We start from the raw sequence: 69447 nt of genomic DNA, 5'->3' as shown, positions 1-69447 counted from the left end.
ATTTACGTATCATCAATTGATTAGTGTTAACTGGGCGGTTAAGGCTGTGATGCCGTCTCTATTTGTTTTTTGTTCGCATAGACGGAGAGGCATCACATTTAACCGTCGGTTAACGCTAATGAATGGATGGTGAACAGCCCTTAGGAATATATATCTAATAGGCATAGAAACTATAACCAAAAAACTGTATTTAAACAATTCAAAATACGCTATCCGATAAATCTTGATTGATCAATAGTTTCCCTTCTCGCTACGCGTAATTTAATATTTTGCGTTTTGGACATATAAAATAATAGTAAAAAGAAAGTAAGACAGTGCTCTGACAGAGGTGCGGGTGATCAAAAGAAGTCTGCCCAGCACATTATAATTGCTAAAAAGAGTAAAATGTCTTACTAATGAATTTATCCCAGGTTCTAATCCACGACGACTTATACAATCCGCGCGGCCATATCCGTCCACCCGACTGCAGGATGGATGTTCTGGTCTGACTGGAACGAGAAAAGCCAAAAGATTGAGCGAAGCAAACTCGACGGGTAGTGGAAGGATACTAGTGGTGTCGGAAAAAACTGATCTGGCCTAATGGCATCGCATTGGACACTGTGAACAACAAGCTGTATTGGGAGATGGCAGGCTAAGGAAAATCGAGGTATGTTGCTCACTGATGAATAAACATAGCACACTCAAGCCTAATAAGTCGTGGGCAATCCTCGAATAAATCGTAATTACGCAAATGTTCACATGTAAAAACTACAGTCCATTGTCAAATATAAGGGAGGATCAAGATGCTAAATACATCATAAAACATTATTGGCAATGTTTAATTTTTCTGAAATTGAGCAAAAATGGCGAAACACCACGTTCCTGTAGTTCATGGATGAACTGTGTTTTTTTTATTTATTTAGTTTTATTGTTTTTGTTGTTCTAGCTGTAGTAACAACTAAAGTTTTAAGTTTCTTTCTATTGTGGTAAAAAAGATACAGAAAGACCTAAGACGGCAATATTGACAAAACAGAAGAGTCTCTATTATTATGATTATTTATGATCCACCCTGCAGATATGGAATTACCCTAGAACAGAAACGCTCAGTTTCTTTAATAGACAAAACTTGATCGACTTTTCAAGGACTTAAGTTTTTTGGCAATGAAACATTTTTTTCTGCATTATAGCTTTCCTGGTTCTCAAATATGATTTTTCCGATCTTCTTAGTATTTATAATGAAAAATCGCTTCGTTAAACGGATTATATACTGCGAAATATTCATCGTAATATATAACTCAATTTCCAAAACGCAAAATGATCTTATATTTTTTTTTTTACTAACAGGTTTGCGATATGGACGGCTCTAACAGAGTAGAGTTGCACAACAGTGACATTCTACACATATTTGGCCTTACTTTACTTGGGGAACATCTATATTGGAGTGACATACATAGGCGAACGCTGGACCGAATTGACGTAGCAACTGGTAAGTGAATCCTTACAGAACCATCATATACTTTGTCAATGGAAGTTAATAAAGTTTCAAAAGTTTTTTTTATTGCTACTTAGTATTGCTCGATTTTCAAATCAAGACATTAACAGATTTTTTCGAAATCCCTACAGTAAGTACAGGGAAGTAATTTATATAATAGGTTAGTAAAGGGTCCCACAGAAAACCAGCGCTGCGGTTCGCCGCAGCATCACGCTGGGTGCGGTCCTTATTTGTGTTTTTCGGCAATACTGTACGTAATGTAATGTATTTTATTTTCTTTTGTTTTATTGCGCAAGGCTGTTATTATGTTTAAATCCTTTTTACAGGTCAGAACAGACAAGCAGTAGTAGAACAAATGGGCAACGTGATGGGCATAAAGGCGTTCCGAATGAATGAGCCAATGGGATGGAACCCTTGTGTCGACAACAATGGCGGCTGCTCGCATTTCTGCTTCAACCGCCCACGCGACTACGTTTGCAGTTGTCCGCTAGGTAAGTGCATCTAACAGCAAGAAAACAAAAAATATTATACTACCCTAAAAGTAGAGATAAATCTGTATACAACATTGTAAGTTAAATGATGTATGAAATGATTTTCATCATAAACTTCATTTAAATTTGCAGGTCTTGAGCTTGAAAGTGATAAGAAAACGTGCATTGAACCCGAAGCATTTTTAATTTACAGCCGTAAAAATGTGATAGGGCGCATAAGTATTGAATTTGACAATAATGACGCCATTTTACCCATCAAAGATTTAAAGGAAGTCAGGTTAGTTGATAAAATTATTTTGTTTTAGGAGGATCACTGGCTATCCAGTAGTATTTTCAATCTTTCAGTTCAATCTACTCTTCATTCAGTGGCGCATTGTGGCCACACTTGCATGTTCTAGCATAAGCGCTAAACTTACGCGTACAACCTTTTATCCACTGCCGGGTGTCAAGAGATCTCTGGACCGTCACCGAAAAGGAAATGATAGCGCTAAATCAGCGATACGTACACTTCGCCTGTTGTCTGTCAGTCACCCAGCCGTGGACAACTGGCTTAATGCTTTTGCCTAAGGGCGCGGACTGGTCGTCGTCAGGCAGCGTTTTAGCGAGCGTGTTTTCTGTTCATTGCGCGTCCGAGCCGCTCGTAGTACAGTGGGTACCTAGCAGCACACGCAATTAACAGAAAAAACGGTAGTTGCGGCGCTACCTGCTGGCGTCCTGTCCGAGGTCTAAAAGAGGCGCGGAACCATAGCTCTAGGTGTTCCAGTTAGTTTTAGTATATTTGTAAGTAGGAAGTACTACGAATGTATGTACAAATAAGAGAAGCCTATGTCCAACAGTGGACTTCCGACGGCTGATTGTGATGTTTACTACGCATGTTGTTTTTCCAGTGCGTTAGCTGTCCACGTCTCCGGCTCAAAGATCTATTGGTCCGACAGTAAAACTAAGACCATCAATCGTTGTTCAATAAACGGTGCGCATATGGAAAAGATTCTGGAAGGGATGGGCTTAGTAGAAGGTATGTTTCAATTCATAATTCTGTATTAAAACAAATCACTGACAGCCAAGCGAATTAGCGCGTGGTGGCAATGGGCAGACCATATAGCACGGAGAACAGGTCGAAAGGTACTCGAGTGGACACCGCTGATCGGCAAGCGCATCATAGGACCTCCAACAACGAGATGGACGGATGACCTGGTTAAAGTCGCGGGTTCACGGTACATGCAAGCCGCTTCCAACCGAGGCAACTGGAGGCCTATCGGGGAAGACTATGTCCAACAGTGGACATCCTACGGCTGAAATGATGCTGATGATGATGAAAACAAATCAACCACTATTGGGCATATCAAATTTATCCTATTTTAATGACTTTATTACAATAAACAGTAAATTTTAAGTACCTACTCAATAATGCATTTTATTGATATCGAAAAAAAATATTGCAAAAGAATTTTAAATTCGTCTGCATGTTCCTTTATACTTCTTGCCACTTGCTGGAAAATTAGTTAATGTATTAAACCTGATTTAAATTTGACATTTTCATAGATTTTGACACTACTTAATTGAGCTTGACGCTAAATCAATATTTAAACTTGTTCCAACAAATTAATTACCATAATTCACTGATTACTTTTCACTAAATCCATCGTTTATTTATTTTTTTCTTGAAAAATACTAATTTAAAACTTCGTCAATTCAGGTTTAACGATAGACTGGTCAGGGCAGAACATCTACTGGACTGACACCACAACGCAGCGCATAGAAGTCGCCAGACTCGACGGTTCTAGTCGCCGGACGCTTATATGGCAGGGTTTAAAGAAACCTAAAAGCATTGCCTTGGATCCTAAGAAAGGGTACGAGTCCATTACCTACGCTTTTATTATGTGAATCAAAATCAACTTAATTCTTAACCCCCGACGCCAAAAGAAGTTTGAAGTGAAAGCTAGTTTTCTTGTGGTGGTTCTTGCCGCTTTTGAGATATTGAACATTGAAATGACAATGTCGGGGGGTTTTCAACTTTTCTATGTAGGTTAGGTTATAGTGTAGGAAGCCTATATGTAGAGAGCCTGACAGCAAAATCACCATAACTTGCTTTCCTTTTTAATGAAATGGTAAATGTGTTTCAGCTATATGTACTGGTCAGAACTCGGTTCCAAGACCATCAAACGCGCAGCCATGGACGGTTCGTCGCCCTCAACTCTCATAGACCAAGTGGGCAAAGTCCACGCTATAGCCATAGACTACGATAAAAGAACCATTTATTGGGCCGCGCTTGAACCACCGACCATAGAGTTCGCGTTCATCAATGGCACAGGAAGGAAGATATTGGCGGATAATATATCGATGCCTTATGCGTTGGCGCTGTATGGGGATAGGGTGTTTTGGGGCGATTGGAATACTGGTAAGTTGCTTTTAATTCATCGACTTATGATGGATGCAAGATATGTGTTTTGTTACCAGGGGCCTTATTGTCTAGCGTCTAGCGCACTCGGTATCACGATCGTTGTACCCTTTTTTTCTGTCACACGGTGTAGGACGACGATAGAAAGAGATGGCGAATGCAATCTCGAGCGCCAGAGCGTTTTACAATACGGCCACAGGTCTATCATAACAATAGTTTTGTGTCCTTGCACAAAACCATTGTTGTGGGAGCTGTTATGATACTTTAATGGATGATAAAAAACAAATAAATCACATTGGGAAAAGATTTATAAAAAAAAAACTAAAAACCGGCCAAGAGCATGTCGGACACGCCCAAAATAGGGTTCCGTAGCCATTACGAAAAAATCTATATATGTAAAAGTAGAAACTGACTGACGTATAGATCAACGCACAGCCCAAACCGCTGGGCCTAGAAACTTGAAATCTATATATATTAAGTAATATTTTTCTAAGGATTTCTTATTTTATACGGAATCTTCCAAGTTTAGGTATAGTTTATACCTTAGGCTGCTATTTACTCTTAAACTACAAATAATTCTCAAGCAAAGTTAACCGTTATAGTTTTCCTTGTAAGTTTGATATACTTACTACCATCCTTAATTTTTTTCAAATTTTTCCTCCCACCGGTTTAGATTTAAGAGGGGGGGGGACGCTCGGTTTTAATGAAAATTTGCACTTTAAACTTGAATATTTCGCAAACAAATCACTGAATCGAAAAATCGTTTTAGCAAATCCTTAGTTTTTAAAAGACCTATCCTACGATAACACACTATAAGGTTGGATTAGAAATAAAAAATCACCCCCACTTTACATCTATGGGAGGTACCCTAAAAAAAAATTATTTTTTATTTTTTTATTGTACCGTTTTGTACAACGTTGGTATGGCAAGTGAAATTTGGGCAAGTAAAGGTAAGCGCTGTGACATATTTCATACCCTCTTACGTTTCCAATCTCCAACATCGCAGGCTTAATCGAAGCAGCCTCAAAATTAGACGGCAGCCACCGCAAATCCATCCACAGCCAACTGGACTTTCTGTCTGATCTGAAAATCTATCACCGCGCGCGCGCCGCCGCCGGCAACCAGTGCGGCGTCGACAATGGCGGTTGCTCCCATCTCTGTCTGCCCCTACCATCCGAGACGAGAGCGGACTATAGATGCGCTTGCCCCACGCATTATAAACTGAACAGAGACAATCTAACATGCTCAGGTAAGCATCTACAATGTTACCAATTTGTGTAGGCGGAGGTAGACAAAGTTCTTTTGTCGGTTTGCCCCTGCCATCAGAATCGTGAGCAAACTAAAGATGCTCTTTTCCCACACATAAGCCAAGGAACGATAATTTGACTTGCTCAACAAATTTATAACACCCCTTTTTTTGCGTCGGGGGTTGTAAAATATTTGAAATACGTTTAGCGTCTAATGTGTGCAGTGCAAGATGGACAAAGAAACTGTTGTTGGTAGCGTTGGGAATAAGAACCAAGTTTAGATACGCTTGCCCCACGATTTTGAAAGGAGCAATAAAATGAGCTAATAACTTTTTCGTTATTAGCAATAGTGCTTCATTTAGCCTAGTCAAGTATTTTCATCCTCAAATAATATCTACTTCATTATATTTCAGAACCTGAAGAATTTCTGCTGTTCGCACAAAAAAACTCCATCGGTCGCATAATGGTAGTAAACGGCGAATGTAATGATGCTTTCATACCAGTCACAGGCCTCAAGAATATAAAAGCTATCGAATATGACCCTGAAAACAAGTGAGTAATAAACCGGTCAAGTACGAGTCGGACCCGCCTAACTGAGTATTGCGTACATGTACAGTCGAGTTCATAAACTTGTGAGCAAAAATTTGATCAAAAATAACTGAACACGAATCTTCGTTGTTAAAAATAGAGTCGTGTTCAGATATTTTTGATAAAATTTTGCTCACAAGTTTATGAACTCGACTGTACATAAAGCATAGCCGTAAACGATACAGTTCTTGCCCTTGCTTGCTTTTTCTTGCAGTTGGTACCCTTATTTTTAACAAGCTTTTATTAAGCTTCACCTGTCCCGTTGTCTGTCTGTCTGTCCATCTGTCTGTGGTCAAATCTTATAAGTTAAATTCGACCAACTTCTAGTAGTCGGATTGACTTGAAATTTGGCATACTTATCTAAATTGCGTGACAATACAATAATCTGGTAGTGACATCCTGGTAGTCTGGTCAGGATCGTCTCCGCAGGACGGAACTCTTCAACGGTTAATGCCATCGACTTTAAATTTGGTATGCAAATATGTAATTTGAGTGACAATGCAAGTAAAGTCGGCAAAATGTACAGACAGAAAAATAAGCTTGTATTAAAAAGTATTTTTTTTACCAAAAACTTATTTTTGTTTTCGTTCCGTCTCTGTAACGGTTAAACATACAAACCTCAAAACCCGGAATTATTAGAGGTAAATATATTGCAAATCAACAAATAATTAAACGAGTCAAGCGTGAGTCGATCTTAGAGAAAACATTTAATTTTTGTTAAAAAAAGTAAAAAACAGTAATATAGAAAAATAAAAAATAGTTATGTAGTCAAGTCCCTTACTGAATATCTGTATATTCTAGTGCAAGTTGTAAGTAACTCCGTTCCCTGTATTTAAGGATGCTGTACTGGATGGACGAAGACTCCCACGCAATCCGCCGTGTACCTATCTCCTACTCCACCACCTCGGCCATCACCGACTCTTCTGCAGTCATCACCGGTCTTTCTAGACCCTTCCACATGGTTCTAGACGTTCTGGGCAGAGCTTTGTATTGGACGTGTCTGGACACAGATTCGATTAACGCCACGTCCATTGATAACAACTCGTCCGTCGGTGTCATATTGCGCGGAGAAAACATGATGCCCAGGCATTTGGCGTTTCATCAGACTAAAAGGTAAGTTAAGTTAAATATTTTTTGCTGACGATATTTGATGCGATCAATTTAATTCGATGATCCGTAAAAAAAAATATAAAACCGGCTAAGAGCATTTCGGACACGCAATGGACAGGGTTCCGTAGCCGTTACGAAAAATCAAGTAATGTTTTTCTAAGGATTTTATATTTTGTACATAATTTTCCAAATAGGTATAATTTTATAAGTTAAGTTGCTATTTACTCAAACAAACTTAGCCGTAACAGTTTTCCTTGTTAATTAGATATATTTCCTACTATCATGATCTTTTTCAAAATGTACAGACCATCAGTTTAGCTGTTAGTAAGGCGATTTCAACAAAAATCTACACGTTAAAGTTGAATATTTCGCAAATGAATCACTCTATCGGAAAATCGACTTTACAGCCGTTAAAAGACCTATCCAACGATACCCCACACTATAATATTCGATGACATAAAAAACACCCCCACTTTACGTCTAAACTTGCGCAAGTAAATCGCTACGTCTGTGGCCAGGATTTATCATTAGTCTAGCTTCAAGTGGCTTCTATTTGGCAGAATTCTAATCTGGAACGACGTGGGCCTGGGCGCGATAATGCGTTCCGACGTGGACGGGCGCGGACGCATCGAGTTGGCGCGCGTCGCCAACGCCACCGCGCTCGCGCTTGACCAAGCCGGCGGCACCGTCTACTGGGCCGCCAACAAGCAGATACACGCCGTCGACCTAGACGGCACCAACAAGTGAGTCATTATCATCAATATCATCATCATCTCAGCTGTAGGAGGTCCACTGTTGGATATAGGTCTGCCCCATTGTACGAGCTCGTACTAGTTTTTAGTGCTGACGCGTCAGCTGTTAAAAATAATAAGTTTAGGTACTTTATAATATTTGATTGTGTGATTTTACCAGTTGAATAAGATAGATTGTTGCACCAAGCAGAAAGTTATTTATTATTGCACCGAGTGTAAAAAGCACGAGGGCAATATAAATTACTTAATGCGAGGCGCATAATCGGCTTTTCTTTCAACTATTACAGGAATAATAGACGAAAAAAAAACTCATGCTAAATAATGAATAGGAAAGAAATGTCACTAGCACTCGATGATTCTATTTTTGTAAGTTTACAATACCGACATGATATTTTGTGATACGCCCATAGAAACTCTTGTCAGTTTGACAGCAGTTTGTATGGGCGTGTACATGAAATAACCGATCGGTATTTCCATTATGAAGTAAAAAATTCGGAAGAGTGACGGCTACAAATCGGTAGCAGGAAAAAAATCGGAGTATCGATTTTATGCGAGTCAATATGATAATTAATGGTATAAGTGCAAGGGCTACGTACGAACTATGTGGCTAACCACACGGTTTTAGCGAACCATCTCTTTTGAAACGATATTTTGAAGACTCGATAGGCAACGCTTAGCATTTCTATTAAGTTTTGCGTATTTATTGTTATTGTTTATGTGCAGACGCATAATCTGGCAAGGCGGTTGGGCGGGCAGCCTGTCGGCGTACGGTGGCGCGCTGTACCTGAGCGGCGGCGAGCGCGCGCTGATGCGAGTGCCGCTGCACCGCCGGGACGCGCCCGCCGCGCCCGTGCCGCACCTGGCGCGCGTGCCGCAGACGCTCGCCGTGCTCAAGGTAGTGACCCCTCACCTGCCAAGTATCCACCGTTGTGGGCACGATGGGCATACCCACAACCCTAACAGAACCCCTACACTAACGTCAGCCAGGCGTTTGGCAGCCGACCAGCGCTGGCGTCGCATTGACGCTCGAAAGACGCTGTGTAGGGGATCTCTAATAGACTTGTGACGACACACTTTTTGATTGAGACCGATAGGCACATGAAAATTTACTAAAAGGCATAGTATCACTTGGACTCAAAAGCACTGACCTAACCTGTTCGTATCGAGAATCTGAAAAACTATAGATTAGGTTAGAGTTGCATAAGTCAAGGCGTGATACTCTTTAGCCACGCGAAATAGGAGCTCCGCCGCGGAGCTCGACCAGTTGCTACTTAGATCAGCTGCTTTTTAGACGAAGGGATTAGTATCCCTCCTACCCAACAATGGCAATCATCATCATTATATAGTGAGTATAATTACTTCATTTAATTATAAGTATTTTAAGGAAGATTTATTTTTGGGTAGATCAATTATTTCTTGTTGTTATTCTGTCCCGTCAGCGAGGGGACAATAGTAGTACAGTTTAATAGAAGGAATGATGTGTCACATTATATTAACATATTCGATGATCAATTATAGAAGGGGCTTAAAACTAGCACAAAAATGCATGTTTGGCGAATTTTAATCCTATAAACTTACAGTTTAAAGAGTGGCTCCAGGAGACCGTAACTATAGTAACGAGTGACAAGAAAAAGTTGATCGGTCCTTTTAGTGTAGTTTTAATGTATTGTTTACGTTGTACAGGTGGCACGCAACCACCCGTGCTACGGGGGCCGCGCGTGCGGCGGCGCGGCGGCGGCGTGCGGCGCGGGCGGCGCGTGCGGCTGCGGGCTGGCGTGCCGCGGCTGCGCGCCCGACCGCTTCCTCTGCCACCACACCGCCACCGCCACCGCCACCGCCGACCCGCACTGCATACCCAACGAGTGGAAGTGAGCCTATATGACCTCCCATTGCCAGCAGAATCTTAGAAGGCTTGGGCCATAGTTCCTACGCGGGCCCACTGCAGATTGGGAACTTCACACACACACCATTGAATTGCTTCACGAGTTGGTGTACGGGTTTCCTCACGACGTTTTCCTTCACCGTATAGCTCGAGGTAATTTCCAAAATTAATTTCGCACGTGAATTTCGAAAAAATCACAGATTCAAGCCTGGATTTGAACCCACGATCCTCTTGCTCGAGAGCCTTGAGAGGCCATAGGTCATGAAGCTAATTGAGAAAGTACGATATTTCGATAAAATTCGATTGAAAATCATGACGTACTATCTGTGTCTGTGGTTGTACCAGATGCGACGGGCAAGCGGACTGCGCGGACGGGTCGGACGAGGCGTCGTGCGGCTGCGCGGGCGGCGGCGCGGGGCTGCGCTGCGCGGACGGCGCATGCGCGGCCGCGCTCGGCGAGTGCGCCGCCGGCGCCTACTGCTCGCCCGCCGACCCGCCCATGCCAGACGCCTTCAGGTAACACACCGAACTGTTCCGATCTTCTCTGTTCTAATACAAGCTGTTGACCGCGACTCCGTCCGCAGAATTAGTTTATCGCTAACCCGCGGGAACTATGCAATTTTCCGGGATGAAAATTCCTATGTCTTTCCCCGGCACTCTATACTATCTGTATAACGAATTACATCAATCATAGATGTGAAGAGATAACAACCATGCAAACAGATTATAATATTAGTCGGATACTCCCTCCACTGAACTGTCACAACTAGAGCTGCGCTGAGCCAGGATAGGTAAATGAAGAGTTTGTATTGGTTCCTCGAAACGCATCCTCATACAACTGGTAGAAACGCAGCCTAATGCGTAAATCTAAATTTCTCAAAAACGGTGATACTTTGACTAAGGTAATTTTTCTATATTAGGTAGATGAGCTGCCCACCTATGGGCCTATGTCTCCTTTTAAGTTTGTCCTACTATTTACAGGACGTTACTCAATAGTTTACCCGCGGCTTCGCACGCGTTAAATATTCGATGCGGTAGTTACAATTGAAATTCCGGGATCTTACACAATTCCCCTGGGAATCCCCGAAATTTATATCGTGGTCTTCATTGAGGTCGTGTCAAGAACAACTGCCCAAAATTTTAAGACTCTAAACCCAGCGGTTGAAATTTCAAGATTTTGTCCTTGTCCCGTGGGAATATCGGGATAAAAAGTAGCCTATGTGTTATTCCAGACATCCAGCTACCTACATACCAAATTTCACAACTAACCCCAACTGTTGTTATTTCGAGATTTTATCACTATCCCTTGAGAATATTGGGATAAAAAGTAGCTTATGTGTTATTCCCGACGTCCAACTATCTACTTACCAAATTTTATCCAAATGCGTCCAGCCGTTTTAGCATGAAGGAGTAACAAACATACACACACACACAAACTTTCGCATTTATAATATAAAGTAGGAGTTATGTCTTAAAAGTCATGTTGGTATTATAATTTAACCCACATTAAGGCTTACTGATTACTAATAAGATACAAGTGGAAAAATATTTTAATCCGAAGAAAAAATTAAGTTTAGTATACTCGTAGAAGTTGAGTCGCAAAAAAAACTTTATCTCCATATAAAAAATATTTTTTTATTTACAAAATTCAATATTTAGCCACTTGTATCGTATTAGTACAGTCACCAGCACCAATATCTGACACAGCAAACGTGCATAAATATCTGATACGACTCTATTTCTAGGGCCGGATGAACGTGTCTGATATTTTTGCACGCTCCGCTGTGGCAGATATTAATGCTGGTGACTGTGCCTAGTAATCAGTAGCCTTAATGTGGGTTAAATTATGGTATGGGCAATTATTTTCGCTTTTGTGTACTCACTTATGATATGTAATTTGCGAATTAGCGAATAAACGTTTCTATTTCTATTTTTTTTTTTTTTTTTTCTTAAATAAAAATATTTCTTTTTAATTAAAACGCAGACGCTTTGTCGTAAAGGCTACACACGAAATCGCGACATTTATACAATGTTTCCCTTTTGTCTTCATAGATGCGACGAGCGACTGTGCCTGGGCGCGCGGCTGCTGTGCGACGGACGGCAGCACTGCGAGGACGGCTCCGACGAGGCGCCCGCCGCCTGCGGGTACCCGCGCCCCGACCCCGACCCCGACCCCGTCAGTACCTACACTAGCGACCCTACAGTAGGGACTACAACTACAATATTGTCGTAGCCATAACTAGATACAACAAATTGAGAATACTATCAAATATATATGGGGCTAGGCCTCGAGCTCAGTTCCTCGTACAATAAAAACAATCTAACAGGAAAACTGTAAGAATAAATGCTAAAATTGGGATGTAGAAGATCGGAGTTTGATAGTGAACATTCTCAGTGCTCATACTAGTCTGCAAGCGTTCACTGCACTCCGGAAGTTGGTCGAAGTTTAGTTAACTGGGGTGAGAGTAGATAATTGAAATAACTTTCTTGCCTCGTGGCGGCTTCCGATCATTTTCAAACTTTTAGTAGAGTTTGTGACGAAGTAATGTTACGTAAGAGACAAGTCTCAGAACTGCATTAAGAATAAAATATCAACGGGATACAAAAAAACCTTTTTTTTTTCACTGGAATGAATCCCCTTAGCTAGCATTCATTTTTTTTTTATATACATAATTATTTGACTATAATCACGCCTGATGGTAAGTGAAGATGTAGACAAAAATGGAGCACGCTTGCCTATTACATTTAAATGATTAGATTTGGTGACTGCCAGATTGTAGCGATCAGGGAACACACTCGGGCAGGGTTAATAGATCAGTGTAAACACGGTGTAACAGTACGTTGCTTATACAGGAGGTCGGCACCACGCGGTCGTCGAACGCGTTCGTAGTTTGCGGCGGCATCGCGGTGTCGCTGGGCGGCTGCCTGGCGGCGTGGGCGGCGCTGCGGCGGTGGAGGCGGCGCGCCCGCCAGCTGCCGCCCGCCGCGCAGCCGCTCAAGCCGCTGCAGCCGCGACACCCGCCGCTCGGCGCCAGCGGCAGCGCCACCGTGTCAGTACACGCATTTCTTTTCACACACATTTCTTAAGCACAAAAAACAAGCGCACGACCCGCCTCGCGCCCGCGTTGTACATTATACAGCTACGTAAAAAAAAATTTGTTCATGGCCGTTGGTGCCCTGGTCTTAGATGAAGATTTCATGTTTCACGCTAGGCTAGTAAAAAAAATCTACGCTGCAGAAAACTTAACTTAGCAAATTATACAAGCTATTATTTTAATACAGGTCATCGGACAGCCTGTGCCGCTACCCGCGGCCGACGGCCAACCCGCCGCCGTCGCCGGCCACGGCGTCGGGCGCCAGCGCGCCGGCGCGGCGCCGCGCGTACCGCCACTACCGCGCCATGAACCGGCCGCCGCCGCCCACGCCCGCGTCCACCGACGCCGACGCCGACGCCGGCGAGTCCGAGCCCGAGCCCGCCGCCCGCGCGCCCCCGCCCTCGCCCGACCCCGCTATGTACAATCACCTGCATTAATATGCTACAGCGGAGCGTGCTAAAATATCTGACATGTCCTAACAGCCCTACAAATAATAATAAAAAAAAAATATTTTACCAACAAAATATTCAGGCATAAAGAGTCGTATCAGATATGTATTTATGCACGCGTTGTTTGTTGTGTCAGATATTGGTGCTGGTGCACTGACTAGTGACCACATACGCCAGTGGTTCCCAACCTTTTTTGGCCAGGGACCAGTTTGACTTCATTATTAGCAGTGCTATAAACTTAACAAGAAACTGTAGCTATTCATTCAAAAACAATCTTTAATTAAAACAAGTAGGTAACATAAATAATCGTAACATTTCAAGAGTTACATTTACTATCACTGCTTTAATTGAGACCAAGTATTTTAACGTAGTAAACTCAATATAATTGACATTTTTGAGTATGATTTTTATTTTTATTTTTCGTGAACGTTTTTGTCTCTTCTTGACCACTGATGGTCCGCGAACCTCATGTTGGGAACCACTGACATACACTAATGAGGCCTTCTAAAAAGATGTAATCTCGCTAGATGGCGTTAGTAAGGAAAAGTGTTTTACCTATAGACGGTTTTACCATATAACCATAGTATCCACAGATAAAACCGTCCATACGTACAGTCGCCATCAGATATTTCGGAGCGGCCAAGGTGGTCAAAAATATCAATACATGAACTCTAATACCTTAATAATAGACTGCATGTGCCGATATTTTTGACCACCTTGGCCGCTGCGAAATATCCGATGGCGACTATACAAAAACATTGTCCCCCATCTTGAGGTCCTTTTAACGTTACAGTCCTTCCGACGGTCTCATTTATTTATAGAATCGATAAAAAACGCAATCGGCGCAAACTAGTCTGTCACACAAATCCTCATTAACCAAGTAGTATGAGTCACACACCACGATTAGACTAGAAAAATAAATAGTCCGATAGTGACGCCCAACACAGAGCCGCATTATGAATCATGTCATTCATAATACTCTTTGCGGGTGTTTGATTGACGGAAAAAGAAGGAATAATAATAAGAAAAGAAGTCGAGTTTGACTCCGAAAAAATCTTTTTTTTTTATATTTGGGCGAATATATCGGACAATGTGCACGAGCTCCGTATTCGCTTGTGGGAAAGGGCACAGGACCCACGGTGACATCGGCGGCCTCGCGGCATATTCTACAAGTAAGTCCTGAAAAAATTATCTGTAACTCTTTAACAGAACTAATAAGTGAAATAAAAATGTCACGCGAGCTAAAACCGCGATGGTGCGATGTGACTAAAGCCACATATCTGTATTTCCTGGTTAGGTTCCATTTAACCGCTGCCCTACTTGATTGCTCCAAAAATGGGTTATTGCAGAGATTGTGCTTCAATTTAGTGAAATACTAAGTGGGTGAGTACCGCAATTTAATAAAATTTATAAAAAACAATTTCTCGTGCAGGCGGAAAAGTGGCGATATTAGTTCTGGAAGAAAATAAAAACTATAACATTTATATTCCGCTTATTATTAATGAAATCTGTGCTGTGAAATAAAAGAGGACCCGCAAAACTGTTATCACCGATGTCCACTATTGGTCTGGCACGCCACTGAATGAAAGTTTTTACTTCAATGGGTACGTTGAAGATTATAGAAAGTTAGAAAAGAATAACAGACGAAATATAAAATGGGCAATTGAAAAAAAGAAAGAAGAAAGAAATAAAACGATTGATAGTTTCACAGAATTGTTTATATTATAAACTAAGCAAAGCATATTTAGTCCATTATTCTTAATTCTTCTTAACACAGATCCAGACTTACTCCAGATTTACTTACTTTACAGTAGTTTACAGACCTTTGATGTTAATATTGTCAACATGAAAGGTCTGTAAACGTTGTAATAAATGTCACTTACGGTCGGTTAAGGATGTTGGAAAATGTATAATTGGCATGCTTCGACCAGTGGCACAGTCCATGAAGCTACAAGTTACAATTTACAAGCGGTAGTCTCTTTTCAATGCAACTGTTAAACAAAGACTACCGCTTGTAAATTGTAACTTGTAGCTTCGAGAAATAGGGCACTGATCACTCTTGTGTAGTAAGTGAGATAAGTAGTATCTGTAATTAAACGAAATTTTCAATATGTGGTACCAAATACTCCTAAGTAGTAGGTACAGAGTTTGTATGAAGTACCTGTAGCTAACTCATCCTTAACCTTCTACGTGGGTCTCTAAATAAGCTTTGAGATAAAGAAAAAGTATTAAACATAACTTTTTTTTTTTTTTTTAATACTCTCCACGATGCTCTATACAAACTTCCATTCGTCTAAATCAACATTGGAAACACTTTTGCCACTCTTGATCTGACAGGTCAAAAGTAGCCACTTTGTAGCATGATTCCTCGAAGCTCGGCCTTTGGTCTACGCTATCGCACAACTTCGATAACTTTTGGCAATGCTACTGTTGTATACCATTGCGAACTAACTGATCTACAATTTTCCAGCATAGATGTCGATAAATGTCCGCTCCGAGAAAAAAAAATTAGCTACAATTTTTTACCAGCGTTACGAGGTCTTTGCATTTTTGTCGGTAACTCTCCATCTGAGTAGACCCAAACCGATGATTGCTTCTTACTTTCGGGTTCATACTGATAGATCCATGTTTTATCACGATTTCCGAAACACGTATTGGTGCCCCGTTTTCCGTTGAAACACTTCACGGCATGTTTTTCACTTTCGGAGAGCAAACGCGGGATCCAACGGCAAAAAAGCTTCCTGACTCTACGATGTTGGTGTAGGATGGTGTTCATGCTCCCCGGAGTAATGCCCAGGATCTTCTCGATGTCCTTGTATGTAATTCGTGGGTTTTCCCGTAACAACATTTCCGTAGTCCACACATTTTCTGCAGTTACTGCTGTTTGCGGACGTCCGATTCTTTGATCGTCTTCAAGGTTAGTTTTACCCCTTTTGAAATTCACTAAACCACCTAAAAATTGTTGCCCGTGAAGGAGCAGACTCTCCCAATACTGGCTGTAGTCGTTGTAAACTTAACTGTTGGGTTAAACCAGATTTGAAATCGTAATAGATCATGGCACGCAAATGTTCGCGGTTTCCAACCGCCGACGATGAGCGAGAAGCGAGCAGAGCGAGTAACTAGAAACGAGTGGGCGAGCAGTGAAAAGCGAGTGTTCGAGCACGGCAGTGTGAACCGCCAGCGATCAACTATTAATATATATGTCTCTTTTACTCACACAGGATCTTATATCTTTTGTTCGTTTCTTGAGCGAGAAAATAGTCGATAGACAATCGTTTCCTCGCCGGCGGTGAGACAACTGCCTAAGTTCCATCGTTTCAGGCAAGAAACGCGGGAAGCGTTGTAGTAAAATGACTGGAACATCGTATTTTTTTTTATTGAGAAAATGGCTTATTGCGTTGTATTTTTAAATAAATTTACTTTTTTAAAACATATAACACAGATGTGTTTCATTTTTTATTGCGAGCATCTCAAAACTTATTGAGTGACCGACGTATTTTGTACCGTACTTAGAATGACACAAATGGTAGCAGCTCATGCCCATATTTTTCTTAGAGATAGAAATCAATTTCAGTAATCGATCATTATTTAATGAGCAAATTTGAGAGCTGTACTTAGAGAGTAAGTATATCTGTCATTCTAATCACAGTACGTTGCGTGATAATAATCATCGAGATGAGACATTTGTCTCACTTTCGTCTATCAAGATTGACAGATCGAATCAGCAGGGCTACTACGAAACTCGAAGTTGTGTCGTGCAGTCCCTCTCGCTTTCGTATTAAATAGTATATAATCAGAGGGACAGCACGACACGAACTTCGAGTTTCGTAGTAGCCCTGCAGACCTTTTTAGTAAAGATGTATACAATTATTGTGAACTGCGATTTGGTGCTATTACACTGTTTGTGCCTCGTAACTTTAAGATAGTAAATGTTAAATCGCGCGGTGTAAGATAAATTTAGACTAACAAAGTAGAGTTAAGCTGTGTAAATAAAACGTATTATTTTAAGTTAAATTACCAATAATATAGTAAGTGTATAGTAGTGATAGAACAACACATTCACATTACTATAAACTAGACAAATGTATGAGCGTATCAGATAAAAATATAAATCTTGTTAGTTTCGTGTTTAATTAAATCCATAGAGTGCCATAACATAACACTATTAAACTATAGTCAATTTCGATGGCAAGCGCGTCTTTGCTATCCTGCTCAGGCACGACTTGATTCAGTCATTGCATCGCTCACAAAATCTGGCAATCTATCATATCTATCAATGTCAAACATGTCGACGAAATATTTCATAGCGTTATGCCGGGGCTCGTATTATGGTTCCGTTATTTTTTGTCATAATTACGCTTTTACATGCTGATAGATCCCATTATCCTCCGTACATAACCAGCACCGGTAGGGGCCAAATTATTTCCTAACTTAATTAGTTCCTGGCACTTCGCCGGCCACTCGCTCCGCTCGCGATTGTACTTAACACTCCTTCTCGCTTCGATCGTCGTCGTACCAAATTGTTCGCAACGAAAATTGACAATAAAAGTGATGACAGTGAAGTGAAATGATCACATGAATGAAATCTCTTTAAAAGTAAGCAATATTTAGCCCCTTCCAATACTGGTTTATGTAAGATGGTAATGTACGGGGTACAAGATCATAAAACGCACAATAAACCTGTAGCTCTTAAATGTAAACATGCATAGTCTGCTAAAATCATTACTTTTCCTTTGTCTTTGCCGAAGTCGAGTAAAAAAGGTATTCTATGAATATTTTGTCAAACAGTTTAACTGCTTGCCAAGTAGGTAAACTAAAATATTGAAATAAGTAATTATTTTGTTATTCGTTTTCTACACTTAATTCAAATTGTCTTGCAGACTTATTTTTTATTGTGATTAATTTTAAAACAAATATGTAGGTCCTGCCTTTATCTCTAATATTTAACTTTAGCAGCTAAAAGTTATTTTTATAGAATACCTTCAAAATGTGACTGATGATTGAGATTTTAAATAAAACTTTTGTACCTGTTGTATAACCGCAGTTGTTTTATTTAAGTTCCTGCTTTAATCTCAATTAAACACCTAATAATTAATTATTCAGCGCCTCTTAAATGTGTTCGTAATAAAATATTGATCTGTCGGCGGCCGATCGTAAAACTATTTACAATGCACGTGCTCGGAAAGTGCCTCTTGACGTGGGTCAACATATCCATAGAAAATTAGTGATTCCTGCACGCATCCACAAGTGTGCAGTAAAGTTGTATGGATTTTACTTACCGCACTTGTGCGGTAAAGTAACTTTTTAAATTGCCAAATGATGTCCAAACTATTGTTAAAAAAATAAGTCTAAAGAGTCGTTATAGTTAGGCTTTGAACAAATAAGAAAACGTTTGATGCAACCAACTGAATATTTACTGATAAGATAATACAGATTAAACGCGACAGAAAAGAGAACGTTAATTTTTTTTTCATGTAAACTCGTATTTTAATTCCGTCTAAAGTTATGAAAAAAAAAGGGAATAAATTCTTGAGTCCAATTCGGACCGTGCGACGTCAAGCGCGCGCACTCGAAAGTTAACCAATGAGCTTCCAGTGCGCGCGCACGACGTAGCACGAACCAATCATGGTTACCCGTTCGCGCCTGTCATGAAACCCCGCCAAAGTAATGTTCATGAGTTCAGTCCGGTGAATTAATTTTTGATGAGTAAATTAAAATGAAGAGTTTAAATGATGAATTTATATCTGACTTTACGCCGCCTTACGTCCTCCACGAAGCACATATTGTCAGTGACAAACTCAATGCTGAACAAAATACGTGAACTATTATATACATACCTAAGTTAATAAACATCGTAAATTGAAAGAATAATCTACTTCTACACACATGGATATTATAACATCTACCGGTATGTCTTATTCTTATTTATTTGCTTTTATCTATTAGAATTAGTGAACCAGTTTTGATTTATTTACAGTTCCAAAGCCAAAAAATCTCAGATTTACCGTAACTTTTTGTTAAGAGCTGGTAGATTAGATACATAATACTTATACTTGATGTTACTTAACTATTACAGGGATTTATTCGCGGGTTGCATTGATATTAAGCATTATAGGAGCGTGCACTCCTCCATAAGTACTAGCCAATATAAGTGTTGAAAATGTCAAGCAACAAGGGCTAATAATTAATCGTAAAAAATCACGATACTAAAACAAAGTCTCCTTTACCTATCATTAGTAGCTATAGCTGTTCTAATCTTCTGAGTCAATGATTGTTATGAAAGTAGGTTTAATAAAGTGTATACGTTAACGATTTTGGTTTGGCGTGTATGTCGGTATGTATATCTACTGCCTGCTACTGTAGTAAAAGGAGTATGGCGTGGTATGGCAAATAAATGATGTAGTCACTGCCTCGATTTTTTTCCTCGCTTAATGCATTGTAAACCGTTGTATGATATACGTGTCGAAAGTAGGAAATTCCCAACTCGTGCCGGCTCAAAACACTCGCTTCGCTCGTGTTTCAAGTTCTCCGCCACTCGTTGGGAATTGCCTACTTTCCGCACTTGTATCATAAATAACTATTCTAAACATATTGTGTTATTGATATGAATAATCTTACTTATAAGTACCTACCTTTTTTTTATTTCACTGCATGGCAAACGAGCAAGTGGGTCTCCTGATGGTAAGAGATCAGCGCCGCCCATAAACATCTGCAACACCAGGGGTATTGCAGATGCGTTGCCAAACTAGAGGCCTAAGATGGGATACCTCAAGTGCCAGTAATTTCACCGGCTGTCTTACTCTCCGCGCCGAAACACAACAGTGCAAGCACTGCTGCTTCACGGCAGGATAAGCGAGCAAGATGGTAGTAGCAATCCGGGCGGACCTTGCACAAGGTCTTACCACCTGCAATTTATAAAGACTAAGGGGCTGTTTCACCATCCATTGATTAGTGTTAACTGGCGGTTAGGTGTGATGCCGTCTCTATTTGTTTTGTTCGAATAGACGGAGCGCATCACATTTAACCGTCGGTTAACGCTAATCAATGGATGGTGAAACAGCCCCTAAATCTCGACCTTTAATTGAATTATTTTGCAGATATATTCCAACTACAGCCCTGGTTTGATTCACTGATTAAACTTCCAATGAAACATTCATACATCAAAAACACATGGCCTTAAGTTATCTATCAGCAAGGGGCGGATTGTTGACAGGACAGCGGGTCCAGCTGGCGCAACGCCCCCTGCGCGAGCGCGGCGCGGTCGGGCCAGCCGCCGGCAGTCACTCGGAGCCTGGCGGCACAGCGCCAACTCTGGACAATATGTCCTCTCTACTCGTACAGTGTTTATTTTTACTTGTGTGGTTTGTCCACCTCGACTGTGAAGTGTATCAAGATCGACCAAAAATCAAGACATCCAATGGCGATTTAATACTGGAACCAGCCTTTGACAAAAATATATATTTACTTCCCAATGGACCCAAATCGAGCGTGTACATCGGTATGTTGGACCTCCTCGCCATCAACAGAAGCAGCAATTCCGGCGGCGCGCCGCGGCCGGCCCCGGCCAGCAATGCTCTCGACAACTATATCAATGGACCAAATGGCATATTACGTAGATTGGATAATTTAGAGAACCGTGATAATGCCTTGCCGAGTAGCATTCAGTTCAACGTTTCCACCATTTGGAGGAGAATAAATAGAATAAACACGAAACTTTCAAATCTTGAAAATCAATTGATGTCAATGACAAGAGATGCATGCCAGTCCAACCCCTGCCAGCACGGTGGCACTTGCCTATCATTGGTGAGTGGTTACCACTGTCTATGTCCGTCAAATTGGGAGGGAACTAGCTGTGATGTGGACGTCAACGAATGCCGTAACTTCGCTGGAACGGATTTGGGGTGCCAAAACGGCGCTTCGTGCATTAATAAACCTGGATCATACGAATGCCAATGCAAATTCGGATGGTTTGGTCTCCATTGTACTAGAAAACTTAAAGACTGCTCAGGTGGTAACTACGAAATGTGCGGGCATGGTACCTGTATTCCCGTCCCTACTGCAGAAGGTATAATGTGCATTTGCGACCAAGGGTGGACGAATAATGGCACAGGACCTGTGTGTTTAACAGATGTCAATGAGTGTGATTCCAGTCAAGGGTCACACTGCTCAATCAATCCTCGAGTTGAGTGTATTAATACCCCGGGTTCGTTTAGATGTGGGCACTGTCCGCCAGGATACGAAGGAGATGGATTTATCTGTACCGACATAGACGAATGTTTGACAATTGCTAACGGCGGCTGCAGCCCCATGGTCACGTGTCATAATACCATCGGCTCGCGAATCTGCGGAAGTTGTCCACCTGGCTATGTAGGAGACGGGGTCACCTGCACTTGGAGAGGCACTTGTAGTATCAACCGTGGCGGGTGCCACCCCTCAGCCCGATGCATAGACAGCCTGGGTGGCCAAGCCAGTCAATGTGTGTGTCCCGACAGCATGGCAGGCGACGGCGTAGGACTTCATGGTTGTTACGTTGCTACTGGTGGGAATGCCACACAGCGATGCGAAAATAACCCATGCATTCACGGTCAATGCCACGCCCTTCATATGGGTTACACGTGTATTTGTTTCAACGGCTACAGCGGCGCACATTGCGACACACCCGCTGATAGCTGTGCAAATAACCAGTGCCACAACGGAGGTTTCTGCAGGCAGGACTCTACTTTGCCGAAAGGATTCAGGTGTGAATGTTCGGCACAATACACAGGTGAATATTGTGACACACCAGTTAAGAATTGCGGCGGCATTTTAGATAGCGAAGAAGGCAGTCTTTATTATCCTTTGCATAACTCTACATACACACATGATTCGAAATGTGCCTGGGTGATACGAACTGTACCTGAAAAAGTGATTAACGTAACTTTTAGTAAATTTAATTTAGAAAGTAGTCCTGAGTGTAACTATGATTTTTTGCAAATTCATGACGGTCGCGGTTCTGCCAATCAGCTCATAGGTCGTTTTTGTGGAAATGTATTTCCTAAAGGAGGTAACATCATATCCAGTCATAATTATTTATATTTCTGGTTTCGATCTGACAGTACAGTAGCTAAGGACGGATTTAGCCTTCATTGGAACAGTATACTTCCGTTTTGTGGTGGTGAAATAGACGCCACTAAGCATGGACGGATAAGTTCCCCTGGTTCGCCAGGGACATATCCACCAAATAGAGATTGTTACTGGCATCTGCAAACAACCCCTGGCAAAAGAATTCAACTACACTTCTTTGAACTCGATATCGAAATACATGCCAACTGTACTTATGATTATATAGCCATATACGACGGTGAACACAACAGCGACCCACTTATAAGCAAGTATTGCAATTCTACCCAGCCTGCACCCGTTCATTCAGCTGGCTCAGATATTCTTATTCATTTTCATTCAGACGCATACGGTTCGGGTCATGGTTTTCAAATTTCTTACGCTCCCATCGAAGGCGTGCCGGGATGTGGCGGCTTCTTTACATCAGATAAAGGAGAAATCGTCTCACCGTCGTACAATGGCAAATATCTACATAACTTATTGTGTGACTACAAAATTCGAACACGTCCGGACACAAAAATTCGAATCACATTCGTATCCTTTGCGTTGGAGCGTTCATTACGATGCAAGTATGACTATGTCAAAATTTACGACGGTCCCTCGCCCGATTCACGACTTTACGGTAAATTTTGTGGTAATACATATCCAAAATCATCATTTGTCTCTTCTTCGAACAATCTCTTTATTAAATTCAAAAGCGACTACAACCAGGCCTCTGACGGTTTCAAAATAACTTACGAAACAGTCTGTCAGCACACAATTGTCGGTGACAGTGGTGTCATCAAATCTCCAGGATATCCCTTCAATTACCCGGAAAACCAAGTTTGCGAGTACATCATCCGGACTGTCCCAGGGAAAGCGATTCAATTGAGTTTCCAAGATTTTGACGTAGAGGACAATAGATATTATAACTGTCGCTACGATAACGTTGAAATCAGAGACGGTCCAGACGTTAACTCCACTTTGTTAGGTAGATTTTGTGGAGGTACCGAACACACGCCGCCCACCCAAATGTCAACACACAACTACATGTACTTACGGTTTAATTCGGATATGAGTATCACTGGCACTGGATTCTACGCGAATTACACAACGATTAATAGTAAATGTGGAGGTATTTACAAAGAGTCGACGGGTCTTATCAACTACCCCAGCAGTACTGGTGAACGATATGAAAATGATCAATCCTGCACGTGGATATTGGATGCTCCTGCGGGATTCATTATTAAGCTAACCTGGAACAGATTCGATTTAGAAGATATGTCTTCGTGTAATAGTGATTACTTGGAAATTTCAGAGATAGACGACAATAATGAAAATAATGTGCTACGGCATTACTGCGGAAGCACGTCACCACCAGCCTTGACATCGTCTACCAATCGTTTAATGCTGAAGTTTAAGTCTGATAGCAGCATACGGTCAACCGGTTTTTCTGTGCTTTATTCATTCTTAGATGCAAGATCACATTGTGGAGGGACGTTTATTAGGACTCATGGCTTCATTTATTCCCCGGGTTGGCCTAAAACTTACGACCGAAATCGTGACTGCACATGGACGATCACAGTTCCTGCTGGCCAACAAATCAAGTTAAATATTTCAGAGTTTGATCTAGAACAACCCTTGCGTGGAAATTGCGATCGTGGTGATTACTTAGAAATAAGAAACGGCGGAACTTCGAGTTCACCAAAAGTTGGCAGATACTGTGGAAGCTTCCGATCCAAATTCATTACATCACATTCAAACACCATTTATATTCACTTTCATTCGGACGTGTATTTAACTGGTAGAGGATTCAAAATCGAATGGGACGGAACAATAACAGGCTGTGGCGGAACTTTAACCAGTGCCACGGGGTCCATATCTTCTCCCAACTATCCACAAGTCTACAACGATAATGCGGAATGTTTCTATAAAATAGTTGTCAGTCCTGGTTCCCGGATACAAATAACTTTTGCTGATTTAGATCTGGAACGTACACGAAATTGTAAAGATGATTATATACAAATTTTTGACGGACCCACACACAACGATCCCGATTTAGGTAAATACTGTGAAATGTCACCAGCAGCAAATAGAATAATGACCTCATCTAATCACGCCTTAGTTAAATTTCGTTCCGATATATATCTGGGAGGTAAAGGATTTTATCTTAATTACAACACAGTGTGCAATAATAATTTAACTGGTAGCTACGGGATTATTGAAAGTCCCGATTTCCCAGGAAGTTACCCAGGAAACTTAAATTGTTTGTGGACTATTACCGCGCCGAAAGGTCATAAAATTAACGTCACTTTCACACATTTTGATATTTACAAATATGTAATTAGAAGATATTATCCTGTCTCCATGGGACTTATACGTTTTAGAAGTAGTGTACCGCCGTGGCGAGTACTAAGTACCAGCAGCTGCGATGTTGATTATTTACAAACGAGACAGCTACCAGATGTAAACTTTTCTGAAAAACTTTGCGGGTCCACAGCACCGGCTCCTTTCAGTTCCAAAAGTAATACTTTACAAATAAAGTTTTTTGGGGCCTCCTCTATGGCAAACACAGGTTTTCGACTGGAGTGGGTAAGATACGGCTGCGGGGGAATACTCAGAAAACGATACGGATCTCTGTCAGTGGACAAAAAAGATGCCTCGGATGAAGAGATGGAATGTGAATGGATCATAGAAGCACCCTTGGGTAGAAGCATTTCTATTACATTTTCAGATATATATTTAACGGAAAGTACCAATTGCACGTCAGATGCTATTGAAATTTACAACGGACAAACAACTAACTCCCCGCTTATCTCAAAGATTTGCCGCCGGGGTCCTTCGTCGCTACAATCAAATGCTAACATAATGCTGGTGAGATATGTGAAAAAGTCTAATCTGAGAGGTGCTTACTTCACTGCTCATTTCGATTCGTACCGAGCGAGATGTGGTGGCACCTTTAATTTGCTATCGGGAGTATTTAATTCCAAAAACTATCCTCAAAATTATGACTCTAATACTGATTGCATATGGCGTATCGCTGTACCTAAATATAATCGAATTGAAATAAATTTCATAGATATCGATTTGTACTCAACATATGATGATGATTGCGACGATTTCATCAAAATCTATGAAACTGGAGAGGACCTGGTGGCTCAAAATTACTCTAAATTGATATGTCCTGGGGCCGAAGTTACTCAATTTATATCTGTAAACAACACGATATCTGTGCAATTCGTATCTGACAGCGCCGGAACGGCTAAGGGTTTTAAGGCTAACTTCACGGTAACCTGTGGAGCCGTTATACAAGTTTATTCAGACGGTATCATTTCAAATGAAAAATTCATAAGTCACTCAAACCGAAGCTGTACGTGGACTTTAGTGGCACCAAACCCAAATCAGAAGATAACACTGACCGTAACTCATATATCGATTCCCAAAAATTTCGATATCGTTTCTAATAAAACTTGCCCAGCTTCCTACCTTAGAATTTTAGAAGGAAATGATGAAAACGGACCACTTATCGGCGAATACTGTGGAAATAAAGTGCCAAAAATGATTGTGAGTCAAGGGAGCGCGCTCACAATTCAGCTGGGTACGTACACCAACAATATCACTGGGCAATTCTCCGCCCATTACACAGCATTGTCTAACGCCTGCGGAGGTACTTTCACTTCTGAAGAAGGTACTATTGCTTCACCGAACTTTCCACTGCCATATCCTGTAAGTTCTGACTGTGAATGGACACTAAGCACATCGCCCGGTAACAGAGTTTATGTAGTGTTTGAAAAACTTGACTTGGAATTTTCTGAAGGCTGCAACGAAGATTATCTGGAATTACGTGAAAATGACGGTGCCGGGCCGTTGATAGATGTTTACTGTGGCAATACGATACCAACTAACATTACCAAAGCATCCAAAATATATTTGAAATTCCACAGTGACAATAAGAACGCAGGTCAAGGATTCTTACTGCACTACGGTTTTGTTCACGGAAATGAAATCACAGGTTTACAAAGCGGTGAAATTTCTTCTCCCTTGTATCCATCATCGTACGATGGTACGGGCGAGTTTACTTGGAGAATTGTGGCACAAGGGTCAGAACCCCTAGCTTTAAAAGTAGACCATTTAGAAATTCACACGTATGGATCGGAGTGCTCCAATTATTTAGCCTTTTATGACGGGTATGACGACAATGCTCAGCTTCTTCAAGAGCTTTGCGGCGTATTGTATGACAGCTCAAAAGAATTTAAAACATCTAATAATATTGTATTTGTAAAACTTAAATTGGACAATTCTAATACCGGTTCACTATTTCACGTCCGATGGAGTAAATTTTACGATGTCGAAGATACCGTTGATGAAGATGGGGTAGTCAACTGTGGGGCCAATGGAACACAACTTGTACTACCAGGAAAAACAATTTACGTCCAGTCGCCAGGTTATCCTGATTCGTATGAAAATGACCTGAATTGTGAATGGATATACAAAGCTGCACCGGGCCGGCATTTTAGTGTAGAGTTTTTAGACGTGAAACTGGAAGAGAGACCCAATTGTTTCGCCGATCACATTTCAGTGCATTCATCCGAAACTGGCATTCAGTGGAAGACCGTCAAAGATCACTTTTGTACAACTGAAGGAGATCACGATTCCGAAGTGGAAACCGAATTCATGAAGATAAGCTTCATTAGCGATTACTCTATAACCGAAAAAGGTTTTCGCGCCCAGATTAAGTCAAAATGTGGCGGTGTTTTATCCGATTCATCGGGTGAAATTGAAACAACGTGGTACGATCAAGAACAGTACAGATACGATCCTGGGAGTCATGTTAAATGTCAATGGCGGGTCAAAGTACGACCAGGTCACGTTATAAAATTCAAATTCGAACACTTCAACATGACTAATCAAGAAACTGATTGCAGTAAATACGTCACTATTCGCAATGGAGACGCTCGGGATTCGCCTCTAATAGGTAAATATTGCGGTTATTCTCATGAAAAACGTAAAGAAATGGAATCGTCCAGTAATCGTTTGTATATAACTTATGAGTTGACAAGATACTCTGAACCATTCCAAAACTTCAGATTGCACTATGAAGAAAAAAACGTCGACTGTGGAGTAACTTCTAAACTAGATGCTGACCACAGCTGGGAAATAATGAACACTCCGAATTATCCAAACATACCGATGCCATATTCAGAGTGCGTTTGGGTGTTTAGCGCCCCTGTAGGAGAAATTATCAGAGTAGATTTCGATAGATTTGATTTAAAATACGACTATGGCTGCAAAAAAGAATTTCTTGAGATCAGAGACGGTCAATCAAGCCTATCACCACTCATCAAAGATCCGCTTTGTCAGAACCCAGGATCCGTTAAATCCACTGGCAATGGATTGTATTTCAAATATGTTACCCAAATAGATGTACCAAATGTCGGTTTTAACGCAAATGTCTCCATTGACATATGTGGTGGGACAATAATAGCCAACAGTGGAGAATTGACATCTCCCGGCTATCCCCACTTAACTGCACTACGGGAAGGCACACTATGTGAGTGGCACATTAAAGGCTTTCCCGGACATGTTTTCCAAATACAACCTCAAGTTATTGACTTACCGGATTCTGAATCTTACTGTACAACCAAGGTCACCATAGAAGATACAAGTGGAGTAAACAAAACAATAAAAATATATTGCAATGAAGACGTTAAAGATTCCTACGACCCCGTTGAAACATTTACTGATGAATTTTTAATTAAATACTATGTCGGTAAACACTCCAGCTGGGAACAAGTTGCTGATAACAAAGGATTTCGGATTAAATTTAATTCTTCGAGGCCTGTATGTGGTGGTACTATAACAACTCCGGAAGGATACTTGATGACACCTGGCTATCCCAGGACAACAACTTTTCACTACTGCTACTGGCTGATCACTGTGCCAGATAAATCAAGACGGATACGTTTAGAAATCGAAGACTCTGATCTTAATACTGATTCACATAGAATAGGCATTTACAATGATAATTCCTTCCAAACTGTTATTCAAAATTTACCCAGCGAAGATTACAATTCATCAAACAATGTTTTTGAATCAACCGGAAACAAACTTGGAATTTATATATGGATGTCATCATCAGCTTCTCAGCATAGATTTAAGGCGAAGTTCAGCTCAAATGAACTGGCGCTATGTGGTGGCGCTCTGACCGGCATTAGCGGTGAACTCACTTCACCAGCTCTCGAGCGATCATACTCGTGCGAGTGGACATATAATGGTTATAATAAAAACAGTGACGAAGAGTATGATTATGATGATGATGATGGACATAATATTGAGTACAAAAGTATATACATTAACGTAAAAGTTAATTCTTCTGTAAAAAGCACAACGCGGTGCCGTTATAACGATCCTAAGCTGAAAATTAAAGCAGAGTGGGGAGATAGAATGCTCATATTTCAGAGAGATGTCTGTGGCAATAACGAGGCGAATTTTAGGATACCATCAAGCGGTATGAACTTGAAAATAAATGCAATTAAAAATAAAGCCAGCTCACTATATTTCCATGTGGAGTGGAAAATGCAGCCATGTGGGGGAATATTACAGGTTGGACAAGGCCCTGTTAATATTTTAGATATTCCGCATGGTTATAGCAATACTATAGACTGTGCATGGATTATTAAAGTGCCCGTGGGAAATAGGGTACAAATAAAACTAAACGGAACGTTTACGTTTGGGTGTTCTGATGAATTCATAAAGGTAAGTTTCGGACTTGGTGAAAATTATCCTGTAGTTGGAGATTATTGTAAGGAAAGAATGCAAGTAAATGCACTAGTTTTGCGAGCAGGAGAAATCTATGTTCAATATCATTCAAATGTGAAAAATGATACTTCTATTAAACTTACAGCTGAGACTGTCAACCATCAATGTGGCGGATACTTAACTAGATACGACAGAATATTTGCTTCCCCTAACTATCCAAAAGGTTATAGTGAGAACCAAGAATGTTCGTGGGAGATAGAGGCAGACTTAGGCAACAGCGTCTCCTTGCAATTTATTGGCCGATTTGTGATTGAAGACACACCTAATTGCATAAAGGATACAGTTTTTGTGTACGATTGGGTTGACGATGAATACGTACAACTGGCTCGGCTGTGTGGGCGTACGCCGCCGCAGGTTATCAATTCCACTTACAACAAGATGAAAGTCGTCCTACGCACAGATAGTACAATCAACTTAGACGGATTTCGAGCGATGTGGAGCCCCATTTGTGGAGGTAATTTCACAGCAAAAGAAAAAGAACAATTTTTATATAGTCCTGGCTATCCAGGAGACTACATGCCGTCACTCGATTGCAAATATAAAATATCCGCTCCTGGTCAAAAAGTGTTAATAAAATTTTTGGACTTTGAACTTGAAGGGACATATCCTGACTGTTCTTATGATAATATTACTATAACTTCTGCCCAATATGATTACCCAGATATCTCGTCCTGTGGATCTGAAATCCCAGCACAGAAGCGCTATTCAGAGAATGTTTTAATTAATTTTAAAACTGACAGATATATTCAAAAGAAAGGTTTTAAATTATCCTATGCTATTTACTCTTGCGGTGGCAAAGTAAACGAACCTACAGTATTAACATCGGGTGACGGAATCTACGACACATATATGAACTGCACCTGGACAATTGAGGCTCCGGCTGATAAAATTGTGGTAGTAAAGTTCATTAAGATGAATTTAGAAGCCCGCTCTTGTAATTACGATTACGTAGAACTTTATAACGGTCATTTACTTGATATAAATGAGAGAATAATAAAGACATGCGGTTTTCTACAGTCAGAGATCCCCGTATTCCGAAGCACTGGCACCAAAATGTTATTACATTTCGTTACAGACGGAAGCGTTAACTACGAAGGATTCAAAATAGGAATATTCTTCAGTTACGCGGAATCTGTCGGTTGCGGTGGTCATTTAAACTTAGTGGAGACTTCGTCGTCCATACTCACTTCTCCATTGATAGGTAATAATACCGTGTACGAAAATTTCTTAGATTGCTATTGGACCCTACATGCGCCAAATGACAAAGTTATCAAAATCGAATTTCTCAATTTCCATGTATCTTCCTGCACAAACGTTACTAACCAAACTGCTATTGGTTACAATAAATGTGATTGTGATTATGTTGAAATCCAAGATGGAATAAATCCAGGCAGTTCCCAAATTGGTATGTTTTGTGGTCATACTATGCCACCGCCACTAACATCTACAGGAAATCTTATGAGTATCCGGCTATCCACGGATGGCGAAATGAACAGTTCAGGATTCCGAGCTCGATTAAGCGTTCATCCCACAGCTTGTGGTCAGACGACGTTCACTATCTCTAACAACAAACAAGTGATCCGATCACCGGGTTATCAAACAGGATTCGTTCCGCGAGGACTACATTGTGCTTATGAACTTATCTCGCCTGATATGTACAGAATGATTCATATCCGAATAAATAATCTTGACCTGCAGCCAGGTGACTTCGATATGAATCATTGCACCGCTGATAAATTTGTAATCTTTGGACGTAACATGCCACTTAATATAAGTCTTGGTAGTCAGTTAATTCATGAATATAATGGTAACGACTTTTTCGCATCACCTTATTACTTTGAGGAAACTCTAAATTTACCGAAACGGTTTGAGCTTTGTGGCAATCAAAGCTCCCATGACTACTACTTATACGGTTCTATAGTTATGGATCTCTTTACTTCTCCAAATAGTGATTTAAAACACTATAAAGGCTTCGAAGTAGAGGTAGTTTACCTCGGCGACTGTGGGAGAAATTACACTGAACCACAAGGTCGTATACAAGGGGGTCGGTACAATGAGTACAACCCCGACCTGCAGGAAGGCGAAGAAGGGGATTGTTTTACCCTTATCAGTGCACCTGCCAACTACACAATATCTGCATACTTCATCAACGTCTCCCCAGACTATTGGAATGATGACATATATTTACAGGTATTTGATGGAAAAACCACGAGTTCCCCGAGTTTAATTAAAATTGCCACAGAGTCAAATTCAGACGAAACGGTGTTTTCAACGGGTAATAATCTGCTTCTGCGTTCTCATAACGTTGGCAATGACCACGTTACCTATGACTTGAATTATATCATAACTAACAAAGGTCGCGGCTGCGGTGGCAAGTTAACGAACGAATTCGGCCGCGTGGCGAGTCCTTTATATCCGAACATCTATCGCCAAACGAACACCTGCGAATGGGAGCTGGAAACACCAGCGAATACCAAACTGCGATTAGACTTCTCAGTGTTTGACTTGGGCGTGGCGTGTGACCAGAATTACGTAAAATTGGTCAAAAGAAACGGCGACACAATATCCACGTATTGTGACGAAACGCCGACTGATTACACGAGCAACGATAACTACGTTAAAATAGTGTTTACAACAAATTTGAACAATGGCGGAACGGGATGGGTTGCGAATTTCATTGGTGTTATCTAGTTAAAAGTTAAATGGAAAGAGTAGGTATCTACCGTATTTGCCACATGCTCGTTTTCCTCTCATTCGATGACACGATTTGTTTTAATTTTTTTGTTACTAGGTCCTTAACGCGGCAATTAGGTACACCACTTCTTTCACCCAATATGGTCGCCAAACTTTTTCACCTTGCCAACGAACGGCGGTTGCAGCTGTTGCAGCTGTCACTCGCCCAATGCGGCAGACTAGCGTGACCTTTACACTGTTGCAACCGCTGCAAGTTGGATGCGGCGATCGACTTAATTGACACTTGACTCACATAACTTAATGGTTACTTATTTTATTACTGTACTTATTTAAAAAAGTAGGTACATGTATCTATTTTTGTGATTATAAGAATTATGGATTACTGAGTAGCATATTAGTACGGAGGGTCAGTTGCAAAGATAAGCAACCCCCGGTGTGGTTACCGACATCATAGAGGGGTACCTTCCTTCTCTGCGGCTGACTATAATAGTAGTCTTAAATACTATCCTAGTATAATTTTAATATAGTGTAATATCGAAATATAAGGCGTTTAAAAATTGTGTATTGTTTGTTTTATTTCCTCACTAGCCTTTACCTGCGGCTTCGCGCACGTAAATCATTACCATTAGATCTGGAGTTGAATTAAAAATCCGGGATTTCGCAGATTCGCGGGATCAATACAAAAAAATAATTTTAAACCCAAAAAACCGGACTGCAATAAAACTAAAAGGAAAAACAAGTAAAGTGGTCTAGAACTATGTTTTAAGTATCTTAACGTTTAAAAGTGGGACCCATTCAAAATCGTGACGTACCTATTGCCTAACGTTTGTGGCCCTTGCGATCGCAATCAAATGACCGATTTCGCAAAAATACGGCCTCAGCTCCTAAATTACTTAAATAGATCGATACCCTAGCTTATTTTTTCTTTAGTTTTTTACGGCAGTCGGGTTTTTGATTTTAAAATTTCTTTTATTTTCATGCTTATTTGATATTTCTATGAAAACTGTAAGTAGTTAAAAGTAGGTATTAAAACATACATATATTTAGAATGGGCTAATTGTTAGCTTTATTAAATTTGTTACCAATATTGCTACAATAATATTTTATTTAAATATCCCGGCCATATTTTTTTTCGCGTACGCCATATTGAAATATTATATACGCTTGCCACTCCAACAGTTATGATTATGTATGACGAATCTAATACCTATAATTTAAAATCCGTCCAGCAGTTGAAGCTGCAGAGGGTCTGTCTGTGATAGTGCTATGGAGATACGCTCTTTTGCTACTAAAGTTCTTCATGTCTAATTTTTTTATGTTCCCGAAATTACTCAAAAACGGCTGGACCGACTTGATGTTTTCTAGGATGCGAGTGTCCCCCTTTCCTAGCGTTTTTTTTTTTTTAGTACCTACCTATCAGCTAGGGGCTCCACTGAGCATGGCCTGACATGCTCGTCTGGTTTTTTAATAAAAATCAATTATTATTTTTATGAATGATTGATTATAATATGCCTTTATCAAGAGTTTTACATATTTACAACATAAATCTATGTAAGTATGGAAGTTTTTAACTCAAACCTTAATATTAATATCTATACCTAGCTTATATTATTACGAAATAATAGATTTACGTTTAGGGAAAGTGTGTGTGTGTGTGTGTGTGTGTGTGTGTGTTGTGTGTGTGTGTGTGTGTGTGTGCGTGTATATGCTGTGTTAAAAATAAAGTTGTGTTAAATACTTCTGATGTATACATATCATTTAATAATATTGTAAATCTGTTTTAAATATATATATATATACCTCGTTGAGTTTCTTGCCGGATTCTTTTCAGCAGAGGTTTTTCCAAGCCGGTGGTAGATTTTTTTTTTGACATTCATAAGTGCTTGTTATAGCCTAAATTGAATAGATATTTTGACTTTGACTTTGACTTGACTTTATGTGCGTGTATGTGTGTGTATGTAGTGTGTAGAGTGCTTAGAAAATCGAAACACTTACTGACATTGTGACAGGTTTTCAATTGTTTTTAATTGGTAAGCCTCATCCACAACACTATCCAAAGTTAGATTTTTGATAGCAATGGTTAATTCAGGTATATTGTATCCACAAGCAAAGTCATGGAGAGAAAAGTAGTTTTCAGCTGTAGTTGATTGTACAAGCTTAGTAATACATTCTGTTTTAAGATGATCCATTAAGCATACATCTGCTAGAAGCAGCAATGGACGCAACTCTGTGCGGCCCTCAGGTAGAGTGCCCAAATACAAATATTCCTTTAAGTGCCGAAGATTAATCACGTTGAGCCCCACCATTTCAATACATCCCTCCAAAGTCTCTTTCCACTGGCCAGCAAGCATTCTCTTGAAATAATCACTGTGAGCAGCCAAGCACGCTTTATGCACATCAACTTTCCCGTCTGGTGCAGACAGCTTGAAATCAGTGAAATCTGTATCTTCATATAAGCTTGCAAATCCAACCAATTTAACTTTTCGCACAACAACACATACTTCTAAATCTGATCTAAATACACCATGCTTAAATTCCACCTTTGTTTTACTTAGTAATTTCGAGTTACATTGCGATTGTAAAGTCGTTGTCCCACAAGTCACATTAATTCTCACTTCAGAGTCCCTGCCCACCTCATGTTTCATGATTGTAACATATGTTACATGAGACCCACCAGAATCCCCAGTATTTTTAAATTTAAATTGAATCATGGCCAGGTCATCAATATCAAAATCAATTACAACTTCATCACTGCTGCCATTGCTTATAATTGAAAACAAAAATGTATGGCATGGACCTTTCCGTAGTTTTCGAGGAGTTCTGAAAAAAAAAACATGATATATGTAAACAAACAAATTAGAAAGGGGTAGTAAGGAAAGCTCCGGCCCAAGCCCTCTCATTCTGAGAGGAGGCCTGAACCAAGCAGTGGGACATATATAGGCTGGGATGATGATGATTGAGTGAGGAAGCTTGGGCTACTACACCACAATCATTGGCCTTCAAAGATATGCCCTAACTTAACACATTCACTACCACCGACGCACATATGCGTTTTCGGAACCTCGCCGAGCGCCGCTGTCATAATTATTCATACATTTTGAACGCACATGTGCGTCGGTGGCACCTGCGGAAGTCAGGCGGCAGTGAATGCGTTAACTACTTGTACTATTACTTATTCTGTGCCCTAACCATCGACATCTATGTACCTTACGGCACTAGACTGGCTGTTTGGAACAAAAGCATTGCTTCAATCATCAATATTACTTTGACACAACCGCTGTCACGGACGTCAACAGACTATAGTGAACTGTTCACAAAACCGCGCTGTGAACTGTTTTTGTGCGCCGTTTTGATTTAAGAAAAGAAACATGCAGTCTAGTACACAGATGTCAATGGCCCTAACTAATCCAAATTGAGTTCTTCAAACGAACAGTTTTTGGTGCAAAATTCCATGCATTTTGGTTTGTATAGTTAATTTCGCAATTTTGGAAAAATAATTAAGTTCTTTTACCATTGGCTGGCACCACTCCACTCAAACACTGTTTGGAAAAATTATCGACATTTATGCCGTAAAGAAAGACTAAAGTACATAGATGTCGATGGGCAAAATGGTTAGATTCATTTGGAAATGCCAATGAACCAATGTTGACGTTCACTAAACCATCCGTCCAGACCAACCAAGGCAAATGAAATCCATTTATTGGCGACAATTGGCGTTCATTATCATTACTCATTAGCACGGAATAAGTATCCATTAGTTGGTCATTAGATAGACTGACGTGAAAGCAGCTAAAAAATGTGTTTATGTACTTACACTTCCAACATAGTGGTGAATAGTGTAGCAAAAGTAACAAATGTAAGTACAACAGAATCGGTTGTGAATTGCTATTAATTCAATAAATTCCTTGTTTGCATTTACCAACCACTAGAGCAAGCAAAAAAACACTCAACTACCTACGTAAGATTGTAAGTTTCACACTGTGAATACTGTGATGTGATGTGAACCCAACAGAAAACAATAAGGCCAATAAGGAAGGGCGCGGCTGCGGTTTAATTTCAAAGACAATAAGATTAATTTCATTCATAGTGCTAGCCAGTGTAGCCAACCCTAGAGCTTTAACTGTAGATCTACAGTTTTATGGAAATTCTCTGTTTTTAGTTTTGGCCTCGAAATCTACAGTTTTTTATTCAAGATGCTGCAGGGCTACTACGAAACTCGAAGTTCGTATCGTACCGTCCCTCTCGCTCTCGTACTAAACAGTATAAGTGTCAGAGGGAGCGCACGACACGAACTTGGAGTTTCGAGTTTCGTAGTAGCCCTGCTGGCATCGTCCATTTTATTTGCTACGTGTAGTCCGTAATTAACTAAGTCAGTGGCGTATGCGCAAGCCGCGCGAACCAAAAAAAAAGTACCCTTAGTCATAATTATAGTATAGACTATTTTCAAGGCAAGCTTCCTCAAAAATCGCTAGTCACATTGTCTGATGAAGTGCTAGATTAGTTTATAAATAACACTAATTTTACTTGACGTAGAATAAATGTAACTTTTGCTTGAACTTGGCTTGAACTTAATTTGATTAAAACCTTTATGATTACATGTTTTTTTTTTTTCTTTCCCTATTATGTATTTTGTTTATATTACTCCAATATCATTAAATATTACAAAATAACAAAAAGATGTAGATTTAGATTTACTGTTTTTTATTTTATTTCATATTTACAGTTTTCTAGTTATTTTTCGTTTTTGTTTTCAAGTATATCTACAGTTTTACTCTATGGTGGGGTTGGCAACACTGGTGCTAGCTAGCTAACTTTGCTAAGGGTACATTTTAGGGTCAGTATGACCAGCAAAAGCAATTTGCTTACTAATAGGAGAACGTAGAAATAAAAAACGCTAAATATAAAGTTAATTTTATAAATTAGTTTTTTTTATTTATTTACGATTGATTCCTTAATTCGGTGGGTAAATAGTGTTTTTGACAATTATGTATCTGAATAAAATGTTTAACAAATTTCAAAAATAGCATGGTGATGTAGGGATGGTAATCGATGGTGAACTATCGATTAATTGATAATCGATTATTTTAACTGTGTCGATTTCAATTAATCGATTAAGGGCGCTCATGGTATCGATTAATCGGATTGATATCGAACATTCCTACGGTGTTGTGTCACGATGCATACAGGCGATCGCTGACATCTTAGTTAGGTCAGTGTAAGCTGGATGGCGTTTTCCTCAATTAAAGATCTCTGAGCAGAATGACGGATGAACTCTAGAGGTCGCCACCGTAGTTTTCCCTTGACTCATTTATTTACGTAATAATATGTATGAATAGTAATATGTTTGTGTGATTTGTGTATTTAACACAAATCACACAAACCCATCTATCACCACCACCACACTATACTGAGGCGTTTCGAACTCAACCAGAGCTCATCTTCAGAGTGACACAACCGTACACCATGCTACCAGTTGTTAGACTAACCTTCATCTTTTAGTTCATTGATATGGACCTCCGCAAAGTAACGCCTGATTCAATAAATTTAATAATATGTATTTAATATTTATTTATTATTTACTTATTTTTTTATAGAAGTAGGCATTTCATAACACTAATTTACTACACGAGTTTGTATGATTAAATATCGCTATAACCAACTCACCCTTGACCGTTTTTTCCCGCCAAGGGGGTGTTGATGATCAGCTGTGACCGAGGGAATTCTAACTGTAATATTCTTGCCCTTAAAAGCTGAAGCACAGCTGTAAAGCACACATTCAACAGCTCACCCTACACTAAACAGCTCTCTCGAAAGCTCCATAAGCCCAAGACTTGGGCAGCTCCGTACGGCTTCAACCTTCACAGCTCCGTACGGCTACAACTCTCACGGCTCAGGCGGCTCCTTTACGCCCTAACCTGACACTAAGCCCTGACGGCCGTAACTTCCGGAGCACTGCACATCCTTCCTGGCTCGTCCAAGACCCTGATCGTTCCGGCGTGGAACATTGCCCAGGCTGCTCGTCCTGCCGCCCTAAGGCCCCTTTTGACCTCGGCACCGACGACCGCTCAGCTGGACCAGGGCCCCTGCTGTGGCCAGCCCTCTTCGCTCCGGGTTCTTCTCTCCGACTCCAGGGAAGTGTAGGCCAGGGAGACTGAATAATCAGAACCGACCTCTCAATAAAATCTTTGAACTTACTACCTGAGATTCTTGTAATACTTTTACTTTTAATTTTGTCATACTAGGCCTGTTATTTTTTTGTGTTCAATTTTAATTAAAAATTGTTACGTCTTATTGTTTACTCAAAGAGTAACCTACTAGGCCTCCTTTAAGGTCAAACCTCCTATATCCCCTCAAGAGGTCTGCCCTTGACAGTTGCCAGATGTACCGCTTTTCCGCGTTTTACAATTTTACACCGCCTTTTATAAACACTCAAAATGAATATGATGAATTCAAAAGCATATTGCCTTTGAATATGTTTAATTTATAAAAAAATTATATAGCTTAATAAATTACTTAAAAACAAATAAATGGTCTAATTTACCCATTCTACGAAATAAGTTAACGGATAAGCCTTTTGCCTTATGTTACAGAAAAAAAAATGTCATGTCACAGACATATCTCCAGTGACAATGGCAAAGTCAGCAGGGTACTCCGAAACTCGAACTGAAGTTCGTGTCGTGCGGTCCCTCTCGCTCTCGTATCAAACAGTATAAGTGTCAGAGGGACCGCACGACACGAACTTCGAGTTTCGAGTTTCGGAGTAGCCCAGCAGATGTAATTGTCAATGTCCCGATCACTTTTTTTTGCCGTCATGTAAGACAAAGGTGATAACGCTATTCTTGGCGTTAAGAATTGGAGTAACGCCCTTTTTAGAATAAGTAAATATTGAAAAATTAATAACAAGTTAAAATACGAACCCAGAAGAATAAATAAACTATCAGCGTATTTGTCTTTTAAACCAAATACACTGAACCAATAAATTTAGGGCTGCAAAAATATAAATGTTGTCAATTTTACACTGCGCCTTTTTATAGGAGGTAGCGGGCACACACACTCTAGATGCGAAATTCAAACTTTTTGCAGTTTAAAATATGTTTAAAGTGAATAATGTGGTTCACTATTTTCCGGCGTAAAAATAGCTGACATGGAAATCATTATTCATCCAATTTTTTATTAATCGATTACTTTCTCGATGATTTTACATGGATTAATCGATTAATTCGAATCGATATTGAACATCCTACTAGAAAGAAATGAATGTCAGTGTCAGTCAGAATATCTAATCTTCATAAACAACACTGACTGAACTGAACTACGGATGACACTCTTTCCCGGCACGGATAATACCGGGTTGGAAATACCGACCCTGTTTTTCGTGTACTCACCCATAGAAGCGTCTGTCAGTTTCTATGGGCGTATTCACAAAAAACAGGTCCGGTATTTCCATGTCGGTGTTATACGGGCCGGGAAAGAGTGTCACCCAACTACACACTGTCTAACCATTATTCATGTTACCGTGCCGTATAGATTCATTCTGCTAGCATCATATCATACGCTTCATACTATACGTTTTAATTTGCTATTGGTGGTATAAGCCGCTCGGCAAGGAAAATGTAACCGAAGTTCGAAGTTGTAATTTTCATCAGACAATACTTTTAGTTATGTATGCATAGACTGACTGGTTAACAGTAATAGCTGAAACGATGGACATAATATCTGTGATGTGGTTTTTATTATTTTATGGTATTTTAACCGCATTTACGTTACTAATTTTGGTAAGTTGTAATGTTTACTTTTACAACAAATGTGTCAAGTTTGGGTTAGGTTTTAAGTGCCTTGTTGGCACTGTATGTAGGTAACTAAACTTGTCATGTTTTTAACACCTGTTTTATTCCATCATTCTGTCTTGTTTTGACAAGTAAGAAATAATGTTTGTTTTTTTAGATTTCAATTGTAATATATGCCATCACTAACCCCTACCCGGTAGTGGAGCACTATAAAGAGGAAGAGAGCTACAATGATCCGAAGTCAGGGTCGCGGCAGAAGTTCCCCAGCATAGAGGAACCACATTGCTTGCATCTGAGTGTGGTGGTACCTGCATACAATGAGGAGGAACGCTGTGAGTATTTCTGCGCACCTAGTACAGTCAGCAGCAGAAGTAGACTCAGTTGTGGTGCTCAAAATGATCTAAACTAAATACTCTTATTATTATCTTATTAGTAGAGTTGTGTGTAGACCGGGAGCGCCAAAGTTCATATTCTGCCCTATTCATACCGTAATTTTTGTCCGAATCATCGTTTGTCATAATTTTATTCCCACTGAGCTTAAATTTTTCTGAAATTTTTAAATGGTCACCTATAGAAAACTTATAGGTTAGGTTAGGTTTGTTTTATAACAATTCTGAACAATTAATGGATTTAGAGAAAAAAGGGTTATGGCTAGTGATCGTTATCAAGATGCACTTTTCGTAGCAAAGAGTATGGTTGACAGAAAAAATAAATACATTTGAATATTCACTTTTGTTCTTAACTGTAAAATAAATACTTACCTTCTTAGGATTACACCTCTAGGTATAACTCTTTACAGTACAAATCCTTTTTATTTATGTCAAATTAGTCTCAAATAACATTAATTTCTGTCATAAAAATACAACTATAGTTGAAAATATAATTACATTATGTGAAGTGTTTATTGTAATCTAAATAATCCAATGCACATCGTATCTAGAGTTGATATTCAAGTACTTCAAGTGGAGTCCTAAAAAAGTGCATGTATGATCACACTATATTTACATTCACAATATGGATTTGACACAATACCCGGATTTTATAACGACAGACGAAGGCATGTGATGTGTTATTTGCAATGTCAATTTTAAAAGGAAAAAAGACAATATAAATAAGTTTATTTTAAACTAAAAAATGTCCTGAAGAAAAACCTTGGTTACAGAACTGAAAAAGTTGTGTAGCAGCTGATAGAAAGCAAAGAGGTGGATATGCCGGAGGGTGTCAATAAAAAATGTGTGCAATATTTAAAGTACTTAAATTACCTTCCTGTGACTTCCGTTAAAGTAGAAAGGTCATTTAGTTATTTAAAATGGATTTTTTCTAATCAATGTGAACGACTGACAGCTAAATCTATTGAACAAATTTTAATCATTTATTCAGTATAATTAGGATGAATGATTATAAATAAGTATGTATTGTATGTATGGTGTGTCTTATATAATTTGTGAATTATAATATGTAAAGTTTAAAATTCATCTGTATTTGTTTTTTTGTCGACCATACTTTGCCACAAAAATTGCATGTTGATATCAATCACTAGTTATGACAAACAATCATTCTAACAAACATTAAATTCGGACTTTTATTGGAAATTTTGGGGCATATAAAGATTTAGCCAGTGCCAGTGTTTGGAAAGCCATGGGTAAAAAATAGTGACTAATTATCTTTAAAACTTGATGTGAATTTTCAAACTTTCCCGCATATTGCCAACCAGATAGCCTAGTGGTTAGAGAACCTGACTATGAAGCTTCAGATTCCAGGTTTGGTCCCCATGTTGGGTCAGATCAGTGGCGTAGCGTAGTTGGGGCGGGGGCCGGTCCGCCCCGGGCGGCAAAATACCATAAAAATTTATTGGTGTGTGTCAAGTTCGCAATCCGCACTGGGCCCGCTTGGGAACTAAAGCTCAAGTGTTCTCATTCTGAGCTGAGAGGAGGCATGTGCCTAGCACTGGGACGTGTATAGGATGGGATGATGATGATAATTCCATAACAAAAAAAATGTTGCACCTACAATTTGGACCGATTAGAATGAGTACCCTAAATAAGAAGGCGGCAAAAATTTCTTCCGCCCGGGCGGCTGATACCCACGCTACGCCACTGGGGCAGATATTAGTATTAGTATTAGTAGTAGTAGAGTATGAAAATATGATTGTTTGATCCCGAGTCTTGGGTGTTTAGCATGTATTTAAGTACCTAAGTATTTATGTATTTGAGTATGTTTCTAGTGATGGAAATTATTCGACGAAAGTTTTACATGGATATGATTCTATTAAATTTCGTGCACATATATATATACCTATTAAATATGTATGTTTTTATCGAGAATTATTACCGAGGTTTTAACATTTCTATTATGAGTATGAAGTATAATAGGCCACTGATAATTATATATCGAACATAAGTGCTTTGTTTGTTTGGATTAGTTATGTTCTTTGTGAAAAAGTCATAAATTAAGGACCTTTATGCTGTTTTACTGCTAATAATTAATTATATTAACTCTTGATTATCTTTTAAACAGTAAGAGTTAGGCCACTAATGTCTCAGCCATTGTGTGAATAGATTTTTTTAATAATCCGCTTTTGTTTTAATATAACATTTTCCTTTTTTCTTTCTTTTTTCCAGTGCCTCCCATGCTTGATGAAGCTCTCGAGCATTTAGAAAACAGAATTAAGGACATTCCTAACTACAAATATGAAATAATTGTTGTGAGTGATGGGAGCAAGGACAAAACTGTTAAAGTGGCCGAGACTTATACTGCCAAGTATGGAAGTGAAAAAGTAAGATGCCTAGAGCTGGTGAAGAATAGAGGGAAAGGAGGAGCTGTACGATTGGTAAGAAATTCAACTTTTAACTTACACTTAGAAAAATATAAGGCTACCTATTCCTATTTTTACAAGGTTTTTACACGACTGCAAGGAGTGGTATTGTTTATTAACTTGCAATGTTTGTATGTACATATTTTTGGTCAAACTTAACTTGAAAGCTTGTGACATCCTGGTGGTTTAATATATGATAGACTCAACCTGATGCTGCAGATGGGGTTGTCTTCTCATAAGGGAACTCCTCAATGGTTGTTAGCACATGTATGAAGTTGTTGATGACAACACATTTATATGATATACATTTAGATTTGATATTATACATAACATAATATCAGATTTTTATTATGATATACCTTTTATATCATAATAAAAATCTGCTATAATTTTGCTATCTGTGGGATCCTGTAATTGGCTCTGTGTTGCTATTCCTACTACATATAGTGTTTTTAGCTATTGGTTCTCCTTAAATAAATAAATTGTGTAATAAAAGAAAAATAAGTAAAAATAAAAACATTTTTAATTATTTTAATTTTTATTCTGTAAAATTTATTGTGTTGTGTTAATCTTATTGGGTTACTTGTTATATGTTTATAAAATGTTTTCCTAGACCAACTTAGGTTAGGTACTTACTAAAAACAATTATCCTAAATTTAGTTTATAATACTTATAATTATCACAACTAGTAATTATTTATAACTTACTTGTGTTATATAAACTTTGGCGAAATATTTTTAGGGGGTACAGCGTTCTAGGGGAGCATTAATATTGTTTGCTGACGCAGACGGCGCAACCAAGTTTGAAGACTTGACCAAACTGGAAGTGGCCCTGAAGGAACTGGTCAAATTTGACGCCAGCAGCCTGCCGGTGCGGGCCAGCGACTGTCACGCCATCGTGATAGGGTCAAGAGCACACTTGGAGAAAGAATCTCTGGCCACAAGAAGCATTTTTAGGTAAATTACGTTGAGTGAGATAAGTGTAAGCATCAGCTTCATACTAATTCTGGCGTCAGTTCAGTCCATTCTGGTAAGAATGACGAGAGAATTATCGTGTACCTTCACGGACTAACGGACTAATAAAAATTAAATGTAAATAATATTCGTTTGTTTGGGTAAGCGCAGCGTGGGACGTCCACCAGCGAGATGGACCAATCACCTGGTTAAACCCGCGGGGTCACGGTGGATGCAAGCCGCTTCCGACCGAAGCAACTGGAGGTCTATGGGGAGGCATGTGTCCAACAGTGGACGTCTTATAACTGAGATGATGATGAATATTCGTCAATCCATTTTAAATGACAGAAAACCAGAATGATGGAGATAAGAAACGACAGATGGATGGACCCATGCCTTTGTGTATGTGCTCGAAGGTTCTTTGAGCGATAGAAAAAATAAGATCCGAAGCAGGTAGTTAAGATCTTCATCAAATCATTTAACGTTATAAAGAGTTTGAGTTTACGGTACCTAGTGTAAATCGTCAAGTACTGGCCAGTACTATAGTCACCCATAACTTACCTATAAACAGAGTTCATTTTTGATAAGATGTCAATAACTGGCCACCCTTTCAATAACTAATTTTATTACACCTTATAGTAAAATGAATTCTGGTCACCTATCAATTGAATTCATTTTTAGTACCTATTGGCTGGGTGCGAAGTACTAGGTGGGGGTAATGAAATCTATCGCAGCGCTCATAGTGGCCAAAAGTAGAAATAATGTAGGCTGTCATACTCATTATGAATCTGTCATTAACAAAGAAATTTGTTTAGACCTAATTCCCGGACATGTCCAGCAGATACCAGCAATTTTCCTTTTGAAAAGGTTTGTGGTTGAAATTTGGTATTGAGTGAACTCGCAAAACCGGTCTTCAAAATGGTACTCATTTTGATCTGAAAACGATATTTAATTTATTACTAGCGATACAAGAACAATTATATATGTTCACTATTATTTGAAACAACCATTATAGCGCCTACAGACTCACGCGAGAAGTCTTGCCGAGAAATTGCACGAAAAACCGAGAAGGCATCTTCACTCCCGACCTTCTCATTTGCATTCTCGATCGTTATCCGGAATGGACGACATTGCAGCAGCAAGTCCACGGTCGCACTGAGACCGAACAAGAATGTAATACCGTTCTCGTGTCTCGCCCGAGAAACCCTTTGAAAATACCGACACCGATCGGAGAACAGGCGAGCGCGAGAACGAGACTGCAAGAAAGCGATCAAATTCACGCTTCTCGGGGTCCTCGGCGTGAGTCTGTAGGCGCTATTAAAGTAGCTTTATATTTTTGTTTTACAGTAAAAGTACAACTAAACATGAAGTAAACAAACCCTGACATAACCAAAATAAAACACCTTTTGAATAAATGTTACAGTCAAGGGCAAAGATATCGACACGGCCAAAGTTACAAAAATATGTATACACGACCGTAATGTTAATGCATAAAGTCGTGTATACATATTTTTGTAACTTTGGCCGTATCGATATCTTTGCCCTTGACTGTACTTACCTCATTCAATTTTAATGAACTAAAATGAATTCACAACCCTTTGTTCACTCAAACCACGGTATCACAGTAATTTTGTATTATAAATTAATACGTGATAAGTTTGATTTTTGTCACAATGTCGCGATGAAATTTCAAAACGTCGAGCCTCAGAGCCAGCAAAGTAGCGGACGATAGGTGTCGCTGATGTCGTGCACAGAGCCAATAAGGTGGCCGTAATTGACGATTCACCTGCCTGTTTCCAGGAACATTCTGATGTACGGCTTCCACTTCCTGGTGTGGCTGCTGACGGTGCGCGGCGTGCGCGACACGCAGTGCGGGTTCAAACTGCTCACGCGCAGCGCCGCGCGCGCCGCCTTCCGCGCGCTCCACGTAAACCGCTGGTAACTAACTCAATAAGTTTTCGATTACTGTACAGTCCAGTGGTTACAGAACCTGACTACAAAGGTTGAGGTCCTCCATCAGGGCAGCATATTTGATGAAAACACGAATGTCACTTTGGGACCAGGTCACCAATTCACCAAAATGAGTCCGTCTTGTACATTTTCATGCTTACACCGCTGAACCGATTTGGATGAAATTTGGTATAGAAATAGTTTCAGACCCTGACAAGGACATAGGATAATCCCGGAACCCATCGCCCCCGGAAAATTGCACATTTCCCGCCAGATAGCTACACCTAAATCACAGCTACGGTCTGTTTTTTAATCCGTGATACTAAAATGACGTTTCATGTGTTACCTGTTTTTTGCGTCTCATAAATAGTGATGTGCCGCAACCGGTTATCACCGAAAGATTTTGTAGGTAATACCTATGTTATATGTATAAAATATTAAGACATGAATGGATCCGTGACGTACTAACATGGAGGGCACTTAGGACATTCTTGAAAAGGTAAAATGGGTCTAATAAAAATACGACCGTTTTGGAGATATTTCTACTTTTTATAGATGTTGATATTTAAGTTTCAATTTCATTCTAAGTACGATCCCCCTCAATGCTTTCCATAAAAACACACATACCATAACACGAGAAAACGCACTGAACACATCCGATCGCAATACGAGTAAAGTAACGAATGTCGAATACGAAAAACATGAATGACCTTGTGTGATGTCTATGGCCCAATAACTACGAAATGCAAAACTCGAACTTCGTATGTTGCCACCCCGCCCCGCTGACGCTTATCTCATTTAATACGCGAGTGAAAGGGACGCGGACGGTGCAATACGAACTTCGTTTTTCCAGTTTTGTAGTGGCCCCTCTGTGTTATGATTGTTTACTTTGGCACTAAGTGATGAACACTATATTTTTACCAGTGCTTAGATTTTATCACTTTATCGTAAAAGTGCATTTATATTTTCATTAATGTTATTTTTGTTGTTATTATAAAATATAGCTACGTTTTACCGTTTATTTACAATTATATCGGAAACCGAAATCATAGAGCAGCACTGTTCGTTTTATGCTGGCCACATTATTTTTACATTTGTCATTTCTCAGACTGTCATTTTAGTATCTAGGTTTCACAAATAGACCATAGATCTAAATAAGTCATTTCCGGTTAAAAATTACTATTCAATGTTCTGAAGTAGATAACAAACAAAGCTAATATGCCTCTCCTTTTTCAGGGCATTTGATGTAGAGCTGCTTTACATCGCGCAGACTTTAAACATTCCAATAGCCGAGGTACCCGTAAGGTGGACTGAAATCGAAGGCTCCAAGGTGACGCCTGGTGATATCCTGGATCAGATGGGCTGCGACTTGGGCCTCATATGGCTAAAAAACACTGGGCGCTTGGAAAATCAAAACCGACAAGTCGGAATAACAACCTAGTCGCTGCTAAGACCGTTATAGACGGACTGCATGGCAACTGCAACTTAACTGCCTTCGCAGTTCTATTGCAGTCGAGAAAAATGCAATTTTGATCTACGATACGATACGAAAGCCAGACTTAAATTTAACTTCTGCTAGCAGCAGTACAGTCAAGGGTAAAGATATCGACACGGCCAAAGTTGCGAAAATATGTATCATCATCATCATCCAGCTATATACGTCCACTGCTGGGCCACGGCCTCTCTAGAAAGAGGGCTTAAGCGTGTGGCATAGTGGTTTGACTATCGCCTCTCAAGCTGAGGGTCGTGGGTTCAAACCCCGGCTCGCACCTCTGAGTTTTCGAAATTCATGTGCGGAATTACATTTGAAATTTACCACGAGCTTTGCGGTGAAGAAAAATCGTGAGGAAACCTGCACAAACTGCGAAGCAATTCAATGGTGTGTGTGAAGTTCCCAAATCGCACTGGGCCGCGTGGGAACTATGGCCTAAGCCTCTTGTTCTAAGAAAATATGTATACACGGCCTTAATGTTAAGCGCATAAAGTGGTGTATACATATTTTTGTAACTTTGGCCGTGTCGATATCTTTGCCCTTGACTGTACACTAGGCTATGTCACGCTAGCGTTTGTCGCTACCACTTCCATTTATACTAAGCGGCAAAAAATCTGGCCCTTAAATGTATGAAAAAATAGGTAACTTTGTACGTAGAGTGGGCCAAATTTAGTGTCGCTGAGTGTAAACTGAGCTAAAAACTAGTGTGCTATGGTCAAATTTATTCATTGTAAATGTTAAGATAAGCGCAAATGACTTATCAATAAATATATTTATTTACGTGATTCATTAGTTTCATTGAATGATCTGGAATTTATGTTTCTGCAACAATAACAACAAGGTACTTACGGTAGGTAGGCAAGGTACTAATTTCAAAAGTTCAAATTCAAAAACATTAATTCAGACCATGTCAATACCCAGGTAAGTGTTAGTTTACCTTTTCTTAGCTCTAAATCTAGAGTAGATTGAGCTCAGAGATCAGAAGCAAAGAAACAACCAAATTTTAACGTAATTAAAGTGTCGGTTTCAGCCGAAACTAGAGCCAAAACACCATCGGTTTCGGCAAAAAACATGTTTCGGTCCGATTTTAGAAGGATTTTAGTTATGATTTTAGTCATAACTTATTATTTACATGCACTTTGACATTTGCATTTTCTCAGGATTACAACTTTTCTGAAAACGGGGATAAGTATTCATAGGAATACATGGTGTTCAAAACCCTGTATGATATTTATTAATACTATACTTACATATATTTATAAATATTTTTATTCGAAAAAAAAATGTTTGTATAGGTATGGAAGTTAAAGAAGTCTATCTCCATACCTACCACTTTTATAGTATCAGTAGCCTTAATGTGGGTTAAATTACCGTACGTACAGGGTTTTCCTAACACCTCATAATTAATACACTAAGTATTATGAAGGAATATTTTGGAATAAAATTAAACAACTTTATTTATAAGAAGCATATATTTTCATTTTTATAATAGGTATTGGAAATGTATAAGAGAACAATAAGGATGTATAAACATTTACATAGATCAGTACTTGCATTCAAAATATTAATTGAATTCAAAAACATTTATTATTTTACATCAATTGTAGAGACATTCAAAACCTCAACGGGTAAAGTTTAGGACGGAAATGAGAGAACAATTCTATGGTCGAGAGGTATGATCAATGTTAAAATTATTGACATCTGCATCTCTCCGTTGTAAGTTCCATCTTTAAAATAATCCAGCCTATATAATCTACGTCCAACACTCACATACTCATACTGTCACCAACACCAATATCTGACAACAAAGGCATAAATATCTAATATGGCTATTTCAAGGGCCGGTAAGAAGTCTGATATTTTTGCACGCTTCGCTGTGGCAGATGTTAATGCGTTGTGCGTGTACGTTGGGCACAAGCCCCTCTCATAAATCGAGAGAATGAGAGGGCTTCGGATATGTACCCCACACGGCACAGTGCATGCCAAATTATCATCTTGAGAGGACATGGAGATCTTAGTTCTTTTATATAGTTGTTCTGGTACGCAAAATCCTGCAAGTGGGGCGGAGTCTGACAAATTCGCAATATTGAAGTGTATATCGTCACTACTTTGAAAAAATCTCGTATCTCAAATCAATACGTCAGCAAATTTGACCCTTAAAGCAATGTGATAAAAACCAAAAAATCTTAATACGGAGGAAAACAATGTTTACGATTCACCATTTATTTTAGAGTGACACAGAACGGTAAAAAAATACAAAGTTCAATTAGACGTCATTGCACAGCACCGTAGAGGTTTCTAACATCCTCCCACCTTTGGGACGAAGACCAAACCTCTATCTTCACAGGACCTCGTCAGGTTGCACTTCCAGCGGGTATAGACGTTGATATGCCCGGGTGTACTCGCCGTCGGCTGTGCGTACTCTAGCTACTCTAGCATTTCCATCTTTTCCAGTATATACTTCTAAGATAACTCCAAAAGGCCACTTTATACGCTTCGCATCAGTCTCTACCAATACGACATCGCTACCTTTATATTAGAGTCCCTCTCCTTACCTTCTGTATGAGCATCCCCAAGTACTCGTTCCTAAACCGCTCTCTTAGATCTCTCTTAGCTTATGCAAATACCTTAATCGCCTATTCAAAGAGTCATGGTCGAGCTGGTCTAAATCTGGAGTCTCGCTGGCAGGAAGCCTTGCACGAAGCAGGCTGGCGTCAGAGGCTTCAAGTTTTCTGAGTTATCCGCGATGTAAGTTAGGGGCCGTGAATTCATCAAGGCCTCACAATCACAAAGTATGGTTGACAGTTCCTCATAAGTGACTGTTTTCTGTCCCAAGTTGCGTCGGAGAAGTTCCTTAAGAGAACGAATCAATCGCTCCCACCAACCTCCCCACCATGGCGCAGCCGGTGGATTGAACTTCCACTTGATGCTTCGCACACTGGAGTAAGCTGCTATCTCTTCCAATTCAATGCTTTTAACAGATTATCAGCTCCGTGGAAGTTAGTGCCATTATCCGTGTAAATTGTGTTGACTCTTCCACGTCTTGCAATAAACCGTCGTAAACGCCATGAGAAAAGCTTCAGTTGACAGCGATTTTGTTAGTTCCAGGTGTACGGCGCGGTATACAGCACACGTAAATAAAATTATCCACACCTTCCCTCCCGACCGCAGAAAGAGAGGACCAGCTAGATCAATACCAGTCACTTCAAAGGCAGCAGCAGGTTTTATTCTGTCCAGAGGCAAAGGTGTAACGTGTGTTGGCATGTTTACCGATTGTCGCTTGCAGGTTACGCATTTTGATACTGTTGAACTAACAAGTCGTCTAACACCAGTGATCCAATAAGTCTCCCTGAGTACTGTCATTAGAATACCCGGGCCGGCGTGATGCAACATGTGGTGTTTCGAGGTTACTAGCTTTTTGATTATAAGATGCTTCCCAGGCAGAAATATCGGACATAACAAAGTCTGTGGGCTCATCACTAAGTACAAGCTTTGTGCGAATTCTTAATAAGCCTTCCTCATCTTTAAATATTTGCAGATTTTTCGACTTTTTGATATCATCTGCCATCATTTCGGCTTGAACCATCTTTAAAAGTTTCTTCTCGGCGCTCTGAAACTCCTCACAGGTCAGTTCACCTCTTCGTTTTTTTTATCTTGCAGTTGTACGCAAATCTTAATATCCAGCCAACCGTTCTCACTATCATAGTAAATTTGGAAAAGTAAGTCAGTCTGGATAGAATTGTACTAATATCTGCCGTAGTATTAGCAAGTACCACTTTCTTCCTTTCTTTGTTGACTTCTTGCTCATCAACGTTTAATTGAGACATAGGCATTCACTTTCTTCTGTTTTCAGCCAAGCCGGTCCCTCCCACCATTTACTCTTCAGTAGGTGTTAGCGTTGCAGCCTCTCGAAGGTAAGTCGGCAGGGTTCATCGAGCCTGGTAGATGATACCAATCTTCCACGTTAGTATATTGACGTATCTCCTTCACTCTGTTCTTTACAAAAATGTTCCAGTCTCCTTCAGTCGTAATCCAGGTGAATGCTACGCTTGCGTCAGTCCAGAAGTAAACTCGACAACTTGACAGTTCCAACGCTTCTTTGACTTGAATATACAAGCGTGTTGCAATTAGGTTTGCCATTAATTCTAAGCGCGGTATGCTGATTTCACGGACTGGTGCGCGTGACTTCGCTTGAACCAACTGCACAGTAACTTCTCTTTGAAATTCGCTTCGCAGGAAAATGGCAGTCGCGAATGACACCTTGCTCGCATCACTAAAGACATGCAGGCTGTTATTACATTTGTTTATTGTAGCAGAGGTAAGTCGACGCGGAATACGGCAGTCAATAAGCAAGTGAATATGTTTAGACCAATCGAGGTATTCCTTTGTAAGTTAATCGCAGTTCTGAATCCCAACCCAGCTTTAAATTCCAACGTTTTTTGAATAATTCGTTTGGGCACAAGAGTAACTGGGCATGCCAAACCGACCGGATCAAAAACCTTTTGGGTTATGGACAACAAACTCCTTTTTGTAACTTTTTCTTCTAAAGTCATGTTTTGAACGAAGTTGACATTACAGTACAATTGATCTCTTTTCAAATCCATATAAGGCCGAGTACCGACAGACTGTCTTCTTTTGACGTCATGTCTTTATTTGTCATGGGAGCTGTGACCCAACCTCGTAAGTCAAATTTCGCCTCCAACATTACTCTTTTCGCCTCTTCTATGAAGATTTGTGCTTCTTGCTCACTTTCTAGGCTTGTGACGCAGTTATCAACATAGAAAGAGTTCTTGAGACGCTCAGCCGTGTCCTTATATTTTTCGGTGTACTTTTCCAAGTGGTAATTTATAGTCGCACCCAAAAGAAATGGACTAGACGTTACGCCGAATACCACACGACGATGGCGGTAGGTTATCAAGTCTTTTCTTTCATTATTCTTCCACCACAGAAAAGACAGATATCGTCTGTCTTCATCATTCAGTGATATCTGAAGAAAGGCTTTCTTAATGTCGGACGTTATCCCAATCGCATATTTTCTAAATTTGATCAGTAGTTTCGGAATGAGTTCAAGACAATTTATGCCTTTTCTAGGAACGAGTTGAGAGAATTCCATTACGATCTCGAGCAGACGCGTCAAAAACTGGACGAACTCTCGTGGTCAGGCTGGAGCTCTTTATGACAGGTGATGTGACAGGTAGTGTTTTGGTCTCGCTGTGTCATTGACCTCTTCAATTACGCCCTCCTTCAACCAATCTTCAAAGACTTGACAGTAGTTATCAAAACTCGTTCAGCTTTAGAAGTCTCTGTGTTGTTGACATCAATCTTCGTTCAGCTAACTGTTTGTTGTCAAGAAGCTCTCCATGATTTGGTTTCCACGGTAAATCTACTTCGTACCGTCCTTCGTTGTTGATTTTGATCGAATTTCTAAACTGGTCCATTATGATAGAGTCAGACTTCGTCTTGCTTGCTGTTGTAACATCAAATCATAAGAGAGTTTCAGAACGTATAATGTGTATTGATAGGTTTTGAACAACCAATAAATATAGATAATAAACATGTCTACCGTTGTTTCATTAAAACATGGCGCAGTCGAAAAAAACTAAGAAAATAAAAGTATAAACGGTGATAAAGTTAAAATAAAACACAAAAATGGATAGTGCAGCAAAGGTGCCACCTAATTTTGATCTGCAAAACAGGAATGCAGCCAACGAATGGCAGATATGGAAGACGATGCTTGAAGATTACATCATCGTGTCGGGCCGCGAGGAGGCAAAAGATAAAACAAAAAAGGCAATTCTGAGAAATGTAATAGGACCTGAGGCAGTAAAAATAATAGCTACCATACCCGGGAGTGAGAAAAAACTTACGAAGAAACGCTGCAGGCTATCGAAGATTTTGTAAGACCAAGAAAAAATGATGTCTTTCAAAGATACCTATTCAATCAAAGAACACAACAAAAAGACGAACCTTTTGAAAACTTCCTCACCACGTGCAGACAGTTAATAAATACATGCAATTATAAAAAAAGTGACAACATTGAAGATGACTTACTGCGAGACAAAATAGTCCATGGAATTAAAGACAAAGGAACTCAAGAAACCTTGCTTCGCATTGAAGACTTAACATTGGAAAAGGCAGCAGCAGTTTGTAGAGCCAGCGAACAAAGTCGCGAGCAAGTTGCCCAAATAAATCAGGAGCCGGAAATACACAGAGTTCAATACCACAACAAACAAAAGTCAGTGAAAAAATTATTTAACTGTCGACGTTGCCAGACAAAACATGGGCCAAGAGAATGCCCCGCTTATGGCAAACAATGCTCACTGTGTGGAGCCATGAACCATTTTCCAAATCTTGCTATACTAAAAACAGGAAAATTAATACCGTTGAGCAACAAGACCACAGCGACAGTGACAGCTCTATCATGTGCAATATGGTGAAAGGCATCTATGTCATTAATAATGAATGGACAGAAAAAATAGAAATTGAGGGGCAGAAAATCACATGCCGCCTTGACACTGGGGCAGATGTCAGCATCATACCAAGACAAATGTACAAGAAACTGAGGATTGCATCAGTTATTAGGCCGATCCCAACAAATACATGTCTAGAGGGATTTGATGGATCAAAAGTGAAACCCGATGGGTGCATAAGCCTGTTATGCCAGTACAAGGACAAAAATGCATACCTAGATTTCATGGTTGTCAACTGTAAAACAATGTTGTTAGGCAGTGAAGGGTGCACCAAGCTGGGATTAATTAAAAGAATACATAATGTACAGAAGGAAACCACTGACAAGGAAGAAGAAGAGAAGAAAGCATTCATAAACCTACACAGTGAAGTCTTTTCGGGATCAGGGAAATTTCAAAAACCAGTGGATATACCTACAAGGGAAATAACAAACATCATTTGTCACCCATCAACCAAAATTCCCATAACATTACAAGAGCCACTAAAACAAGAACTCAAAAGGTTAGAAGAAAGAAATGCTATTATGAAAGTAGACACTCTAAGTGATAAGGCATGTGTAAACCGAGTGGTGTTAGTAGAAAAGCCAAACAAAAAAATAAGGTTGTGTCTGGATCCACATGACTTAAATCAATATATCATTAGAAAACCAAAACACATGCCAACACTGGATGAAGTAACAGCAAAATTAAACAAAATGAACTGGTTTACGGTACTTGACTTGAAAGAAGGGTTTCACCACTGCCCACTAACAGAAGAGGCGTCATGGAAATGCTGTTTTGCTACTCCATTTGGGGTATACAGATACCTAGTCCTACCATATGGGCTCACAAATGCACCTGAAGTTTTTCAAGAAGAGGTGGAAAATCTATTTGGAGACATAAAAAATGTCCTCATCTGGTTCGACGACTTGCTAATTACGGGGGAAAGTAAGGAAGAACATGACCATGTACTGAAAGAGGTGATGAAAAGAGCAAAAGAAGTGAAAGCAGTCTTCAACAGAGAAAAAATCCAGTTTAGGAAAAAAGAAGTAAAATACATTGGGCAGGTCTTTGGAGGTGGAACAGTCAAGATGGACCCTGAGAGAGTAGAAGCCCTGCGCAGTCTCAAGAGCCCAGAAAATAAAGAAGACCTCCAAAGGATCCTCGGGTCATTCAACTATGTGAGAAGGTATGTACCTTACATGTCAGAGTTATTGTCACCCTTATACAAATTGCTAAAAAAAGATGTAGAGTTTCAGTGGACAAATTTACATGAAAATTCATTTACAAAATTGAAAGAGGCAATATCGAAAGCCCCAGCTCTTATTACGTTTGACCCTAATATTAAAACTATTTTACAGTGTGATGCTTCAAAAAGTGGCCTAGGATGTTGCCTGATTCAAAATGACAAGTTGGTGGCCTGCGCGTCACGAGCCATGAATGATGCTGAACTAAACTACAGCCAGTCTGAAAAAGAAATGTTAGCTATCTACTTTGGTACGCAAAAGTTTTATAAATACATATATGGCCTTGAAATAGAAGTACATACAGACCATAAACCACTATTGTCTGTAATGGTTAAACAAATAAACAAAATAGGTTCAGTAAGATTACAAAGAATAAGATTAAAATTGTTAAAATATAATTTAAATTTAATCTATGTGCCTGGTAAAAAGTTAATTTTTGCAGATATGCTATCGAGAAATTACTTAAATAAAACAGAATATTATTTAGGGTTAACAGACATGGTACACTTAGTGTCAAAATACTTACCTATGAGCGCTGAGAAAAAACAATTGTTTAAAAAAAGTACCACTGAAGATGACACATTAAAACAGTTATGTGAATTTTACTATATGGGTTGGCCAACTGTTAATAAATTGCCACCAGAAATCAAAATATATTATCCATTAATCGACAGACTTTATGTAGAAGACGGAATCTTATTTATGGATAGCAAAATAGTAGTACCAAAATCACTAAGACCATATGTATTACAGCTAATTCATAAAGGGCATGTTGGCACATCCAAATGCATAATGAAAGCCAGAAAGTTATTCTATTGGCCTGGTATAACAAATGACATTATTAATTATGTAAAATCATGTAAAACCTGTGAAAAGTACATGCCACAAAACTGCAGGGAACCCATGTTACCACACAAACTACCTAAGTTGAGATTTGACAAAGTTGGTATGGATATCTTAGACTTTGGGGCAAATACTTTTTAATTATAATAGACTATTTCTCACACTGGCTTGAGATTGTACCAATTGCAGACAAAAGTTCTAAATCTGTCATAAATGGAATGCAAGAAGTGTTTTGCAGATTCGGATTTCCGTCATACATAGTTTCTGATAATGTACCATTTTCTTCACATGAATGTCATCAGTACTATAAGAAAAAAGAAATAACTTTAATCACAAGTACCCCATACCATCATAAAAGCAATGGCATGGCAGAAAAAGCAGTGGGTATAAGCAGGAAAATACTAGAAAAATCTGCTGATACTCATGATGATTTTAGGGACAATTTGTTCCACTATAATAATTCTCCTTTAACAAGGATTAACATTACTCCAGCTCAAATATTGCAAAGTAGAAACCTAAGATGTGAAATACCTACCCCAATTAATTATTTGCAGCCAAAAATACAAACCAATGTGTACAAAAAATTAAAGTTAAACCAGTCTGTAACTAAAGCTTTGTATGACAGGCATGCAAATAGGAAGGAAGTGTTTTTTAGGGAAGGAGAAAATATTGTAACCCGAACCGATAAGGATAGAACCTGGGAAAAGGCTACTATAATTAAAAAAGCAAATGAGCCCAGATCTTATTGGATAGAATTAAATGGAAAATTGTTAAGAAGAACATCAGGTCAATTAAGAAAGTCATACACTAAGCACAAGCCTTTTGAACGGTCATTATCACCAGAGATGTATGATCGTGTCTATGAACCTGTAGTGAACCACACTCTACCTCCTGACAATAAGGTAGTACGCTCCCCGGATACTAATATAACTAGAACAAGAAGTGGTAGAACTGTTCGACCACCTCAAAGGTTAGATTTGTAGTAAGCTGCTAAAGTGTACTTTCATAGGAAACTATTTAAAGGGGAAGGTGTTGTAACATCAAATCATAAGAGAGTTTCAGAACGTATAATGTGTATTGATAGGTTTTTGAACAACCAATAAATATAGATAATAAACATGTCTACCGTTGTTTCATTAAAACACTTGCAACTTCCGCCGGGTCTCGTATTCCAAGAGTTTCTAAATCCCAAAGCTCCGATAATTGCAAGTTAGCCGATACTACATTCGTCATTACACTGCATGCGTTCATTATGGGCCCTTGAAGTGTCCATCCAAATTTATTTTCATTGCCACGAGGTTATTGTTCAGACGTATGAAACTGTCAGTGAGCAAAAAGCCTGCATAGTCTGCGCCGATTAGCAACCCGATGGTGGGCGTAGCCTCTTCGCCGACGTCACTCAACGCGATGTTATGTTTCTTCAACTCTTGAAACAATTCGTGGTTTGTGTTCAAACGAGGTATGTAGCCGCAGATCGTGGATTTGTCAAGCGCAATAATCTTGCATTGAAACTCGTTGTCTAGGCTCGCGACAGTGAATTCGTAGCAGTTGAACGACTGCTTCTTAGTTTCAATCCCGCCGAAGAGACAGTGTGACAAAGTTTCTTTGCTGACAGGTTTAAGACCTAAATCCTCAATAATATCGCGACGTAAATACGATCTTTGTGCGCCCGTATCAATAAATGACCGTACCTGTATGCATTTATTATCGCTAATAATATTTACCATAAACGTTTGCAACAGTGTAGTACCAGCCTTATTTTGGGCTATATTGTTATTCAAATTTGACGTTCCGTCTTTGAAAGTTTTAACATTTTCATTTTGAATTGACGCTTTAATGTCAGGGCACATTAATACAGCATGACGTTTGGAACAGAAAAGGCATTTCGAGAAATTTTTGCACTTTTTCATATTATGTCCCGTCTTTAGACAAATAAAACAAGCTCCCTTTTTATTTAACGCTTCCTTTCTAGCTTCATACGACATCTTGTTAGCCTTGTAGCACTCGAAGCTGTTATGCGATGCCTTTTCACACCAAACGCAACAAATCTTCTTACCTGCATCTTCCGTAGACACCAGGCATGCCGCGGTCGGTTGCGAACAAACGCTAGGTAAACAGTCACCCGATGCTATGCCGCTGCGCGCGAGCTGGATCCGCTCCTCCGACTCCGCTTCGCTTTTCAGGAACTGCATGAGCCGGTTGAGATGCTCGTCGCCCTTCTCCTCGTGTACTTGAGACCTCTCCCACGCTCTTAAAACAGATTCGGGTAAGGCGGACTCAACTAAAGGAAATAATAAAACGGCGTATTTATCTATAGTGACACCTAAACTTTGAAGTGCTAGTAACTGCGTATTTAATTTATTGTATAAGTGGCCTAATTTATAGGAGGTATTACCTTTTGCTTGCGCTAGTACAAGGTTAAGAAGTTCCCTTACGTAGATGTCGATTAGCATGTCATCACGCGCAAATCTAGACTTTAACTGTTCAATAGCTTGTTTGTAGTTAGCTCCCGATGGAGGAAAGCTATCGACGAGTTCTCTTGCTGGAGTATCTGGAACAGTGCACTGATATAAATACTGAAACTTATCTCCGTCGTCCATTGTGTCGTCGCTATCGATCTTTTGAAATTGACACCAAAAACCAATCCAATTCTTCGTGTTTCCGTCAAACTTTCGTAATTCAAATTTAGGTAGCCGGAACCGTCTCGACTGACACGCTGAACTGCATGTTGATTTCTCACAATCATGCTGAGACTTTATACTCTTCACTGTGTTATTTGATATATCACTGCCGTTAGATTTATGTGACCTTTTTATGCGTTCGTCGTTCCGGGTAGCATTATCGTATTGTACTTTTACGCGCTCCCAGTCGGATTGATAATTATCGCTGGTCAAACAATCCTCAAAATACTGCTCTTCGGACATGTCATCTGTGCTTAGCCATTGCTCTTTTATACGTTCATCGACGTTGAACAAGTTTTCTGCTCGCAGTTGTAGTTTTCCGAAGGCGGCGGTGAGTTCATCAATATGCGACTCTAAATTGGCTTCAAATTCGGTTTTGGCTTTCGTGAAAAGCCTCCGAGCGATACTTCGCTCTTTTCTTAAGGTTTCCATACTATTTAACGGTCGCCAGATGATAAAAACCACAAGAAAATCTTAATACGGAGGAAAACCAATGTTTAATTTATTTATTCCTCTTAATGGCGGCCATAAGGCTTGGGCCAATGTCAGTAAAATTAAAGATAAATATATTCTTCTTATGCATGTTGTACGGTGATTGTAGTTTTTGCAACTTGATAGCAAAATTCCAGAAACCACACGGAGACCACTTGCGCATTAAAAAATGTCAGACACGAGAGCAATATAGAATTTTGTGATCACTGTTCACTGTTAAGGTTAATCGCCGCATAAAACACTATCAAAATTATACTTCAACTAGCCAAGAAGCAGAAATACCAAAATTAGATATCGTCTACATCCGCCATGTTCGAATGCTACAAATCGAATACCAATGTTTACGATTCACCATTTATTTTAGAGTGACACAGAACGGTAAAAAAATACAAAGTTCAATTAGACGTCATGCACAGCACCGTAGAGGTTTCTAACACAATGTTCATTAAGTTCACTCGGAAAGATGATCGATTTTGAGATACCAGCTTTTTTCAAAGTAGCGACGATATGTGCTTCAACTGCACAAGAAATTAGGTCGGTCATTATTCGAGCGTTTCAACCGTCTCATTTATCTGGACACTTGATTTTCTGTAAAAATGGCCCAATATTCTGATATCATCATCCCAGCCTATATATGTCTCAATGCTGGGCACAGGCCTCCTCTCAGAACAAGAGGGCTTGGGCCGTAGTTCCCACGCGGGCCCAGTGCGGTTTGGGAACTTCACACACACCATTGAATTGCTTCGCAGGTTTGTGCAGGTTTCCTCACGATGTTTTCCTTCACCGCAAAGCTCGTGGTAAATTTCAAATGTAATTCCGCACATGAATTTCGAAAAACTCAAGAGGCGCGAGCCGGGGTTTGAACCCACGACCCTCTGCTTGAGAGGCGATAGGTCAAACCACTAGGCCACCACGGCTTTCATATATTCTGATATAGTTTTCAGTTATCTGGTAGAAATACAGGAACTCTAACAAATAATAAAAAAACTACATCAAAATCTACAGCAAATTCGTAAAAAATGTGACAGAAAAATGAGTCGGTTGACGCTCGAATAATGACCCCAGGTTATCATCATCATCATGTGAGCCGAAAGACGTCCACTGCTGGACATAGGCCTCCCCCAAGGCTCTCCACTCAGGCCGGCATCCACCGCGATCCCGCGATCGAGGCCTACCGACAGCTCGTGTCCCGGTCTGCGGACGCCATTCGAAAACCCAAGGTTATATAAGCTTTATATTCCGGTCTGCATCCCGTTACTTCCATTTCCGCTCATTACCTAACCTACTCTTTAAACCCCGACGCGAAAAGTTTGACGCCAATGTCTGTCTGACATCGTAGCTCTCAAACGGAGGGACCGATTTCGATGCGATATTTTTATGTGTAAGCGAGTTTCCTTGCAATGGTTCTTAGCTGTGTTTCATTAAAATCGGATCAGCCGTTTTCGAGACATTGAAATTTGAAATGGGAATGTCGTTTTTCAACTTTTTTTTAGTGTAAGGCGGGCCTTGGTCTTTTTGGGCTGTTACTGCACACTTGTCTCTAAACGATTATCTGGATCAGTATCACAATAAGTCTTAGTATTAGTGAAATATTAGTTGTATCAATGTTGTTGAATAATAAATAAATAAATAATCCAGGTCTGGTTATGATGAGTCAATTAAGTCTGGCTAAGCCCGCCCGGACGACTCCTGCGCTTTTAATTCAGATTCACGTTCCCTACTGTGACAATGAGGGCTATCGTTTCTTGTCTCACTAGATGGCGCACTGTTGCGTGAGGTTTTTAAGTATGGCTTTCGAAGTCTGTTTTTACGGGTGTGAAAAGAAAGTTTAGATTAAAATCATATTTAATACACCTTAAAACCGTACCATAAAAATATCGAGCATGCCACAGTGTTGCATAGTCCCCGTTTTGTTCGGAAAAAAGGGAGGACACAGGTTTCCGAAAGACAAAACTGTCTCAAAACACAGACATTCATTGCCCCCGGAACGCATATTTGCCATAATTAATTTCAGATATTGCAAAATATTCACAAAATTATTCTAATTATAAATAAACCCGCGTAGCTCACCCAAAAACTATGAGATTTGACATTTCGGAGACCTCACGCTACACTAGCGCCTCTAGTGGCGAATTCATACGCGATAGCCCTCATTGAACATTGGGTACCTAGTGTTTTTTTTTTATAAAATATTTATCCCGAATTTGTATAAACTATTATTTGAAAGAAGGAGCCATAAAAGGAAGGAGGCATAAAACATTACAATTGAGTGGGTATAGGTATAACAGTGTATTAATAGAGACACAATTTTGAATATAGTTATTTCATTTCACATAGTCTAACTAATTTGATGACGCCACAGCATCTTATAACATTCATAAGAATTTTAAATATTTCCATAATAGAGATTCCAAAAGCAGTGAGGGCTGCCGAACACAAGTAAAGTTCCTATTCAAAATCCAATACAAAATATTCATGACGTTCCAATTTAATCTGGAACTTTCCAGCAGTTAACCCTTTTCCACGCCCCGCTAATTTAGATATGTTTTTGCAAAATAAATCATAGTTTTAGGGGCTGTTTCACCATCCATTGATTAGCGTTAACCGACGGTTAAATGTGATGCCGTCTCCGTCTATTCGAACAAAACAACACATCACACCTAACCGCCAGTTAACACTAATCAATGGATGGTGAAACAGCCCCTTAAACTGTTTACATAATGAGGGATTAATTTAAGACGTAACTATAGTATTTTTAACCCCCGACGCAAAAGAAGGGTGTTATAAGTTTGACCGCTATGTGTGTCTGTGTGTGCGTGTGTGTGTGTCTGTCTGTGGCACCGTAGCTCTTAAACGGGTGGACCTATTTGAATGCGGTTTTTTTAAATTTGAAATCAGGTTTTCTAGCGATGGTTCTTAGACATGTTTCATCAAAATCTGTTAAGCCGTTTTTGAGATATTAAACTTTGAAGTGACAAAGTCGGGGGTTCCCAACTTTTTGTTGGTTAGGTTATTAACAACTTCAATTGATTTTGTACCATATTGTAAACGTAGCAAGGTCGAAGATTTGTGTACATTTATGTGGTCGCTATAAAGTCTATGCCTGGAAAAGGGTTAATTTTGTCAGGGTATAGGTAGAGTCATTCACGATGACGCGTGCCGTGGTCCTTATTACAATGTCATTAATGGCTAATTTTGACAAAATCACGCGTCTTCGTGGATGGCACTAGGTATACCACTGTAAAGGTTGTTCATGGAAATATTTGATTAACAATGAAGTCGCGTCTTTGACGCGCTAAACTTTGAACAATGTAGGTACTTAACAGCTAGTGGTGATTGTATCAAAATGGTTTATACAATTTATTTAAATACAAAATGGGAATACTTACTTCTCAGTGTCACAGAATAAATTGTTAGTGTTTCTATTTCAAATACAAAACAGTTTTTAGTTTTGTATTTTAAATAAGTACTAAATAAAAAATGCAAATACTTCCTAGTGTCACAGAATAAATTTTTAATGTTTCTATTTCAAACACAAAACAGATTTTAGTTTTGTATTTCAAATAGGTAAGTACTAAATAACAAAATACGTATTTTGAAAATTATTTATCTTGTTAACATCAGTAGATGTTGTTGATTAAACTTATCAAATAACTTGTGTTTTGAATTTTGCTAATACAAAATACTTATAATATGCCCAAAAAGTCCAAAATTCCAGTAAAATACAAATGTTTTTCTTAAAAAATATTTAAATTCAAAATAGAAATAGGTATTTTGCATTTAAAATACTAATTATTTCAAATAAGTCACATTTGAGCGGCAGTCCTCATTCGCAATGTCTTTCAGACAGATTTTAAAGCTCACTGTAATTATTGAGCGTTAAGTGTCCAACCAAACATCCGGGAGGCTAAGAGGAGGCTAATACGAAATTCGTAAATCAAAGTTCGTATCGTACCGTTCTTCTCACTCTCGTATTAATGATATTAGCGTCAGCAGGATGGCAAGATACGAAGTTCGAGTTTTGCATTTCGTTATATATAGGGCTCGGTTTCTGCGAGTTTCGGCGTGAGTTTCGGTTTATTTTCTTGTAGGACTTCTAACTAAGATCGAAAGAGAAACTTCATCGAGAGCTTTCATGCGGCATTTGAAAGTACCTTATTGTAGTGGAGTGGGTCCAACACCGGCACATTTATTATTTTCGTGGCTACTTCGCCCGGGGCGGAAGAAAATTTTGCCGCTCTCTTGTTTAGGTTTTAAAAACTTAGTAGGTATACGAGATCTATATGATTGTGCGAGAAAGGGGAAGTGGACTGTATAGAAATTTCGAAAGAGCAACGAGAGGAAAGTCGGGATGGTGAAGGAACGTGCCGGAAGCAAAATATGGCGTCCCGCGACAAATTAATAAATAAAATGAAAAAAGCACGCGAAAGAATAGCTGCTGTAGGAAGCTCTCACCTGAGAACTCCTCGTCTGCTGCAGGGCAGGATCTTAGGGCGTCGGTAACGGGCACCGTTGGCTCGAAGTCTTCAGCTCCTCCGGAATCACTGTTAACTCTTACCTCTGGTGTCGTACTTAGCCTTCAGATCAGCGCAGGGGTGCAGGGAGGCTTCAGCAGCAGCACTGAGCTTACGTTAAATTTAAAAAACTACGGTTTGAAGGAAAGCTTGTAAAGTTTGGGCAGCGTAACGGCTGTTACAATTCAAATTCTTAAAAGGATATTAAAAAATAGAGAATGAATGGCCCTCCAGCTGACGAGTCAGCTGGTTTTGTTATCGAAAAAGTGGAGGGGAGCGGTTATTCGGATGTCGGTAGTTAAAACAATTAAGGTGTGGCCACCGTGAATAAAAAATATTAAGAGGTAAAGGCTCCTGACATCTGGCAATACTGAACATTTCCGCCCACCAAAATACGCTGTATTTTAACTAGGTTAAACGATAATAAATAAAAAGTAAATAAAGAGATGGAAAGTAGGATTACTACGAGCGGTAGTAGCGATGGAGTTAGGTAGGCAGGGGGCAAAGCTTTACGACTGGTCGTTTATAAAGACCGCAAGCGGTGCGCACGGTCACGACGCGCACTATGCCGTCAGCTCCAGGATGGGTATCTACGATGCGACCTAAAGGCCACTTCATGGGGCTGGTTTGTTCGTTAAGGACAAGGACTAGTGCGCCCTTTTCTAGGGCAACCTGCCTATCGTGCCATTTCGTTCGCTGCTGCAGCGTATGCATGTACCTTGCCCAGAAATCTTGATGCATTTTTTTCCTTGATCGGAAACTAGTTTGCGGCAGTGTCCGCGGCGTGCTACGAAACGTCTTAGTGCGGCGAGGAACGCTTCTGTCGCAAGTTCGGTGGCGAGTTCTGCATGAACGGCCTTAGTAGCTGTGCATACAAAGACGCAAATGTACGCTTTGTACGTTTTATTTCCCCGCCCACGACCGAGAGATACGTCGGAAGGTCCGCCGTAGTCGACGGCGGCGCTTAAGAACGGTTTTAATGCGTTAATTCTGTAAGAAGGAGGTCCCCCATGAAAGGTGCAGACACGCTTGTAGGGCGAACGCGAAAGCATTTTAAACATTTCGATACGACTGCCCGGATCGCACGCTTTGGCGAGAGTATCCAGAAATTCTTAGCGAGCAAGTTTTGAAGCGTTTGGACTCCCGGATGCATAAATTTTTGGTGGTACTCTTCAATTAAAAGCGCGGTTAGACGGTCGTCTCGAGGTAGAAGCAACGGGTGCTTTATATCGAAGTCGACGGATGCGCGAGATAGGCGACCGCCCACCCTCAAGAGGCCCGCTTCATCTACGAAAGGCGATAGTTTTTTAGAAGTTTTCGGTAGAGAATTAAATTTATGAGCTTTCAAAAGTTCGATTTCCGACGAGAAGTGATTCATTTGAGAAAACTTTATTAAAGCCATAAGGGCTCGCGTGACCTCCGCCGGGGTTATGGGGCCGGTGATGACCTTATTTTTAGATAAGCGGTGTTTTAAATTATGGATGTAACGTAGGCAGTATGCCACCACACGTTCTAAAGTTTTTAACGACGAGAATTTATTCAACAATATTACGGATGGGGTTTCTTCACTAGAACGTGCGACCAGAGGGACCAGTTTTTGCTCACCGAGATAAGAATCCGTATCGACTGAGGAGGCTGACCGTGGCCAAGCGTCAGCTTCGGCAGAACTGACCCGGATCCTAGCTTCCGGTGGCTTCCTTCTACGCCAAAGGATGCGTTGGTATTCCACGTCCTCCGGGAACACTAATATCTGCCTATACATCTGCTTTACATCAGCAGTGAAAACCACGGCGTGCCACCGGAAACGAAGAAGCAAGTGGAAGATAATTTTTTGTAGTTTGGGTCCCGCTAGCAATGTGTCGTTTAATGAGATACTTCGCGCGTCCCTGGCGCTGGCGTCGAATACCACGCGGAGAGGGGTACTAGTTGAAGAGAGCCTCAGAATCCCGTGATGAGGAATATAAAAACAATGACCGCTATCGTTTTCCGGAGGGTCACACCTTTCCAGATGACCACACGCCTCGTAATCCTCCATGAATGCCGCATAACTCTTCGAAAGTTCCGAGTTTAGCTGAAGCTTCTTTTCCAACAATGAGAAGCGCTTAAGCGCGATGGCACGAGAGCCGTTGAAAATTGGTTTACTTGTAAGGTCGGCGAAGGGTTGTGGAACAATATACCTACCCTCTTCCGTACGACGATAATTCGTGGCAAAATGTTGCTCACACAATGCGTCATTTTTCGATAGAAGGACATTGGTCGAGGTGTGAACGTCCTCCAACTCCCAAAACCTCCGAATGGAGTCATCTAACGATAGGTTTTCTGTGATTTTTGTAGTGACATGACAACTGCCACGACGAGGACGAGAAATATCCAATGCGCCACCACCCATCACGATCCAACCGAATATGGTTTTGATAACCGTGGGCTGACCCGGATCACCCTGGATCAATCCTGGACGTAACGATGATGCGAACACGTCAACACCTAGCAGCATGTCGATCGGACCCGGTTCATTCCAACACGGGTCCGCGAAGGCCAGGTCTCTATTCGTTAACCACGACGATGGTTTAATATGTCCGGTTGGCATGTCGGAACATATAGTCGGCAAAACATATGCCTCGAACGAAAATGTACTATTATGTTCATCAGTATTGGATGAAATAGTACACGACAAAGTCCCACTAGGTTCCGCCAGCGCCTGGCCTATACCGCTAACAATGTGCTTCGCTTTACTCGCTTTCAAACCTAGCCTGTTTACACACTGTTCCGATATGAAGTTGCAAGCGCTAGCGCAGTCTAGTAGCACACGCACCGGAACCCGTTTACCGGTTCGATCTGTGACCAAAACTACGGCAGTCGCAAATAAAGTGGGTCCGGTCGCCGGGCCGGCCACCATGGCGATGGCCTCGTCAGCCGCCCCAGCCGATTTATTCATAATGCTAGGTTGCTCCGGTTTATGAAAATGCAACAGAGTATGATGCGAGTACCGACAGTGTTCACATCGCTGCTTCGAGCGACAACGCTTCACGGAGTGCGCGCTCGACAAGCATAAAATACAAAGTCTACTCTGTTTAGCGAATGTGAACCGGTCGCCCGGACTATATTTTAAAAACGTTGGACAGGTTAGGATATGGTGCGACCCTTTGCATACCGCGCATGACACAGCAGCGGCCACGAAAGCCGTTTTATGTTTAGAATTCGTTTTATTCCCGGCTGGCGTTGGTATGCTCGCCGGCGGTGAGATCGTACCTACGTTTTCGAGCGCCCGACGCCTCTTTTCGATAAATTGTCCTAACACGTCAAAGTCCGGAACCCCGTCGGAATTATGCTCTAATTCGAACTGTTCCTTAGTAGCCTTGTCTAGTTTCGACCACAGCAAGTGCACTAACATAAAATTTTTGTCCGGTAGCTTGTACGAATTTAAAATCATTAAATTCTCCGTAAACGTCCGTATAACCCGGTCTAAGTCTCGAGAACTACGAACCGGTTCACAGTTCACGAGTTTCTCAAAATAAACGGTCGCGATCTGTCGCGTCTTATTATATTTCCTACATAAAGCGCTATACGCGACACCGTAACTCTCGTTCGTGAGCGGGTAATTCTTTATTAAATCATACGCCTCGTTTTTTACGATTGTTAGCAAATAATGCAGCTTTTCTACGTCGGCCAAATCCGGGCGCCTATGAATCAATGATTCATACAACTGTCTGAACGACACCCAATTTTCTAGTTTTCCGTCAAAGTCTCGGATGTTGATTTTTGGAAGTCTAGCAGCGTGAGACGGAGGCGCTTCTTGAACCGGCTTTACAGCTCGGTCCGATTGCAACTCAGCCCAACGCGCTCTAACGGCTCGCAAATTCGCGTCAAATACCTGCGTTGTACGAAACTCTTCGCGATGCATGTTTAACGGCATAGAACATAAAACCTGACGCATAGCACTGTGATATTCGCCCGAAATTGATTCAAAATCGTTATCAGAACATAATCGCAACTCACCATCGTTTGCAGCTACTAAATATTCGAGACGCATTAACGCGTAGTCTCGAGCTACGCGCGCAGGGTCGGCTAACTCAGCTCTCAACTCTCTATCTTGAGTTTTCGACATTTTCCGCACTTATCACTCTAAACACACGCGAAATATCACACGGAATTACTTTACTTCAATTTCTTTTAATCTCCTACACACAGCCACAGCAACGAACTAAAATGGCGCCGACATGAAAATAACTACGGGTAGACGGAAATATACTAACAACCGCCACGGAAAAATATAAATGTTACCAGTTCGAAAAATATACTTAACCGCCTCCAAACCGCACCGTAACGGTTATGTACCGGCGATTAAAAAAAACAAAGAAAAAAACGGAGTTTAATAAATAAGGCCAACAAAAACGGAGGGGTCGTAAATACAACCGATTTTGATGAAAAATTCGATACGCTACCTAACCTTGAGGACAGATAAAATGCCTCTGTGTGCTAGTTAAATTTAAACCGGCTGTCTTATCCCCTTTACCAAATTGCAAATTTAAATTAGACCTACCTTTTTAACGATAACGAAAAAATTAACAGGAAGGATAACCACAGACCAACACCCTCTCAACGAAAAAACGAAAGCGATAAAAGAATGAGGGTTGTTAATCTATCGTGTACCCGACCCAACGACAGCGACAATTTTTTAGTTTAAAGTAACTAAATTAAAATAACGGGAAGGTATTTAAACAACAACTAACAACCACTCTCAACGACGAAAGAAATAAATGAGGGTTGTTAGTCTCTTGTGTACCCGACCCAACGACAACGAAAAATTATTATTTAAAGTAATATACTAAAAATAACGGGAAGGTATTTGAAATATGGACTAACAACGGTCTCCAACGAAAAATAAATAAATGAGGGTTGTTAGTCTATTGTGTACCTGACCCAACGACAACGAAAAATTATTATTTAAAGTAAATATACTAAAAATAACGGGAAGGTATTTGAAATATGGACTAACAACGGTCTCCAACGAAAAATAAAATAAATGAGGGCTGTTAGTCTATTTCCTACCGAACCCAACGACAACGAAAAAACGGGAAGGAATACTACAGACCAGTAACCGCTTCCAACGACAATATATGAGGGTTACCAGCCTATAATTTATCCGACCCTAACGACAATTTTGTAACGAACTTTACAAACCTTCCGCCAACTTATTGACGCAATATTTTGCTTACCCGACAAAGGTTAAGGAATTTTTAAAGGATAGTTACACCAAACGAACTTTCAACAAGTGACAACGAAAAACGACGAAAAAAGGTCACTTATCAAAATATTCGGTTCGAAGACCAAAAAATGTGCGAGAAAGGGGAAGTGGACTGTATAGAAATTTCGAAAGAGCAACGAGAGGAAAGTCGGGATGGTGAAGGAACGTGCCGGAAGCAAAATATGGCGTCCCGCGACAAATTAATAAATAAAATGAAAAAAGCACGCGAAAGAATAGCTGCTGTAGGAAGCTCTCACCTGAGAACTCCTCGTCTGCTGCAGGGCAGGATCTTAGGGCGTCGGTAACGGGCACCGTTGGCTCGAAGTCTTCAGCTCCTCCGGAATCACTGTTAACTCTTACCTCTGGTGTCGTACTTAGCCTTCAGATCAGCGCAGGGGTGCAGGGAGGCTTCAGCAGCAGCACTGCGCTTACGTTAAATTAAAAAACTACGGTTTGAAGGAAAGCTTGTAAAGTTTGGGCAGCGTAACGGCTGTTACAATTCAAATTCTTAAAAGGATATTAAAAATAGAGAATGAATGGCGCTCCAGCTGACGAGTCAGCTGGTTTTGTTATCGAAAAAGTGGAGGGAGCGGTTATTCGGAGGTCGGTAGTTTAAAACAATTAAGGTGTGGCCACCGTGAATAAAAAATATTAAGAGGTAAAGGCTCCTGACATCTGGCAATACTGAACAATGATATAAATGTATATGTGTATTATTGCAGTATTACCATTCAATTGTATGTAGGTGTTACATTCCCAATTTCGTCACAGTATAAGTATGGAAAATATCGTGCTCATTCTAATCGGTCCGAATCGTAGGTGTGACAAAACTTTGAAATATATTTTTAATTTATTACCTAAATATTGATTATTCAGTATATTTTATTAGGTATGGAATTTTGCCCCCC

The 69447-nt window shown here is 40.1% G+C and overlaps 4 protein-coding genes and 1 long non-coding RNA gene across 5 annotated transcripts; 3 read left to right on the top strand and 2 right to left on the bottom strand.

The window, feature by feature from the left end:
* The first annotated feature begins 624 nt into the window (after positions 1 to 624).
* Positions 625 to 18521, top strand: LOC141445298 (low-density lipoprotein receptor-related protein 6-like). Its single transcript, XM_074111098.1, has 17 exons — positions 625 to 646; positions 1324 to 1465; positions 1798 to 1962; positions 2095 to 2239; positions 2850 to 2977; positions 3659 to 3812; positions 4086 to 4360; positions 5367 to 5609; positions 6021 to 6159; positions 7033 to 7308; positions 7866 to 8048; positions 8781 to 8952; positions 9741 to 9925; positions 10285 to 10455; positions 11992 to 12115; positions 12793 to 12989; positions 13222 to 18521. Exons 2-17 carry the CDS (start codon positions 1333 to 1335, stop codon positions 13469 to 13471), a joined length of 2940 nt encoding a protein of 979 aa, XP_073967199.1. The 5' UTR covers positions 625 to 646; positions 1324 to 1332; the 3' UTR covers positions 13472 to 18521.
* A 2117-nt stretch (positions 18522 to 20638) lies between these two features.
* Positions 20639 to 32636, top strand: LOC141445297 (cubilin-like). The gene has a single exon (XM_074111097.1). It carries the CDS (start codon positions 20654 to 20656, stop codon positions 32069 to 32071), a length of 11418 nt encoding a protein of 3805 aa, XP_073967198.1. The 5' UTR covers positions 20639 to 20653; the 3' UTR covers positions 32072 to 32636.
* A 478-nt stretch (positions 32637 to 33114) lies between these two features.
* LOC141445299 (uncharacterized) lies at positions 33115 to 36353 on the bottom strand. The gene is made up of 2 exons (XR_012453309.1): positions 35889 to 36353; positions 33115 to 34894 (listed from the first exon to the last, which is right to left on the bottom strand). It is a non-coding gene; the product is annotated as an uncharacterized lncRNA (long non-coding RNA).
* Positions 36354 to 39544: 3191 nt separating this feature from the next.
* Positions 39545 to 47125, top strand: LOC141445303 (dolichyl-phosphate beta-glucosyltransferase-like). Its single transcript, XM_074111100.1, is given in 7 exon segments — positions 39545 to 39849; positions 40019 to 40193; positions 42483 to 42691; positions 43418 to 43632; positions 45430 to 45567; positions 46816 to 46968; positions 46970 to 47125. Coding segments are annotated over 7 exon segments (1005 nt in total). The 5' UTR covers positions 39545 to 39777; the 3' UTR covers positions 47013 to 47125.
* A 16968-nt stretch (positions 47126 to 64093) lies between these two features.
* On the bottom strand, positions 64094 to 65881 carry LOC141445543 (uncharacterized). Its single transcript, XM_074111377.1, has 2 exons — positions 64967 to 65881; positions 64094 to 64159 (listed from the first exon to the last, which is right to left on the bottom strand). Exons 1-2 carry the CDS (start codon positions 65879 to 65881, stop codon positions 64094 to 64096), a joined length of 981 nt encoding a protein of 326 aa, XP_073967478.1.
* Positions 65882 to 69447: the final 3566 nt, after the last annotated feature.

Source organism: Choristoneura fumiferana, chromosome 2, assembly GCF_025370935.1.
Source record: "Choristoneura fumiferana chromosome 2, NRCan_CFum_1, whole genome shotgun sequence".
In the NCBI taxonomy this organism is placed as follows: Eukaryota; Metazoa; Arthropoda; class Insecta; order Lepidoptera; family Tortricidae; genus Choristoneura; species Choristoneura fumiferana.
This window is presented reverse-complemented; position numbering and strand designations above follow the sequence as displayed.

Bases quoted from the DNA above. Each gene is read 5' to 3' on its own strand.
- LOC141445297 (XM_074111097.1), top strand. From the start codon at position 20,654: ATGGCCTTAAGTTATCTATCAGCAAGGGGCGGATTGTTGACAGGACAG.
- LOC141445543 (XM_074111377.1), bottom strand. From the start codon at position 65,881: ATGCCAACCGGACATATTAAACCATCGTCGTGGTTAACGAATAGAGAC. The intron at 64,160-64,966 runs GTCAGTTCTGCC...TTGTATGCACAG, and splicing joins CACCGGAAGCTAGGATCCGG to CTACTAAGGCCGTTCATGCA.
- LOC141445298 (XM_074111098.1), top strand. From the start codon at position 1,333: ATGGACGGCTCTAACAGAGTAGAGTTGCACAACAGTGACATTCTACAC. The intron at 5,610-6,020 runs GTAAGCATCTAC...ATTATATTTCAG, and splicing joins AGACAATCTAACATGCTCAG to AACCTGAAGAATTTCTGCTG. The intron at 7,309-7,865 runs GTAAGTTAAGTT...TCTATTTGGCAG, and splicing joins GCGTTTCATCAGACTAAAAG to AATTCTAATCTGGAACGACG.